This window comes from Paramisgurnus dabryanus, chromosome 3, assembly GCF_030506205.2.
Source record: "Paramisgurnus dabryanus chromosome 3, PD_genome_1.1, whole genome shotgun sequence".
Taxonomy (NCBI): Eukaryota; Metazoa; Chordata; class Actinopteri; order Cypriniformes; family Cobitidae; genus Paramisgurnus; species Paramisgurnus dabryanus.
In genome coordinates this window covers 42,115,571-42,179,916 of record NC_133339.1, presented here as the reverse complement: position 1 = coordinate 42,179,916, position 64,346 = coordinate 42,115,571, and the positions used below count along the sequence as shown (strand labels likewise).

The following is a 64,346-nucleotide window of genomic DNA, read 5'->3' as shown; positions in this document are numbered from 1 at the left end:
CCATTTTCTTAAAATAAAAAAATTCAGATAATTTACTCACCACCCTGTGATCCAAAATTTTGATGTCTTTCTTTGTTCAGTCGAGAAGAAATAATGTTTTTTGGGGAAAACATTTCTGGATTTTTCTCATTTTAATGGACTTTAATGGACCCCAACACTTAACTCAACACTTAACAGTTTTTTTTCAATGGAGTTTTAAAGGACTCTAAATGATCCCAAACGAGACATTAGGGTCTTATATAGCGAAACAATTGTCAGTTTTGACAAGAAAAATAAAACATATGCACTTTTAAACCACAACTTCTCGCCTATCTCCGGTCTTGTGAAGCGCCAGCGTGACCTCACGTAATTGCGTAATGACGTAGAAAGGTCACGTGTTACATATATGAAACGCATATTTGTGGACCATTTTAAACAATACACAAAGACATTAATTATCATAAGACATACAACAACGTCAGAACAGTCCTCTTTCTTCACACTTGTAAACACTGGGGCGTAGTTTCGCATTCGTCCTCTGTGACCTCTTGACGTTTTGCATGAGGTCGTGATGACGTATAGCGTGAGGTCGCGCTGGCGCATCACAGGACCGGAGATAGACGAGAAGTTGTGGTTTAAAAGTGCATATTTTTAATTTTTCTTGTCAAAAATGAAAATTGTTTCGCTAGATAAGACCCTTATGCCTCATTTGGGATCATTTAGAGTCCTTTAAAGTGTTGGGTTCCATTAAAGTCCATTAAAATGATAAAAATCCTGGGATGTTTTCCTCAAAAAACATAATTTCTTTTCGACTGAACAAAGAAAGAGATCAATATTTTGAATGACATGGTGGTGAGTAAATTATCAGGATTTTTTTTTAAGAAAATGGACTAATCCTTTAAGTACTCAGGTACGCGTGCCCAGCCCTTGAAGTTTTCAAAAGTCGCTGGAAGCTACTCTGCAACAGGCTTCTTTTCAGTACCATGGACAGCTCAGCAATCGGGCCAAGTCCTTTCAGCACCACGGACAGCAATCATGCTCTAATACCACCTTCCAGAACAATAACTGGTTTCTTCAGGACCACGGACAGCGTCGATCTCACCACAACTAAACCTTGAGCACTCTGAACCACAGGTGGCGCCGCTATTCGCCCTCACGGACGCCATGACCTCATAAAGCAGACAGTGCAGGAAAGTAAGGGGACTGGACATAGAGGCCAGGCGGCAAATATTGGGCAAACAGAGACCTGATGGAGACAAAGGCGTGGGTGGTCTGTGCTGGAAAAGAGGCAAGCAAGTGTGTAAAATATAATATAGGGGGGAAGAGAGGGAGAACTCACAGCCCAGCTGGCTCCACGTCTCCACTAACACCCATCCAATTATAAAGTCTAGCAGCAGCGTAACTGGCTGCCGTGAGCTGGTGAGGAGCCAGTGTTGTATGCAATCATAAGTCCGTAGGGTCACTCCGATTCGCCTGACAACACCCACACCATGCCACCGAGCTGCCTAAATGAGCAGCAGCAACAGAATCCCTCTCTAATGTCATTAAGGGCCTAATGAGTTTTAATTGGGAGGAGATCTTAACTTGGAGCCCTAATTGCATCTGATTAAAGACAATATTAGTTTAACTGCTGGTAAATTGGTTGAGGCGGAGTGGGGAGAGGGTTTTAGTGGGATCGATGTGGTCCTACAGGAAATATTCTACCATCTTTAAACTTGAAAGGCAAAAAAATGAAGACGTGAGACATGAGGAAGTGATGGTGGGATGAGAAATGAATTTGGCAAGAATGTGCTAGGAATCTTTTAAAATTTAATACGTTTTTGTGCAACAGTTGCCTTCAGCTATTCATTGGGGTCTTAAAATTACAGCGTGATTTTCTGCAGCTTTGAAATAATATTCTGAGAAATAAAAATGACTTCAAATTTCCTTTATTGGATCATTTGTGGAAATGAAAATAGGAAAATGCAATACAACTAAATTTCTTTGGTCCCACTTTGGTGTCTTTACTTACTCGTATTTACATAAAAAGCGCAGTGTTACTATTGTGTACATACATTATTGCATTGTACCTATTTATAAGGTACCTGCATGTAGTTACACTCTTGACTCTTGAATTGAATGCACACTAAGAAACAAATCTCTTCCTTAAAAGTAGAGACAAGTTTCAGATTCAACTCAGTTTCGTTCTGGTGAATCACATCAATGAATTGCTTTGATTGAAATGACTGCATAAAAACAGCAGACCTAAGTGATGGCTTCAAATGCTTCCCCTCTCCAATATCCATTCAGCCCAACAATGGCCTACTTTCCCTCATCATGTCAAACACTCGAGCTATTAACTCTGCCTGCTAGAGAAGCAACTTGTGGAATGGATGGTGCATGATGGGTATAATCACAGGCCGGATTTAGCACTGTCTCTCAAACATTTGTCTGCTGTCGAGGTCAAATGCAACAAAACAGATTTCAATCTGCTCTGTACCCGAGCAACACGTCCAAACTTAATAACTCACCTTATGACAGCTGTGGTGGAGATTAGGCAACACTTAGACGCATGAGCCCCGACAGATCCTCGTAATCTTCTCCTTTTCTTGCGTCTTACATGAGCTATTGCAACATTTGTGGCCAATTGCTGCGGATCAGTAATAATTGGAAGTAAGGCACGGGAGACCGTGGTAATTTATGCCAACATTAGAGAATATTTCTTTTGATTTTGTAAATGATGCACTTTCTTAATTGCCATCCTCACCTGGCCAATTGAACAATTTCTTTTATTTTTTCCAAGCAACCTCTTCTGGCCGCAATATGAGGGTCTAATGAGCGTAGTGTGTCCCTTAAAGCTTTCAAAAGCAACTTGCTACATGTTTCGCTAATACACCAATTAGTCAAGACTTACAATTAGCGAAGAAGCGAGACCCCCAATGCACATGTCCATAAGCAGTAAATGCTCTAATCTCTCAGCTCTACGGCCATCATCACTCCATTACTTCCTTCATCCTCGGCTACGCTCGCTCCCCGCGATGAGCCCGATCCCACCTGCGTGATGCACATTAGGAGAGCGCAGCAGGCCTGAGCTAGCATGTGCGTAAGAAAGTGTTTACGTGTGCAGGTCGGCGTCTGTATTTAAGTGGGCTGGGACTGGCTTGTTTGGCCAGATGAGTTGGGTGTATCATGAGACATGAAAAGTGAAGGAAGCAGAAATGGATTTTAAAGTTACAAGCTAAAATACACTGCGAGTGCAAATCTAGCGTGACCGCGGTATCTGATTTCCCTCCAGCTTCCTCACAGTTCTTTTGCTACTAAAGGAAAACCAGTGAACCTCATAAACATGAGTCCGGCATCAATCTAAATAAAAGCAAAGAACCAGCATAGAAAATGTGTCGGTTTGTCAATTTTTAGGCTGCGATATTTTGTGTCCGTGCAAATGTGGGCATTATCGGACCGTAGCGTGGAGAATAAGAAAGTGATGGCCACTTGTAGAAAAAGTCCCGCCTTTTAGTTAAAGGGCCAATCGCCAAAAGTGTTGAAATAGGATGTTTGTGTGAGTGTGCATGAGCAAACATTCACAGAAATACATGTGTGAGATGTTCTCACCTTCTTCATCACTCGCTGAGTACCTTGAACTTCAGGTTAACTGCAACTAATTAAGCAAAATATTAGCACCAATTAAGCACTGCGCTAGAGGAAGTGAAAGAAATGTCGGCCTGCTACATATTATACATTTAAAAAAAGGCACTGTATGTATGCCTTCGTATCTTACTCTATGCTCTCTCTCTCTCTCTCTCTCTCTCTCTCTCTCTCTCTCTCTCGTTCTGGTTTTATTCCTCCCCTGCTAATGGCCACCCCCCATGTCAGGCTAATCAAAAATCAATTAAAAACACCTCGACGCCAAGTCTTGAGAGCTGCCCGGGCTGAGGGAAAGATAGAAGCGCTTCCCGCACTCTCTCTCTCTCGCGCTTTCAAACACTCTCTCTCTCTCTCTCTCTCTCAAACACAAATGCTCTCTCTCTCTCTCTCGTGATGTTTCCTCATGTCTCCTCCACTCTCAAGCTCCGCCCTCCTGTCTACTGGAAGTTGGGAACATGATTTACGAGAAGCGAGGACGTAATTTATATATTTTTTTCCTCATGCATCCTCTCATTTATTTATTAGATTTCTCTTCCTGTCTCTGGTGGAGAGGAGGATGGGATTAGTGGAGAGTGGTTGAGGTGCCAGACCAGCTGACTGGCAGTCCTGCAGACATGGAGCAGATCTGTCCCTGGCTTAATATCATTAGCACTACTGCTGTTGTCCCCGAGAGTGGACGCAAACCGCACGCACACACACACGGGCCGAAAACATTAAAACTATTAAAACTGTCTGCTAGTGAATATCAATCTGCTGCGCGCAAATAAGACTCCGAGTATGTGGGTGCGTGCATATGGATGAAGACACGACTTTTGTGTGGGTGTGGCCATAAAGGAGGCAAAGCTCAAGAACCATTGCGAAATTACAAATGCATCCTGTACATTAATTACTCATTTAATTGGCTTAGAGGGGCATTTCATTACTAAACGGTCATTTGTATGAGTATTAAAACATAAAATATAATCAGTCTGAGAACAGCAGGTCATATGTCAGTGCAACTACACTTTCTTACAAGATTTGACAGAAAAATACATTTGTGTGTATAAATGAATAAGGTTAAGTAAGTAAAGAATTAAGGCAGAAGATAAAAGAAAGGTTAACCATATAATGGGCAGGGTTTCCTGCAGCACTTTTTTAGTTCGGGCAGCCCACCTAAGCTGGGATACCCTACCACCTTAACTAGGTCGTCCAAAAAAAAAATTTGTTGCACAAAAGGCTGTCAAGTGCATCTCGGAGAATAGCGTGGACGCGCTGCACACCGTGGGCGGGCACGCGCCACATGGCCGAAATGAGAGAAAGACATGGTCCGTCACTGTCTGGAGGATAACTAGCCTGTTGATAAAACATTTAATTAATTAATAATCTAGTATGTGTTCATTTTCTGTCATAGTTTCTTCAAAATTGAGTTTAATTTGAGTGTTTTAAATAAAAATATTTTCATCATGACACATACCCCCTTTGATTGCCACGCCCCCGGCCCGCCCACCGGCACAACCCTACCGCCTTAACTAACACATTTTCTGCGGGAAACCCTGAATGGGGATATATTTATATATGTAATTTATATTAAGATATTTAAAAAATCTTTTTTTTCTAACTGACAGATCAAGAAAAAATACTAAACAGCAACAAATGTGTTCTAATGCTCATCCATTAAATGTTTCGCAAGAACAGATCTAATGTCAATATTCAAAGATAAGGGTGACTGATGAATAACAAAATGAACATACAAGGCAAATGATGATACACAGATGATTCAAAACTCATTAAATATTTGCCAAATGCGACATATGGAGCAATGTGTAAGTCTTTTGTGTTTACGTAAGCAATAAGGTTCGAGAGGCTGTGCTGTATCATGAATAAGTCACGAAAGGTGTTGTTAGTCACAACACAAAGTGGAGTCAATGCAACCCCTTCAATCGTGATTTAAAAGCAATAAGGTACAATTATTTTTAACCACACAAACAAATACCTTAAGCACAGAGGCTATTTTGGGGATTTCCGTCTGGATTTGGCCTACCCAATTTTTAAAGCTTCCCATTCCCACATGCAGAGGCGACATACAAAAGTTTGGTATCATTTTACAGGAAACATTTTTATAAAACATTGTTGAACGAGTCAGTCCTCTAATAAACAAAAAAATAAAAAGGCGATTTTTTTTGTTTGATTCCATCTAATGTCAGCTTACAGAGGAAAAAAAATCATAATCTATGCAAAAGTTATTTTTTCCAACTGAAGGGAGGAATAATACCCTTTTTATATTTATATTTTTCGTATTTATGTTGTTTTTCATATGATGAAACCCAAATTTTCTCTTTTTTATGTCTTTGAAAGTGTATAACTCTGGTTCTGTGTGCTCTAGCAGACTTCTGGTTGTTAGCAGCAGCAGACAGTAAACACCCAAGAAAAGAATGATCTCTTTAGCATGTCGAATTCAAAAGTTATTCTCATTTTACTGAAGGGTGTGACAATACTTTTTTCATATAAAAATACTTTGTTTTGTTTTGCACATATAATAAATAGCAAGGGATTATTCATGCACACAACCAGAGAAAACACCTTGAAACACTGTTAGAGTAGGACCTAAGATAAAAGATGGTGTATCATTTGTGGCTATCTGTACTATCTGAGGCAGCTCAGGCTCAAGTTTAACATACGTTTACAAAATACCATTTTACCTAATTATTAATTCAACGGTTGTTGGATATGTGATGATAATAGCAATGTAAATAAAAATAACAATGTAGCCTTATTCCTGAGAGTGAGAGCTTTCATTTAAAGAGCACCAATTATGCTAATAAATTAGCACGTTAGCACGTTATTGTAATATCCCATAGTACATACATGTTATTAAAACTTGAACTAATGCACTGTGAGTCTTATAAATTGCTTACATACCTCACCGATTTCTGCATGTCTGGAAAACGCTCGGTTTAGTTCCTGTCTCCGCCTCCCAAAATGTCTAGTGTATTCGGATTGGTCAGATGACTACTCAACTGTTATTGGTCAACTGGGTTCGGCGTGTGTTTGAAAGGTTACGCCCCTGACTACGCGTGGATTTTCCGGTTCTGACTGAGAGTCACAGGCAACGTAAACAAGCATTATATTTCTCTATAAACGATGGTGTCTGTACTGCCTTACCACTTCAAGCTCGATCCAGAGAGTTCAGACGGCCGTTACGATGTAAACGATCTCCGTCAATGAACGCGATTGGATTTAACTTTTTTAGGTGTCCTTAGCTCTGCCAGAATGCTAAACGAAGACGAAAATGTGTTGCAAAGACATCCAAAAGGTAATTATAACTTACTACATTACTTTGCAAACTATATGGAAACACCAAATGTAGCACATAGAAGGTTTTATTTGAAATGATTATAAAACTATTTCACTTATTAACATTATTTTACTATAGTAAACTTTATTATAAAAGACCGCTTACATACTATATCACTGTGCAAACTATATGGAAACACCAAATGTAGCACATAGAAAGTATTTGTTGAAATGATTATAAAACTATTTCACTTATTAACATTATTTTACTATTGTAAACTTTATTATAAAAGACTGTTACATACTATATTACTGTGCAAACTATATGGAAACACCAAATGTAGCACAAAGAAAGTATTAATTGAAATGAATGTTCTACATTATTTTACTATGGTAAACTTTTTTTATGAAAGACTGCTTACTTATAAGTGCTATGTTTTTACTTATTAGGTTTTAAGGAGAATGCAACAGGTTCCAGGGCCTCTTACCTGCGTGATTCATCATCCAGGTTTTGCACAAATTGTCTAAATCCCTACACACAGAACATTTATTGTACCGACTAAGCCTTTGAGGTGCAGGACTAGAGTAAGTTTTATTACATTTTTAAACCAATAACACTAAAGTATCATTATAGTAACAAAGTACCCAAAAGAACAAAAGATGCAACTTTAAAGAAAATATAATAGTCAGTCAAAAGTTTTTTTTATTTATTACAAATATATATTTAAATGTTAAACAATATACAAATAAACATACTTTAGTAACCATATTGTGCTCTTGTTTCAAAAATTGTTCAATTCATTTCTTACAGCCATCTATTCAGATAAATGGCATATCAAAGCTTTGTCAGCTGGTGCTATCTAAGACGACACTATAAGGTTATCATCCTGTCGTGTGTTGTTCTCCAGATACGCTTGGAGCTTCCTGATCAGATCGGTCACAATTTTGGCTTTCGACGACCCCTGCACTGAAGATGGCATGCAATCACATCCTCCTTTGAAGGTCTCTCAAACTGTGATGCCAGGTCCATTGGAATCGGGGTTTCCTTCAGCTTATCTTCAAATACCTCATCAAACACAAGCCTGATCACATCCTCCACATAACTGTAGAAATATTGCAGTCAATAAATCTTTTGTTTTGATCATTTATTTCCCTGCTTCATACATTAAGTTTTTAATTATGAATGTATTTGAAATAAAACATTACTGCTTACGGTATGTCACTTGTGTGTTTTGGGAACATAGCCTTGTACTTTCCCTCTCCTGCTTTTGTTACGGCTTGGTGACATTGTAATGGATGGCTGCAAGGTACAAATACCTGTAAAATATAAACAAGCAATTAATTTATTGTAAAAGTAAATACTACTTTATTTAACACAGTTACTAAAATACTTAAATACCTGCATAGCATTCCAATAAATGAGAAAATCAAATTTTTTTTGCTGCAAATCTGAAATCTCAGGCTACGGACGGCAAAGGCATCCACTGATGATGGTGATGGAAACATTGTGAAACGATGCTACTGCCTGGGTTCCTATTATTATGCAGAGAAAAAAAACTTTATCATCATCAGTTATACATCTAAGACTGGTAGTGGTTTCACTAGGTAAATACATAATATGTGTTAAACACCTTTGCTCCTCATATGCCAGTCTGACTCCTTGTACTGTGTGTTATGATGTTGCATGTTTGCATACATTGTAGAAGGATGTGTCCAGCTGCGAATCTAGGATATAGACAAATAAAACAAACATGTATTCAGTCAAAAAGACATATTATAACAATAGAGTACCATGACTATAAATCGTTAGACTATTCATTAAAACGTTAATGTATTACATATTACATGGCCCAACATTAGCAACACACATTACCAGTTTACTTCGTTTCAAAATCTAAGAAAGCTTCAAGTAAATACAACAGTAAAATACATATAACTTTAAACAAATCATCTGTACTTAGAGTTTCTTGAGTTTGATCATGAGAACAAATTTTACTGGTAACAGTTTAGCTGGCATTTGTATTTGTATTTAGCTTAGCAACTTAGCAAGTTTGTAAACATGTCTAAACCAACATCGATAAAAAAACGATAGTCTGCATAATTCAACATACACGTGTGTAAATATGGTACGTTGTTTATGAAATACAGTATTACAACACAAAACAATTAGCTTGCAAGCTTAGCTCTACACGCACATTATGTTAATCTCCGGTTACGTAACGTACAGTAAAAGGCAAATAATAAACGTGAATACTTACAGCCTGTGATCCAGAAGTGCACAGTAATCCAACTTTCAAGAGGAGACGTCGTGCAAATCCAGCTTCGGTTCATGAGAAGCAGTTATTGTGAAAACTCCGTGAACAACTTCTGACTGGATTTTTCCGGAACCGTATTAAATATGATGTCCTCTGTGTAAGTCCATAAAGTGCTATTTTGCCCTCGCATCTAAAGAGACAGCGTCTACTCGAGAGATTTAATCGCTTAAACAATGAAACAAGAGTTTGCAAACAGAGTCAAAGCAGGGACTCCCAACCTCCGCCATTTTAGCTCTCTTCTGACTCGGCGCTCCCCACCCTCGTCTTTGAGGGCGTACCCAAGCAAAGCAGAGAGGGCTGAACTATGATAATGTTGGTCTTATCTACGTCACTAATCCCAGGAAGTAAACTGTTGCCTACAATCCGAGTGTTTTTTGTAGTCCTCGAACGTTAGAGACGATAACTCGCGTCATCGTTTTCTTTGAGGTATGTACTTTTTGAATATCGTTAGCATGTACTAATGCACACTTACACACAAAAGGATGTTTAAAAACGTGTATCCCATAATAGGTGCTCTTTAATATAAGACTTGCCCATGTTTGTCATACTTGAAAAATATGAAATATATGAATATAAAATAATATGCAAATTGTGTGTGTGTGTGTGTGTGTGTGTTTGGAGGGGTGATAGTGAAAATCAAATGTAAATAAATTTCTTACAGTAAAATATATCTCAAAGTGATGCATATCTGCAGAAAGTAGAGATTCTAAGCTTTCAAACAGTATCTCATTTGTGGTGCGGGGTCCATGACAGACCATTAAAAATTAAAGGAATATTTCATATTATCAGTCATAATAAGTCATTTTGGACCCGAGACAGGGCTTAGAAGTTAAAGCAAAAAGTATGTATCAACACAACTTTCATTAAGAAAAATCTGTAAAGGTCTTCTGTAAAGGAAAAAAAAATTCCTGACTGAGTGTGAACAATGGGGCAGTTTCCCAGACAGAGTTAAGATTAATCCAGGACTAGTTATATTAGGACATTTAAAAAGTTTTTACAAACATACCTGTGCATCTTGAGATAAAACAATGACACGGCTATATTTTAACCTTTAAACATGCAAGAGGGGAAAATGATGAGCAAAAAATCATGGCATTTTTTTACTTATTTAAAAAAAATAATAATATTTGATATATTCAGGATTTTATGAGCTGTATCTCCCAGGATACATTGTCCTATTAGGGCCGTGGTTCTCAACTCCAGGTCCCCCCCTCCCAGAACATTTTAGATATATTTACATATATACAACACCTGATTCAGTTCATCTGCTTGTTAGTGTGTTAATTAAACGCAGGGTCTCTGATTTGATCCTCAAAACATTTTTAGTAATACTGGTTAAAATTTTCCTCACATCCTGATGGCAATCACTATGTTAAGTTGTTTGTATTTTTATAAATATATGTCATCTGTGAAAGGCGTAGGACCAAAAAAGGTTCAACAAATCATTGAACTCGGACCGAACGCAATAATTGGACACATTCCATTTTTGCTCCTCATCTGTGAACGTGTTTTGCATATGCCACTACTCAACCTGTTCACGCAGACACCATACGTCATCAGCGAGTTCACATGTGCTCACCTCCTGTCTGTAAACAGAGGGAGAATGGCAAGCTTTCCTGCTGAATTTACAACCTGCACAGGAGCCATAAAATGAAAAGAAAACATCAAAAACCGTCTGAATTGGCAAAGAGCAAAAACCCTAATTAACATCGGTAACTTTACTGCTTTACCACGAGATGCAAACAGCTGCTGGAGGCAAAGGGTCTGAAAGGGTCGTTGCACTGTTTATTTTGGTAAGGTAGGTACGTGATATGATTGTATTAAGATGCATTCAGATATTCTACTTTGATGAAACATTGTGTTGCTAATGAAGTTTATACTACTAATGAACGATATACTACTACTACACAACTGAAAACGTGCTTTAACTAATTTCGATTTAAAACAGTTGTTTATGTTTGTTGTTTTGGTAATGTTATTCACTTTTTGTACTGCACAGTTTTCTCACTGGTGCATGAGACATGGGTTGTGGACCGTGGATGTCTGGTCTGTGTGTGTTCATGTGTTTTGGAGAAGGCGTGGCTTTGGATGCCGATTTGAATGGAGGGTGGGATCGTGATTTCGGTGCTAGTAGGCTACCGTTAGCATTTTTCAAAATCAGATCCCCTACCTAATGGAGTGGAATCAGGTGTTCCCTTTCAGTCGGTCACTACGACGTCACGTCGTGACCGACGAATTGGGGAACTCGCTTAGAGAGACCAATCTGCTTCGAATACTACTAAAACGCCAATGAACTTGGCATTGAGATATTTGCATAATGGTGGCGCCGCCCGCCAGGTGCGTATATAAGCAGCAGGTGCAAATAGGGAAATTAGCTTTTTATCGCTTCGAAAGCCGGCAGTATCTGCTACTGAGAAGCTACTTTACTCTGTTGGGATTCGATTGCTGAAGTTGGTTGGACTAGCAGTACCACAGCGGACGCTTCGCTTAATTCCACGGCTCTACATCTGTTTATTGTTTTGAGTTTAGTGTGTGCGTTGCCTTCCTGTGCGCTCATCAACTAAGCATCTGAGTGAATTTCCCTAAAAGAGTGATACGAGAGAGCTTTGTGCCTTGTTAAAGGCAGCCACTCTCTCGTATATCCGGACATCAGCGTCCTTTTCAGGATGGCTTTTCGTCTGTGCGATCTTGGGTGCGGCAAATATATGGGTCCGAAGGACGGTCACGAGCGTTGTCTTTCGTGTTTGGGCATCGAGCACGCAGAGGCAGTGTTCGCTGGGGGTAAGTGTTCTCACTGCGAGAACATGTCCCTTGTGGATTTGCGGAGACGGTTGTCTTTCCTCCGGGAAAAGCGCATCCCTCGTCATGCGAGTGCTGAACGCCGCCACGGTGCGGCCGTGAAGCTCTCTAAGGACGACCTCCGCATCACTGTGCTGAGCCGGTCGGGGGATTCGTCCTCCAGCTCTCAGCCTCCTCATCCACAGCCGGTTGATGTGCCGATGGAGACTTCAGCGTCGTGTTCTACGATGACTCTAGAATCCATTGTGCCGCCCTCCGGGTCCACCGACGCCGCAGCATCCGAGGGTGGGCCTCCTCCCCCTGAGGTGGACCCCGACGCCCTTCCTCCCTCTGGTCGGGTTGGGACGCCGGAGTTCGATCCAGAGATGGTGGCCGTGCTCGCTCGAGCGGCGGAGACCGTAGGGTTAGAGTGGGTTCCCCCCCCTCAGCCCGAGCCGTCCCGCCTGGATGATTGGTTCTTTGGAGCTGCCCGGGTTTCACAACCCTCTCCACCGGTGCCTTTCTTCCCCGAGGTGCACGAGGAGCTGACTAGAACCTGGAAGTCGCCGTTTTCTACGAGATTACGGCCGTTTCAGCCCTCCCCCCTCACCTCCCTCACCAGCGGAGCCGCTAAGGGTTATACGGGGATCCCTCCTGTGGAGCGTGCGGTCGCGATGCAGCTGTGTCCGGCTAACGCTCCCTCTTGGAAGGACCGCCCAACCCTCCCCTCTCGTGCCTGCAGACAGTCCTCCGGTTTAACGGGCGCTGCCCACCAGGCATGTGGTGAGGCGGCTTCAGCCCTGCACGCTATGGCGTTGCTGCAGGTTCACCAAGCGAAGGCCTTGAGGGATCTGCACGAGGGAGGACACGACTCGCCTGTCCTTTCGGAGCTCCGGGCTGCCACTGATCTGGCTCTTCGCGTTACGAAGGTGACAGCGCAGGCAATTGGTCGTGCCATGTCCACGATGGTGGTCCAGGAACGCCACTTATGGCTATGTCTGGCGGACATGTCGGATGCGGAGAAGAACAAGTTCTTGGACGCTCCAGTGTCCCAGGCTGGCCTCTTCGGTGAGTCGGTGGAGTCCTTCGCCCAGCAGTTCTCCGCCGCCCAGAAGCAGACGGAGGCGATCGCTCAGATCATGCCCCGGCGCAAGCGACCTGCATCTCGCCCTCAAGCGCCGGCGGGCCCGTCTGCTCCTCGCCGAGGGCGCCCTGCGGCGGCTGCCTCCACCCCCCCACTAGAACATCTTCCAGGCCACGGAGGGGGAACAGCCGTCGACGTGGTAAACGGAAATCGAAGCGGCCCTGAGACGGGCGACCTGGACTTGGATGGGATCACTCTACGGGAGACGGTGATGGCATCGCTCCCTCCACCGGTAGAGGGCCGGGTGGAGAATCTTTGGTCTTTCAGGATGATAACACCGAAGCAAATATTCAATTCAATTCGCCCCCAAGATTGGTTTGCGGCAATAGACCTGAAAGACGCGTACTTTCATGTGTCCATTATCCCTCGTCACAGACCGTTTCTCCGGTTTGCATTCGAGGGACGGGCATACCAGTACAAAGTTTTACCGTTCGGGCTATCCCTCTCTCCCCGTGTGTTCACGAAAGTAGTGGAGGCGGCGTTAAAACCCCTCAGAGAGAGCGGCGTTCGCATATTGGCTTACCTCGACGATTGGCTTATAATAGCGCATTCTCGACGGACGCTTTGCGAGCACAGAGATTTAACGCTTCGGCATCTCGCCCGTTTGGGTCTTCGGGTCAACTGGGAAAAGAGCAAACTCTGCCCCACGCAGAGGATCTCTTTTCTCGGTGTGGAACTGGACTCGATCGATTTATCGGCGCGTTTAACAGAAGAGCGCGTCCAGTCAATTCTGACTTGCCTCGGTTCATTTCGAGGGAAGAATGCGGTCCCGCTGAAACAATTTCAGAAGCTCCTGGGGCATATGGCAGCAGCAGCGGCCGTGACACCGCTCGGACTGCTCCATATGAGACCGCTTCAGCGTTGGCTTCATGATCGAGTCCCGAGGAGAGCGTGGCGCGCCGGCATCCATCGTGTAGCTATTACACCTGCGTGTCGCCTAACATTCCCCCCGTGGTCGGACCCCGCGTTTCTCAGGTCCGGTGTGTCCATGAGACAAATCGCTCAGCATGCTGTTGTACACACAGATGCGTCCGACACGGGCTGGGGTGCCACGTACGACGAGCTTACAGCTTCAGGGGTGTGGACAGCACCCCAGTTGCACTGGCACATCAATTGCCGAGAGTTGTGGGCAGTATATCTGGGACTTGTACGCTTCGCTACGGAGCTGCGAGGGAAGGATGTACTAGTACGCACCGACAACACTGCGACCGTTGCGTATATCAACCGTCAAGGCGGTTTGCGCTCCCGTCACCTGTCGCATCTCGCTCGTCATCTCCTCCTTTGGAGTCAGAACCATCTGAGGTCCCTTCGTGCCATTCACATTCCGGGCTCGCTCAATACAGCGGCGGACGCGCTTTCTCGAGCTGCGCGCCCCGGCGAATGGCGACTCCACCCCCAGACGGTCCAGCTAATTTGGAAGAAGTTCGGTCGTGCGCAGATAGACCTGTTTGCGTCGCCGGACGATACCCACTGTTGCCTATTTTATTCACTAACCGAGGGCAGCCTCGGCGTGGATGCTTTGGCGCACAGCTGGCCTCGGGGGATGCGCAAATACGCATTCCCCCCAGTGAGCTTAATCGCACAGACATTGTGCAAAGTCAGGCAGGACGAGGAGAGCCTTTTACTGATCGCCCCATATTGGACGAGCAAGAATTGGTTTCCAGAGCTAATGCTCCTCGCGACAGCCCCTCCCTGGCGGATTCCCCTGAGGAAGGACCTTCTTTCTCAAGGAGGGGGCACATTATGGCACCCGCGCCCCGACCTGTGGGATCTCCATGTGTGGTCGTTGAGCGCGCGCAAGGTTTAGGTGATTTACCACAAGCGGTATCTAACACAATCGACGCGGCTCGAGCTCCGTCCACGAGACGGGCTTACGCGTTTAAATGGAACCTTTTCGTCACCTGGTGCTCTTCGCAACGCGAGGACCCCAGAGAATGCCCTATTAACATCGTGCTTTTATATCTTCAACATAGGTTAGACGGTAGGCTGTCACCCTCCACCATTAAAGTTGATATCGCTGCTATTTCTGCTCATCACTCACTTATCAACGGCAGATCAGTTGGCCAGCATGATTTGGTTATTAGATTTTTAAGAGGCGCTCGTAGGCTAAACCCCTCGCGCTCTCCTTCTATTCCTCCCTGGGACCTGTCCATGGTGCTGAAAGCCCTTCAGGCCCCCCCGTTCGAGCATTTGCAGTCTGCGAGTCTGAAGCTTTTATCAATGAAAGCTCTGACCCTGCTAGCATTGGCTTCAGTGAAGAGAGTAGGGGATTTACATGCATTCTCTGTTGACGATTCGTGCCTTCAGTTTGGTCCTGCTGCCTCGAGCGTAACATTGAGGCCCAGACCAGTCTACGTGCCCAAAGTTCCCACCACTCCTTTCAGAGATCAAGTGGTGAGCTTGCAAGCGCTGCCTCCGGAGGACGCAGACCCAACCATGGCTTTGTTGTGCCCCGTACGCGCACTGCGACTCTACGTGGATCGCACGCAAAGCCTCAGGACCTCAGACCAGCTCTTTGTTTGTTATGGTGGCCAGCAGAAAGGGAAAGCTGTCACTAAGCAGAGGATGTCTCATTGGATAGTTGATACTATCACCCTGGCTTATAATCTTCAGGGTATTCCTTGCCCCTTTAATTTGAGAGCGCACTCCACACGGAGTGTTGCCTCATCTTGGGCTTTAGCTCGTGGTTCCTCGCTAACAGACATCTGTAGAGCTGCTGGTTGGGCGACACCTAATACGTTCATTAGATTTTACAGTGTTCGTATCGAGCCTGTATCCTCTCGTGTTCTTTCCCCACCAGGGAGGGCACGGAGAGCAGACTCGCAGGTCGGCTTGCAGCCTCCAACTGATGCTTCATAACTGTGTCAGTATGGAAGGCCTTCAGAACAAAAATGCGTAATGGTTTGAATTGTTCTTCCTCCACTGCCTTGGCAGTCTTTGTTGCGGAGCATTGGCTGTCAGCCTTCACTAGCTGTATCCTCGCGGACCTACGTGTTGGCTCGGGCTCCACATTGTGTCCCACCGGGTTCCCTTGTGAGTATTTTTCCGTGGGGTTAATCCTACCAGCCCACGTTTCCCTTAGCAGAGCACTGCTTTGCTTACACAGCCACGGCTGTCTTTATTCTTATCGTCCACCATTAGCCCTTAAGAGGGGCGGTGGCTTCCGCAGCGTTCCTATCCCGCTCAGGTAGGGCGCTTCCCAGTCGCTGGCACTTCTGTGGGTTAAAGGAACATCTAGTGCCCGGCCTTTCTACCCTATCCTATTTCTCCATTTCCCCGAGGGGATTTTGGAGGATTTTCTGCAGACACTGGAAGAGGTCAGCCCCTAGTGGCGTTTTGGTAGGGATTCCCAATTCGTCGGTCACGACGTGACGTCGTAGTGACCGACTGAAAGGGAACGTCTCGGTTACGGATGTAACCCTCGTTCCCTGAAGGAGGGAACGGAGACGTCACGTCCCGTCGCAACAGGTGCTGCCACCTGCTGTTACGGCCGGTCACCTTTCCGGCTTTCTCAGCGAAAAAGAAGCTAATTTCCCTATTTGCACCTGCTGCTTATATACGCACCTGGCGGGGCGGCGCCAGCATTATGCAAATATCTCAATGCCAAGTTCATTGGCGTTTTAGTAGTATTCGAAGCAGATTGGTCTCTCTAAGCGAGTTCCCCAATTCGTCGGTCACGACGTGACGTCTCCGTTCCCTCCTTCAGGGAACGAGGGTTACATCCGTAACCGAGACGTTTCATATAAGGAGACATATAAAACATTCTGGGAGGTGGGCCCGAGGACTGGAGTTAAGAACGACTGTATTAAGGCTGATATAAAGGCCTGTACTAAAAAACTTGTAGTACTAAAAAAGTACTTTTACTTTTTTTACTAAAAAAAGTACAAAAACTTTTTTACTAAAAACTTGTTCTAAAACATGCCATATATATTTTTTATCCATTTTAAACAACAGGTTCAGAAGTAACAATAAATGTAAATAAATAACTAAATGTAAGTAGGCTTAGAACGAGCAGTTCTGAATGACTTCATTGGCTTCATTGGTGTTTTCCTTTCTCACAAGCTAAAATACACTCTCATTTCTTATACCATAAAATTTGATAATTTGAACCAATGAAAGAAAAAAATCCATAAAAAATGCTCAAATGCAAATACTAATATCAGTTTAACCTGAAAATGTTATCATTTGTTTATTTTTTCAACTCAAAATATAAAGATCAATATTGTGGTTAATCTGTTTCAGTTAAGATAGTTTTCAGTTAAGACAATTCAGACTAGACCGAATAAGCCCTACACTTATTTTTTATAATGGGTAAATTTTGGACAGAACACACCGCTCCACCTGTGTTGTGACCCAATGTTCCAACCCAAAATTGGGCAATTTTTAACCCAGCATGTGTTCTGTCCAATATTTACCCATTATGAGTCAAAAATAACATTTTAAGAGTGTATCTGGGAAACCGCCTCACTTATGCTTTCGTGGCTGTTGTTGGGTGTTGTGCGGTGATACAAAGAATCGTTTGGCGCAGCAGTACCTGTATTTTCTCAATAAAAAACAATGACTGAAACCTGGCATGTACTGGCCATCGGGACTACCGGGAGATTCCCGATGGGCCGCGGTCTGGTTGGGCCGGTGCGTTATGTATTTTCAGTGGCGAACTGGCCATCTGGCAGACCGGGCAATTTCCCGGTGGGGCCGACGTACTTTTTGGGCCGATACATCTCACACTATTTTTGTCTGACCAGCCCATAACAGTCGTACATCACGCCCTATTGCTTTGTAATTCATTAATGGTGATAAAAGATGTGGTGGCATTGTCAAAAAAAGTTAGCATGAGATGTTTTTTTTCTGACAGACTCGCCCAGAAGACACCTAATCAGCAACCCATTGGTTCTTTTTTATTTGACATTTTATTTGACAACTTTTCTGGCTTTTTTATGAAGCATGCAGCGTCAGTGTGCGTCTGTCAAAATAAGAGACAGGTACCTACATCAAACTTTTGATCACAGTTTTTATCAAACATATTTTACTAATTCCAAACCAAATTAATCTTAATAACTACTATCAATTTTAAATAAAGCATTTATATGTAATACATTATTGTTAATGATGGCTGGCTGGAAAAAAGCACCTTATATTCAACTGTGCAGAATTATTAGGCACATTTTCTATCACAGGTAGAATGGGCCACAAAAATTTGACATTTATCAGGTCTCAGTGTTATCAAGATGGTCAGAATAGTTAGTTTACACATTGTGCACACTGGCTAAGACAATAGGCTTTATGCCCAGCTGCACTACTTCAAGAACTTCAGCCAGCTCCTTGTTTCCTGTCTGCCATTATTGGACAAACTGATTAATCCAGGTGTGTCTGATTATTGTTGTTGTGACTACTGAGGTCAGGCACATCTGGATTAATCAGTTTGTTTGTGACTACTGTGGTCAGGCACACCGGTATTAATCAGTTTGTCCAATAATGGCAGACAGGAAACCAAGAGCTGGCTGAAGTTCAGGAAGTAGTGCAGCTGGGCATAAAGCCTTTTAGCAGGTTTTTAAAACATGCAAAGCCTTTTACAGTGCTTGCATTTATTGTAATGTCACGTGTCAGCTCTTATACCTTTCTACTTAATCATTATATGGAGTTGGTAGTCAAGATTGCAAAAAGATGGGTGGTATTTGTGATCTTATGTATTGGCCCGTCTGGGCCTAAATGCCAGGGCCGTTTTTTTTGTCCCAGTCCCGCCCTGACAGAAACTAACCGTTTTATAAAATTATATTTACACATGTAGCAGACATTTTAATCCACAAAACTAACAATGAGGAAAACAATACATGAACATCTAGGATCATTATGTGTACTATAAATACAGATTTCAGTAGACTGTAACTTTTAGGGCCCTATCATACACCCGACGCAATGCAACACAAAGTGTGTTTGGTAGTTTAAGCCCGGCGCATTTTCATATTCAGCGCCACATTGTTTAAATAGCAAATACATTTAATTATAATAAAAATAGCAAATTAATAAATAGCAAGTCACTTTATGCCTAATATTTCTCAAAATATTTTCTAAAATCAAATAGATGAGCCATGTTCAAAGCCATTGCAAATATATATGCACCTTTTACATCATGTGCATATTGTGACACAGTAAAGTTACGTCACATGCAATAGAGTAAAGCAACGATTAGCTATCATACAGTGATGTGCTATCATGACTCATACACACACTTATCCGCTTCAGAAAACAAGGGCAAAAACACACTAAAACATGAACTCAGGCAGAAAACAGGCTTTAGTTCAGGTGTGAATGGAGCTTACTTCAGCGGTAGCAGCAGGGACATCATTGTCATCTGTCTTTAAGGATAAACTTGAAATACTGCGCCCCGTCCCTCTACACTCATTTGCACTTCCTTTGTACCAAACAAGGTGTTACAGATCCATGCAGCCCGGGCGACAAGGACAGCATGTAACCTCTCAATACACCGTCCCATCTCTCTATCAACATTGAGCGCAGACCACCCAGCACACTCAAATTACACACCCGTCCCAGCCTGCGCTGAGAGCGATATAGAGAGAAATTGAAGAAAAATAGAGGAGAGAGAGAACCAAAGGTTCAGCAATGAAAAAAATGGCTGCGAAAACAGAAAGAAAAAAACGCAGTCCGTTGTTTAAATCACGCACATACATTGAAGCACCAGGAAGCCGAACCAGGTGACAAAGTGAGCAACCAATGAGGAAGGACTTTGATGGACAGGAGAAAACAACGCAGACTGGCTTTTGATGGATGGAGACACTGTTAGTAAATATACATGGACCCCACCTGTCCCCTTCACGACTGCTGCCTCAGCAGCGACTAAACCATGCACCTCCACAACAGAAAGGTTAAGTTACGACAATATTGGTCCAGATCATGAAAATATTAGCAATCCCTCCTTCGCTGCCACCCAGGGCAAACTCATCCATCTTACCCGTAGAGAGTGCAAAGAAAGAGAGAGGAGCTTACTGAGCGACGTGCCAGGCCGCGTTTCTGAGAGATCTGTTTTGTGTAATTCCTGGAAATCTCTGACTTGTGGAGATTGTAAGCGACAGGAAAAGGGGATTGTGAAGAACTCCGCTGTGGAAACGGTAACCGTTGGGGTCACGTGGCACATTACACATTGAGATGCCTATTGGCCTGCTGAGTGTATTTTCCCTATCTGTATTTGTCAGGAGAAAAAGCTGCGCTCGCTTGAAGTAAATCCCGACCAATCCTCATGAAATGCTTTAAACCAACCTCCTAAAAACAACTATATTGAAAAACAGCATGCGCTATTATGACTCGTCCCAGCAGAAACAGCAAGATAAGATCTTAAAACCGAATCTTTTCCCGGATACATAGCAGGAGAGTCGGAGAGTAAATGCACTGGGAATAGCGATGCTACCAAACACTTTTTTTTTGAGTAACATGACATACTGTTTTCTAGAGAGTGTAGCTTTTCCAGTTTTCACAGAGTAGCGCACCACCACTGTTTTTAAATGTCACATGCTGCACACATGCAGCTTTAGTGTCGAGTGTCGAGCGAGCTGTGGAAGTAATCAAATGCGTTTTCCTAAATGATCCTCTCTTTCTCTCATAAGTACCACTGGAAAGTTAGATTCACGGTCAACTGCTTCATTCAGGCATTTTATGTAAATGAAGAGATTCATCGATTTGAGCCCCTGCACTTCTTTATATAGCATAATATTCAGTTTAGTGATGCTGTTCATTATTTTGTACTTTGTATCATAGTGTAACAAGCGGGACATAGAGGAGACAAAATATCGTTTTCAGAGAGCAGGCAGATTAATCCAACAAACCAAAGAGACAGTCCAACCAGGCAAACAGATCAAAAACGTAATCCAACAACAGTAATCCAATAAACAATGATGTGACATTTGAACCGAGGCTTTGGAGTTTGTGTCAAGTAAAAATTAGTGTAGAATTCACGTGACCAATGACAAACGAAGCTTCCCTTTCTGTTCATTCACGTGCACACTTCGCTTTTTTATAAAACTTTGCATTATTTTAGTCCCACATAATACTGTGTAGATATTATTGTATGTGCATTATTTTGGTTCGAAACAGTAAGGTATGTCTTTGTGCTTCACCCAAGACTTAATTTACCATCACTTATAAACCATAAACAGGCATGAAGGTCATAACATGGACATGAACATGGATGAAACGCTTTGTATCCAGTAAGACAATATTTTACAACATTAAAGAGCACCTATATGGTCCGATTCACGATTTTACATTTCCTGTGTATTAGTACATGTTAACGACATGCAAAAGGTACAAACCCCAAAGTAAACGATGAACCGAGTTATCGTTTTTTGGTCTACAACAAACACACAGATTCCAAAATCCAGTTGGGGAAAATTCAGTCCAAAATCCAGTTGGGGAGAGGGTGCCATCTGGTACTGGGATGAATGGGTACACTCACCTAAAGGATTATTAGGAACACCTGATCACATGGCAGTTGCTTCAGTGCATTTAGGGGTGTGGTCCTGGTCAAGACAATCTCCTGAACTCCAAACTGAATGTCAGAATGGGAAAGAAAGGGGATTTAAGCAAATTTGAGCGTGGCATGGTTGTTGGTGCCAGACGGGCCTGTCTAAGTATTTCTGCTCAGTTACTGGGATTTTCACGCACAACCATTTCTAGGGTTTACAAAGAATGGTGTGAAAAGGGAAAAAACATTCAGTATGCAGCAGTCCTATGGGCGAAAATGCCTTGTTGATGCTGAGGTCAGAGGAGAATTGGCCGACTGATTCAAGCTCATAGAAGAGCAACTTTGATGGAAATAACCACTCGTTACAACAGAGGTATGCAGCAAAGCATTTGTGAAGCCACAACACGCACAACCTTGAGGAGGATGGGCTACAACAGCAGAAGATCCCACCGGGTATCACTCATCTCCACTACAAATAGGAAAAAGAAGCTAGAATTTTCACAAGCTCACCAAAATTGTACAGTTGAAGACTGGAAAAATGTTGCCTGGTCTGATGAGTCTTGATTTCTGTTGAGACATTCAGATGGTAGAGTCAGAATTTGGCGTAAACAGAATGAGAACGTGGATTAATCATGCCTTGTTACCACTGTGCAGGCTGCTGCTGGTGGTGTAATGGTGTGGGGAGATGTTTTCTTGGCACACTTTAGGCCCCTTAGTGCCAATTGGGCATCGTTTAAATGCCATGGCCTACCTGAGCATTGATTCTGATCATGTCCATCCCTTTATGCCCACCATGTACTCATCCTCTGATGGCTACTTCCAGCAGGATAATACACCATGTCACAAAGCTCGAATCATTTCAAATTTGTTTCTTGAACATGACAATGAGGTCACTGTATTAAAATGGCCCCCACAGTCACCAGATCTCAACCCAATAGAGCATCTTTAGGATGTGGTGGAACGGGAGCTTCCTGGATGTGCATCCCACAAATCTCCATCAACTGCAAGATGCTATCCTATCAATATGGGCCAACATTTCTAAAGAATGCTTTCAGCACCTTGTTGAATCAATGCCACGTAGAATTAAGGCAGTTCTGAAGGCGAAAGGGGGTCAAACACAGAATTAGTATGGTGTTCCTAATAATCCTTTAGGTGAGTGTATTTTGTAATATATGTTCAATCTTTCAAAAACCCTTACACTTTTTGCACCTGAAAAATATAGCACATTAGACATATAGCTGAATATAATTATTAATCTACAAAATATAGCTCTGATTTAATTAAATTATATAAAGTGATATCATAGCAAAGTTATTAGTTGAAATAATACAGTCTCTTTGAGTCCAGCTTGCTATTTTTTGTTAGTTGCTTCAGAAATAAAGGTACAATAGCCTTCACTGGCGCAGTACCCTTGTAAAAAGCAAATTTTTGTACCTAAAGTAGCCTATACAGTAGGCTATGGCATAACTACGGCGTAAAACCTACATGGGAGTATCTAGTAAAGCCACCTTTAGGACCTTTTTGAAGGATACAGAGTGTACTTTAACTACTTTAAGTTATGAGTAGTTTATATGGAATGATACAGTTTCCAAGTTTGTTAGGCTTTACCAAGACTCCATTACCCTAAACAATTATCAATAATGTCAAAACCCTTTCTTCCCCCGATTTAATCTCATGAAGAAAATACACAGAAAAATGCTCAAGGCAGCATCTGTACATTTTAATTCAACTGCATTATTTGTGAAAATGTCTTTAAAACTCTTGAGATTCTGGTACAGAAATGCCTCATAGCAAAGTTACTATCAAATACTTAATTTAAATGAATAAATGAAACAACTCACAGAATAGATAATGATGTGTTCTGCTAGAACATTGAACTGAACATTGAAATGTTCCAGTTTTAATCAGATTTGGTTGAATATAGCGGCAGGCCGTGGCTTCAAATAAACGATCAGGGCTTTCAGAGGTACTGTAAAACATCCCTCTTTCATAATCTTTGGATGACTTTGCCTCAGGAAATGACTTCTGTCACAAATCTACTGCCCTAATCACAATCCATCACCTACTATTTTAAATCACTGTTTTCATAAAATGGTTTCCCCAAAAAGAGTATGCTGGCTACTGGCTGATGATTTCCTTCTTTTCTTGAAATGAAATAAGCAAAATCTTACTACCCATCAATTTACGGAGAAATATTTTTCCATCACGACTGTGTCCTTTTTTATTCTTACTTATATTGTGTCCTACCTGTGAAAAAAAAAAAAACGTCAGTCTCTCTTTGGCACTTGCATATTGTCTAATCCCTCAAACCACACAATAAGCCTCTCAAAATGTTAGTTTCTGGCGCAAGGAACTTGACATTTTAGTGCTTTCTGGTAACTATGCTTTTTGTATTCGAGAATACTTTTGTAAGGGTGCATTTTGGGTGTCCCTTTCTTCTTAAGACTGCCAACTCTGTGAAGCACTTTACTGTTCCTATAGGGCAGTAAGCTGAGTTTTCAAGAGCCTTCAATGTCCACCAGTGAATTTTGTCTTTGACCCCATAAGGTGAACAAGACAAAACTATTTATACTTTCACACATTCTTCCATTAGCTTCTTTATTTGCCGTATAACTCATTGGTACAGCATTGCATTAGCAACACAAGAGGTCATGGGTTTGAACCCAGGGCACACAAATGCTGATAAAAACGTATTACTAAGTTGTAATGTGCTGAAAGTCACTTTGGATATATTTGCCAAATGGATGGATATTGTGCACATTAACATTTATGAACACAGTGGGTAAATTAATTAGAATTAATAAGGGGCTCCTTACATGGAAGTTGCCATCATGCTTCTACAGTCCTTAAAGGGACCTTCCACCTTTTTAAAAAAAAATACTCATTACTCATTTTCCAGCTCCCCTAGAGTTAAACAATTGATTCTTACCATTTTGGAATCCATTCAGCTGATCTCCGGGTCTGGCGCAGCACTTTTAGCATAGCTTAGCATAATCCATTGAATCTGATTAGACCATTAGCATTGCGCCAAAAAAATAACCAAATAGTTTCAATATTTTTCCTATTTAAAACTTGACTCTTCTATAGTTACATTGTGTACTAAGACCGACAGAAAATTAAAAGTTGCGATTATCTAGGCCGATATGGCTAGGAACTATACTCTCATTCTGGCATAATAATCAAGGACTTTGCTGCCGTAACATGGCTGCAGCAGGCGCAATGATATTACGCACTGACAGAAAATAGTCCCCTTGGTTACTTTCAATCGCAGGGGACTATTTTCCGTCAGTGGGTAATATCACTACGCCTGCAGCAGCCATGTTACGGCAGCAAAGTCCTTGATTATAATGCCAGAATGAGAGTATAGTTCCTAGCCATATCTGCCTAAAAAATCACAACTTTTAATTTTCCGTATGTACACGATGTGACCACAGAAGAGTCAAGTTTTAAATAGGAAATATTGAAACTATTTGGTTATTTTTCAGTGCGATGCTAATGGTCTATCAGATTCAATGGATTGTGCTATATGCTAAAAGTGCTAGCGCCAGACCCGGAGATCAGCTGAATGGATTCCAAAATGGTCAGAAACAAATGTTTAACTCTAGGGGAGCTGGAAAATTAGCATATAAAAAAAAAAATGGAATGTCCCTTTAAGTTGTCTCAGACAACATGTTTGTTCAGTGGCAGCTACCGTAGCTTCTCATTGCGTTTCAAAATTGAGTTTGCTTGCAATTCGCAATCTCACTGCTAGAGGCCACTAAAAACCAAACCCATATGTATCTTTAATAAAAAATTGCCATTAGTATTTTGCTAATTATGTTAATGATAAATGCATTTAAAAAATCATTAAAAGCAGTAAGAAAGAAAGAGTGATAATCTAGCAAGCCTTCTGTGCATTTTACTCCTGCTTAAAGCACAGTGATGGCTGCTTGCTCTTTCATTAGCACAGCAGGTTTGTAAGCACCTACTAAAGCTGCGCTGAAAGACACTTATTAAAGACTGGGAATATTTTATTTGAGTGGTGTGACCACCACCAAACCTGCTTTCAAAGGGTGCAATAAAATTAACACATACTCGCTGGTGCACACATATCATCAGTGCAATCCTACATGCACACATACATTGACTCTCACTGAGGAATGAATCTCTCGCAGTTCCTGTTGCCCTCCAGCTAGTGGGAGCTGTAGCAGACATTGATCAAAATGACTTGCATGTAGAAGTACGAAATCTACCTTCTTTTACAGCCTGCCTCATGCACCTGACCAATGCAATGAAACAGACACTCATGCAAACCCGCACACCAGCACATGCACATTCTGTAGGAACAGAATGTATATATGTTTTCCTCAAAACGTGCACTATATAAGAACTATTAAAGGGACATTCCACTTTTTTGGAAAAAATATGCAAATTTTCCAGCTCCACCAGAGTTAAACATTTGATTCTTACCGTTTTGGAATCCATTCAGTCGATCTCCGGGTCTGGCGCTAGCACTTTTAGCATAGCTTAGCATAATCCATTGAATCTGATTAGTCCATTAGCATCGCGCTGAAAAATAACCAAAGTTTTTCGATATTTTTCCTTTTTAAAACTTTACTCTGTAATGAAGCTATTGTGTACTAAGACCGATGGAAAATGAAAAGTTGCGATTTTCTAGGCAGATATGATAAGAAACTATACTCTCAAACTGGCGTAATAATCAAGGAGTTGTAAAATGAGCATATTTTCAAATAAAGTGGAATGTCCCTTTAAAGAGCACATATTATGCCCATTTTTCCAAGATGTAATATAAGTCTCAAGTGTGCCTAGAATGTGTCTGTGAAGTTTCAGATCAAAATACCCGACAGAGTAATTGTTAGATTAAAAAAAGCACTGTTTTAACGTGTGTACCTTTAAATGCAAATGAGCTACTGCTTTTGGTAAAAATAGATCTGATTTCTGTAAATACAGTCTGAGACAACTGTATATTTAGCTGCATTGGTGCTACAACATGCTTATAAATACATTTAGAATAGCTTTTGGGAAAAATTAACCAGTCAAGCAGTGGCAGTGGCTTTATCAGTGTGATGTCACATTAAAAAGAGAATCAAAACAGCATGTCTAAAGGTTTAATTGGGATTAAAAAGAAGCAGAAGGTGGATTTTCATTGCAGGGTTGTTTTGTTCACACACTGCCAACACACAATTATGTCCAAACACCCTGTAAAAGTGGATTTTGCATAATGTGTGCCCCTTTAAGGGTTTAATAGCCATATGAGATCCCTTTTTAAGGACCATTCACTGTCAAACAATCTACCAAGCACTATTAACCATGTCTTAAGCCAGCTGTACCTCTTTATTGTTTTCTGGCATTATAAAACTTGCCAGCCTCGTATGGTAGTTCAGGTTCATGGTACGGAAAATGGCATCGTAGTTTTTTGTGGTCCACTGAACATAAAATGATATTGGTTCGGTAAGACATGAGATTGAGCAGACTCTGATTTTCTTTTTGGCTAAACGAATCCTTTAATCTTCACAAAAAACTTTTTATTCTTTAGTTCTTTCTAAAACTATACGGTGCTATAAAAACCCTGATCTGAAGAACAGTTTATAACATCAAGAACTTTATAATCTCCAGAGGACCATACAGCCAACTAAAAAATCCCATATAGCAAAAATGGCTTAAAAGACTTGCCCGTTACACAACAGATCTCACTGAGATACGTGTCCTGAAATATATCATACAGGTAACTGTCTCTGTGAAGGCTTTAGTCTACAAACGTAAAAACAAATGTGTCTGTGGGCAAGGCACTGTTTTTTTGTTTAGATGACCAGAAAACTTTGAGGCACTTCACTTTAAAAAAATATATATGCTAATATGAGTTAAACGTTTGATTTTTACCTTTTTGAAATCCATTCAGCCATCTACGGGTCTGGCGCTAGCACTTTTAGCATAGATTAGCATAATCCATTGAATCTGATTAGACCATTGGCTGCAGCAGGTGCAATGATATTACGCAGTGCCCAAAAATAGTCCCCTGCTATTGAAAATTACCATGGGGACTATTTTCGGGCACTGCGTAATATTATTGTGCCTGCTGCAGCCATGGTACAGTAGCAAAGTCCTTGATTACACCAGAATGAGAGTATAGTTCACAGCCACATCGGCCTAGAATATCGCAACTTTTAATTTTCCATCAGTCTTAGTACACGACGTAACTACAGAAGAGTCAAGTTTTAAATAGGAAAAATATTAAAACTCTTTGGTTATTTTTGAGCACGATGCTAATGGTCTAATCAGATTCAATGAATTATGCTAAGCTACGCTAAAAGTGGTACTGCCAGAATCGGAGATCGGCTGAATGAATTTCAAAACTGTAAAAAAAAATATGTAACTTTAGGGGAGCTGGAAAATTAGCATATTTTCAAAAAAGTGGAGTGTCCCTTTAAACCTGTCAATCTTTTTACAGGGCATAACAATCTTTTGAATTGGCACCCAATATGTCTGATAAAAGAAGCTGATCATTCAAGTTAAGAGCCATATTCTGCTTCTTAACCATTGCAGTAATTACACTGGCAGAAAAAAGTGTCCCTACACTGTTAAAAACATATTGTGAAATTCACAGTAATTAACTGGCAGCAATTGACAAGTAACTTACTTTAGAAAAAGCACAGTAAGTTACTTGTCAATTTCTGCCAGTTAACTACTGTGTTTTTTTTCTATAGTAAGTTACTTGTCAATTGCTGCCAGTTAAATACTGTGATATTGCCGTACTGTAAGTTACTTGTCAATTGCTGCCAGTTAACTACTGTGATTTTGCCGTACTGTTAGTTACTTGTCAATGGCTGCCAGTTAACTACTGTGATTTTGCCGTACTGTAAGTTACTTGTCAATTGCTGCCAGTTAACTACTGTGATTTTGCCGTACTGTAAGTTACTTGCCAATAGCTGCAAGTTTAATACTGTGATTTATTTTCCACAGTAAGTTACTTGTCAATTGCTGCCAGTTAACTACTGTGATTTTGCCGTACTGTTAGTTACTTGTCAATTGCTGCCAGTTAACTACTGTGATTTTTCCGTACAGTAAGTTACTTGTCAATTGCTGCCAGTTAACTACTGTGATTTTGCCGTACTGTAAGTTACTTGCCAATAGCTGCAAGTTTAATACTGTGATTTATTTTCCACAGTAAGTTACTTGTCAATGGCTGCCAGTTAACTACTGTGATTTCTTTTCTACAGTAAATTACTATTGTCAATGGCTGCCAGGTAACTACTGTGATTTTTTTCCACAGTAATTTACTGGCAGTCATTGACAAGTAACTAAGCAGAGATTATATGTTTTTAATATATAGTTCATTGTGGTTTTCCCTACAGCATTTGATTGGTTAGTTATTTTCTGTTAACATTCATCAATGTTAAAATAAAGTTGTAATGGCCAGCCTTAAAAGGTTGAGTTACAATTATTTAAAAACTCAAGACTGTTAAAAGAAGGAAATACAAAAAACAAATCTAAAACAATATAAAAGTCCAAGCATGTTAAAAGTCCAAATGTGCAAAGTTTCCACTGTGTATATAAAATCCAAGAAAGTGATATCCAAAGTCCATAAAACGTAACTGGACAGGTAAGCCCAAATACACAAACTCCACAACCCAGCAACCGCTTGTTTTAGCTATAGCGTCAGCTAACCATGTGCTCCTGCTGCTTCCTTTTATACAAAGTTCCATGTCATGTGACCCCTCACATGACAGGCAGACGAAGCAAAATAAAAGACATACACACATAAAATAGCAAAAGGATAAAATGGCTAAGAAAACGTAAAACTAATTTAAACTCAAATATACATAAGTCACAATATAATGAGTGGTAAAACATGTATCTTGTGTGATCACGTCACAATTTAAATATGCTAAATTACAAAACAATACAATAAGTTTTCTGATTTGAGGGAAAATGCTACTGTTTCACAGATATGTACTAAATTAAAAAATTTTTTTTACAGTCAAATACATTCAATAAATGCATGGTAACATTTGTAAAATAACATTTTAATTTGGATGAAAAAGTATGAATTCCCAAGAATAACCAAAATAAATAGTTCTAGTGCACAACACAACCATTGATTCTAAAAATGATTCTAAATTCAGAATCCTAATTTTACAGTGTATATTAGTAACATTAAAACATGCCCAAAAAGGCACAACAGACAATGTTAGGAGATTGAAAAGCTATTTTCATTTAAATTGCTAGTAATCTACTGGATCCTACAGTATGAATAAACATATTTACAAGATTTACTAAAAGTTAGAATTTATGTTTTAATTCTATTCAACATGCTTAAACACATTATTGTTTAATTTACATTAAACGTGCCTGTATTGACATTTAAGTACGAAATAATATCAGCTTTGAGTGGACTAGTTATCAGATGTTTAAGTGAATCACCAAAACATGACTCCAAACAATGGACCTTTTCCTATAGATTATGTACCATATATTTGAACAAAGTTATTTATTAAGTTATTTATACACACTTCACTTTGATGAAACTGTGCAATTTTATTTTCTGTGTGCAGGTTTAGCCACTGGTAAAACTCTAATGGGCATGACTGCTCTCCATTCAGAGGGCTTATGTGTTTTCATGTCTCACCAGCATATGGCCAAGATGATTTCAGTGTAATACTGTTTAAAGTATCTATTAGCCTACCATGTGTATTTTCTCTAAAATTAAATATTTTAGCAGCAAAAGAAGTGGCTGTGGCCTTCCAAGGCCGTATCTGAAGGCAAATGACATCACCGGGCTGTTACGAAGGCTGTCACAATTCGAAGGCTCCTTCATATAAAAGCCTCTAACTGTGGCCTTTTCCCCACTGAAACCGAGTTAGGGCTGTAACGCTATAGCTTGTCCCATTATAAAGACCTGCCTGATTATGCATCAAAAATCATAATCATTCAAAATAAAACAATCATTCAAAATCATTCAAAATATTCTTTATTATCATGAAAATACCTGAAACTATTTGAAGAACAGCAATATAAATATTCCTGTAGACATTTCCTGGAACAGCGTTTGCAATGCTAGCCTACTTCTTCTGTGGCACAAAGGGAGTTTCTGCACGAGAGCGCCCCCTGCCTTTTGGATGTGGCGGCATTTCACCATAATTTATGCAAATTCATTAATTGAGAAAACGCGCATTTGCACGATAAATCGTTACAGCCCTACCGAGGATCCATAGATGTATCCTTCACAGCCTTGGATATCCCAAAATTCAATATGAAGTCTGGGTATTTTGAAATAAACATTCAAAACTGTAGTTAAATAAAAGTGTATATTTTGCTAATTAAAGGTCCTTGTGTCTGTTTTACTATTATAAATGATGTTTTAGTGATGTAAATTAATATTATTGCTGCAATGTTGTGTGTTGCGTTTTGCTTTTGTATATTTCTAAGGTTGGTGAATTTTACATACTGTTGGATAGTTTAATCTGCATCAATGTGTTATATTTTCTAAAGTAAAATAAAAAAATCTGCCACCATATTTATTTTTAAAAGTCTGATAGGTCTCAGCTTTTGTGTCCCAGTGACAAGCGTAGTGGGCGGGAAAAGCAAGTGATGCCCCCGTAGGCTAGACCGTCTCATTTCATTTCACTTCGTGGCGTTTAGAGGCTGCTGCCTTCAAATATTGAGCCTTGCCTTCAAAGTCCGCGGCCTTAAAAGGATCCAGACCCTGAATTGGGATGCACCCACAGTTTGTTCAAACTAAACCAGTGCTCACACAGCAGTCATTGGCCAGTTTACTGAATGACAGTCATATTAACAAATTATACTCAAAGCAACATGACGAGTCAGCCAATACAATTTGGTAACACTTTTTTTCGATAGTCCACTTTAGACATTTTACTAATTATAAGTAACTTTGCAACTATTTATCCTACCAATCTTTACCGTATTAGTAGACTGTCTGCTTAATATCTATTCACACTTTATTGTGATGATCCCTCAACAGACATTCAACTGACTATAAGTATCTTTGCAGGTGCATGTCAACTTATTCCACTAACCATAACCTCTTCCCTAACCCTAACAGTCTACTAATACTCTAAGGACATAGACAGTTAGTTGAGATATAGTGGCAAATTAGTGAAAGTTGGTTGACATAGTTGAAAACGTATTTATAGTTGTATAAGTATTAAGTGTAACCTACAATTTATTTCAGTGTGGTAGCATATTTAATGGAATGTTGTGTGTACCATATTGTAGACAAAACAATAATCATAGTGAACTTTCTCCTTTAAAGAAATAGAAAATAAATCTAATTTGTCATTACTAGCATAATACTCAAATATAATATAATAAATATACTTTAAAATGTATTCCCAACAAAGATTATTGAAGAAATAATTTTCTTCAATTTATTTTGTGTATCCTGAATAAGATTAGACATCAGCATGTTGCTAACAAAAATTGTTGTTGACTGGACTTAAATACATTTACAGAATGTAAAATGTGCTGTAACACATCATGAAGTTTGATTTCTCAGAGTTTTTAAAAATAAAAGTCAATCGGGTTTAAATGTCAGGAGTTCCTGTCGGGATGAAAGTAACACATGTTACTCTTCTCCCACTGCCAATACTGTTGCATTATGTTGAAAATGTATATTTTTTTATTTGATTTAATTTTATTGTGTTCAAACTGTTAAAAATGTTTTTTTTTCAACAATTCAAGTTTGTACTGTCAGATTGCTTTAGAAACATTTGATGAAACCAAAATTTAACCGAAAATACATATAAACAAGATCATAGTCATGTTTATTTACCAAAATCAAGTGTAACACAAAAATCTATCTTGTTCTGTTCCACTTGTGTGTTACTTTCGTCCCTGCTGACAGAGTCTAAGGCCATTTTGTTTCCAAAATTTCACCTGGAATTCATAGTCCACACTTGAGTTACTGATCACAGCAAAAATAAAAAACTTTATCTTTTAAAATTAAGTTTTTCTGAAAAATGGTACTTTCGCCCCTGTTCACCCCTACTGTGAGTCTCTACAGTACAATGTTGGTTACTGTGAGTCTCTACAGTACATTGCTGGTTACTGTGAATCTTTGCAGGATATTTTATTTACTGTGATTTTATACAGCACATACCTTTTTACTGTGATTTTTACAGTTTTAAAACACTACTGTGATTTCACACCGAATGCACTGTAATCCACTGTGAACTTTATTACAGTTATTTGCTGTGCATGAACACAGTTAATTACTGTAGATTTCACAAGCATTTTTTACAGTGTAGCTGTCACTGGGGCAAAAAGTACCCTTTCAAAAGGTACACCTAAAAAGTTCATATTAGTACCTCAGAGGTACATATTGATACTAAATCTACACATATCTGTACCTAAATGGTACATATTAAGACTTTTTAAAGGGTACTGCCCCAGTGACAGCTTGGGTCAATTTTTTACCATTTAGACAACTTGGACATCACTTCTACCACCAGATAACTATTCTTATCTATCCAATAATACATTTGCATAGTGTAGTTTTTTATTTGGAAGGTACCATGATGGCTACCATTGCAACTAAGCATTATTATAAGTGTGTATTTGCAAGGTGGTCACCCTCCAGTACAAAGAGATACTGATTTGCAAACAATTATACACAACCTCTACCTCACAGAGGAAACCACACTATTTCCTTGGAAATTACATTGCCTTACATAACAGGATCAGCGAGATGGCTAACCCCTTTCTTGTAAATACCTAGAAAACTCTACAATAAAGCTGAAGTTGAAATTGAAAAGGAAACGTACCGAAAATGACCTCAAGCCAACAAGGTCAGTAATACAGTAATACAGTAATTACAGTTGTAATGCGGCACAAACAAGCAAAGGTGTTTCACCATGGCTGATGGGAGAGCCGGACTTGTCGCTGTAATTGGTTGTCAGATTCCGAGTTTAAGAGTTGTTGTTTATTGGCACAGTGAGATTACCTCAGCCACGTCTAATGAGAGAAATGTTGACTAATTTTTTCACTCACAGTCAGCCAGGCTAAGGGGGGTGGGTAGAAACAAAGGGGAAATAACTATTCAGGTAAACAGCAAGAGACATGTAGTGCGGTCTGTTGAGAAGCCATCCTTTGTTTGAGATGTTTTGCATATTCAGCCCCCATCTAGCCCACATAGATATTAATGTACACCCACACAGACATATTTATGCAAACAGGGTGTGCTTTTTTCCCAGGCCCTCTTGTTTTCTATGGATTTTTACTATTTCTAAAACCCACACACTTTAAATTCACACACACACTGTTCCATCCATGGCTTTATAGGCAAGCAGTGCAACATCAGCTGAAATTGAATCCAGTGGTCAGATCCAGTTGTATCTCTCTCACACATATGCCCTGATCCCAGTTTTGGTGAGCGTTCCTCTCGGGCCTGGTCCGAAGCTTAGAGACCAAATCCTTCCAGCCTGCACTTTGTCAAATGGAGGGTAAAAAGGCCACGGCCAAAGCGGCGTATCAATAAACTGCTGACTTTAGGTGGCCTTTGAAAACTCTGGGAAATCGTCACGTACAGGCCAGAGAGGTTTTTGTGTTTTGTGATTAAATACACATTTGTGTGACTGGCTTTTCTCACTTCATGAGATTTTGTTACCGATCTCTAGGCCTGGAGGAAAAATTGCTGATCTGTGGAATTTTATGGAATTAATTGAAGCATGGTAAAATGTATTTAACAAATCTGAGATCCCTACACTTTTATGGATAGCTGTAAGTGTGTTCTCTTTACTGCTATTCAGAGGCATGACAGTATTCCCTTTCACACATACAGTCTTTACTGGTAATTTACTGGTAAATTGCAGTTAACATGTCATGTGTGAACAGAACCTTTCCGGTAAATCAGTGCTCCCAATTTACCAGTAAGACAGGTTGTAAGATTACCAGTAATTTACCGGTAAGCGCTATGTGTGAACGAAAAATATAGGATTACCGGCATTTAGAACGGACGACGTCAGACCGCGCTGACAGATCGGGCCAATCAGAAGGTTTGATACCACCGCACTGTTTAAGTTTGTTTCCACACCTACCACAGCCTAATGTGCAAACACAGGTTGACGCCGCCTAACGCAATGTTGTTTGGTCACGAGCAACTTCGCGACCGTTTGCCACATATGTGAAAACAACATAATACGGACCGATGATATTAAGTCATAACCCGCCATTGTGCACAAATACGACACGGAGCTCGCGGCCACGCGCCCCAGGTAACTCGGTATTTTGATACTAATGTGTGAATGATGTCTTACTGGTAAAAAGACGGAACGTCACTGCATGTGAACAGCACATTTTTGTATTTACTGGTAAATTCATTCTGGTAAATTCATGGTAATTTACTAGAATTAATGTGTGAAAGAGGCTAATGAGTGCTAAAGAGAATATTACATATTTTTTTATTGTGAATATGTTATAAAAAAAGAATAATTGTCATAAAATAATACAGTATGTTAGCAATAAATAGGTAACACAATATTTTAAAGTGCACCTATTTCTTTGCTAAAAAATATATTTTGTGTATTTGGTATTATGCAATGTGTTTGTGTGGTTTGTGGTTAAAAACACATTATTTTCCACATACATTACATTTTTGTATATCCAAATTTCCCTCTCTTCCTGAAACACACAGATTTTGTACAAAAGTCATTGATTTGAAAAGCTCTGTGTCTCGGGTTGGCCAGCTAATCTGTACATTGAGATTGGTTTGAATACCTCTGACGTTAGCAGGAAATATGACGCCCCTTACCATGTTTGAAAGATTTGCTCATAATGCAATGCTAACAGTTAAGAGTTAATTTACAAGCTGTGAGTCCAAGCAGGAGGAATTATGATAATGTCGGTCCTGTCTACATCAACAATCCCAGGAAGTAAACTGTTACCTACAATCTGTGTGTTTGTTGTGGTCCAAGAAAAGAGATTTACGTTGGAGATGATGACTCATGGCATCGTTTACTATGGGGTTTGTACCTTTTGCATATCTTTAACATAAACAAGTACACACTTACACACCAAAGGAAATTTAAAATCGTGAATTGGATAATTGGTGCTCTTTAATGTGTTCTCTTTGCCTGCTTTCAAACCCAAACATGCGCAAGCTAATTAATCTATTGGTGCAAATCTTTTTAATAATTCACTCTTTGAAAAAACCATGCAAAGGTTGGTGTGAAGAGCTCTGTCAACAATTGTGAATTGTTACAAAGCCAGACCCGGCGCCAGACACAAATTCACGGACGGGCATTTCATTTTTTCAGGGGGGCACAAATGAGATCAACCTCACTGCAAGGCATAATATCATTAATTTTGAATTGAATGGACAAAAACGAGGAAGAACTGCCATACCTCTCCATTAACGCAATATAACGGAGGAGTCATTAAGATTGGACCTAGCCTACTGAAGCAGTCTAAACACACGTCGCAGGGCTCGACATCAACGCTTGTCCGCTTATCAGGAATTTTTAAAAGGCCAAGTGAAAGAATTTTACTTGCTCGACCAGACAAGTAGCCTAGCCTGATAAAAAACGCCAATAACAATCACCAAAATGCAATAATGATTCTGCATCCTTTAGTCTCAATGGCGACTTAAAGTGCATAATGTAAAAATGTCACAGGTCGGGGCGGACCCGAGATAGCTAAAGGGTCACGCCCCTTCCTAGTTTCCACCTCGAGGAGGTTCCCAAAGCCACCCCAATGACCAGACACACGAGATACAAGTAAATTAAAATGAGCTTTATTAAATTATTTAAAAATAAGGTAAGTTGGGAAGGGGAAAGGGGAACTTAAAAATAAGGGCCTCTTCTGGCCTCCAAATGACGCTTCCTCTAAGGGGAGGGGAGGGGACTGCTTGGAGTTTCCTTCCTAGTATCCGTGGCGCCCTCCGTATCCTGGAGGCAGAACTTCAGGTGTAACGAGCTGTAGTTATGGTCCGTTCTCTCCTTTAGCGTATGCCCGTCTACAACACAGAATGATTACTTTATAATCAATGGCGATTTTGTCTCTCTCTCTTACAGTTGGTCGCTAGCGGTGGATCTGATTAGGATTCGTCCCAGGAGCTCTCAAGACCACACTTTGCTGTTGGCCGTGCCTTTTCCTTCCTTGCAACTGGTTTTAGCTGGGAATAAGGAGAGTAGTTCTCAGGTAACTGACTCGTCGTTTTCCTCCTTTAGAGGGCTCAGGGCTGTAACACAAATCACACTTCACTTTTACTTGTGAACTTTCTCTCACTTACAGGTGGTGAACAAGCGATGGGTACGGTGAGTAGTAGGTCTGTAATCTTCCTTTCCCGGGGCCTTAGTCAGAAAAGATGAATGCCGTCACTGCCGAGCTGAACGCTGCCCTCTCCTTCCCATACGTGGGATTTGCTGGACTTGGGACAGGGGCCCACCTTTGGAGAGGCTCCGTGACAGGCAGTTAATATCCAACTAAGCTTCAGCAATGCAATAACTTCACTCAAAGGCAACCCAACGCTCTGAATTGTACTCACGTACGATGTTTGTACCCTTTTTCCACCGTCACCCCCGTAATACACATTGCTCGGGCCGGAGACTTCGTAGTGTCTCACCGGCCTCCACGAGTTGTTGGACAGCGTATGATGGGCTGACTCTTCGTTCGCCACACAGCGTCTTCTTCGTTCTAATATGGCCGACTCCAATCAATGGTAGCTTCTGACAACAAATACACAGCACTTCACTGCAATACAATCACGTGAACACACTCACTCTGTAAATCTAGACTCACCCACAACACACTTAGTGAACAAATAAGGTCAGGCCAGGGTCTTTCGTGGGGTCGGCTGAAGAATCTGCGGGACACTACAATGAAGAAGCCAGAGATTAAAAAGTAGCTGATGCCCAATTCCCAGTAGTGTTGCGTTCCCGGCTCTCCCACCGCTCTGTTCCGTGATGGGGCCGCTACATCGGTTGCTACAACTCACACATGCATCAACTAGTATGCTTTATGTACACGTAACACTTTATACTTTCAGTACTCACAAGTGATAAATATTACTTCCTCTCTTCGTCTCTTCGGCTCCCCCACTGTTTGATTTTCCTCGGTGTAACACGTAATCCAATAACTGTCATCAAAGGGTTCCACATACACTTCTATAGGACAAGTGAGTCAGAAATCTTTCATACAACAGGGGTTTGAATCATACTCAGCCAAGCCAAAGATTCTTCCGTCTTGATGTCCCAGATACTCGCTTTCTGCTCCAATGCTAGGTTCCTACTGCACCGCCACAATACACAGCCCAACCATACAGCCAAAACGTCCCCCCGGATCAACGGCGCCTTCAAAGGAGTGGAGGTTTAATCCGCCCTTGGCGGAGCGGAGCTTACCCCGAAAATCTACTGCTTCCCCGAAATCACTCTCCTCTCTTTGTGTTTCACAGGTCTATTTATATTGCCCGTCCTCATTTCTCTTCCAATCGTGGGTTGCCACGTTAAGTTGCCGCATCTGTTGCTCGTTCGCCGCAATTTGGGTTGTCAGGGAGACCAGGAAGTAGGAAGGTGTTTCGAAATCAGGTCCGGGCGGAAACCATCTTCAGCGGAACCAATCTCTGCAGCGTTTACGTTACGCCCTAATATAGTCACCTTGTGACAAAAACGCTAAACAAATGAGCGCAGCAAACACAAACTGAGTTAACAGTGTGTTAACAAAGTGAGTAAAACTCAGTTAACTGTTGGTTGGTGGGACATGGAGCTGGTGAACAGGTGAAGGGAAACCGCAGGCTCGTACAGGGCGCCCATGCCCGCCCATGGCGCCAGACTGTACAAAGCAGCTTTATATGGAATAAAGAAAACACAGAAGAAACATAAGGGAAAGACAAAAAGGTTTACTTTAGCAATTCATATTAAAAAAAGTGAAGTTATGAAAACTTTCTTATCGGAGTTTTACCATAAGATTGAAAGTGGTATTAAAGGAGTCATATGACCCAATTTCATGTTTTCCTTGGTTTTTAGAGTTGTAAAAAAGATGTCTGTGCCAAAGAGATCTTTTGGGAAGTCTCATCCATCCCTACTGTACTTAAAACGGCTCTTTCAAAAAAGCCCATGTAGTTTGACATCATACTGATTTGAATATTTGCATAGCACCGCCCTAATCTATACGCAAAGATAGAGGTGTTAACTTTCAATCACGCTGTAATATTGTTTTTCCACCATGTCGAGCAGACGCTGTGTTCGTTGCGAAAGGCAAACTACTTTGTTTGGCCTTCCAATAAAGTAAACATTAAGAAACCAGGGGCTAGGTTTTATTTACAACACTGTTTCTGAAGAGTACAGCCCAAATGTTTGATTATGTGCTGCACATTTGACAGAGGACTACTTTCTAAACACGAGGGAAGCTGAATGTACACAAAGGTTTCGTCTAAAAAGTGGAACAATTCCAAATTTGCAACTACACCAGGGCCGGCGTCAAGGGGGGGCATTCGCAGGCAGTGCCCCCCCAAACAGGTTTTTGTGCCCCCCTACAAAGTTTTTTATTAATTTAATATATATCAAAAATAATTAAAATAAATTAAACATTGAATGTTTCATGACTTGTAATGTAATCAAATGAGGAAAATATAGTTGAGATATGTTTTCTTTAATTAAAATAGACCAGTATCTCTGATTGGATGTATTGCCGCGTCTCACTCGTCTTACGTCTTTAGCATATTTGTGACTTGATACTAGCAACGTGTTTTTTCACTGCATTTTATGGATTGTGTAAAATATGGATATTAGAACATTTAGAACGAACCAGCACCGACTGCTTCATCTTCATGCAAACACAGACTGGCTCAAAGTCAGATATTAGAGGTCGAGGTGGAATTTACAAATCTTCAGGACACTGTTTTAAGGAAGTTTAATGTTCGTACACGCCGTCTTCAGCTATTTTAAAGGTAAGTTAGTGTTGTTTTAAATTACATAAGCTTAAATGTGTAATGTGGCTATAGACCGTTAACAGCATTACGATGTGATTATGGTAAAGCGGCTTTTTTAAAGCTAGGACGCGATGTGCTCTGCGCTATGAAACCCATTCATTTCAATGGCTTGCGCCGCGCGAGGGCGGTTTGTTGTTGCGTCAAGCAAAGCGCGAGCGCAGCGGAGCTCAGCTTGCGTCTCACGCGGCGGTCGAAGTTCAATAGTTTTGCACATAGTTTGTGGTCTTTTGCAATTTATACGGGAAATGAGCTGACAGTCTGTACCAGTTGTATGAGTGTGTGCTTGCACTGTATTTGTTGTTTTAATGTCTTGTTTTTGCAAGTTATTGTTGCTATTGCATGCCCCCCCGTTGGAAGCCAAGTGCCGCCCTGTTAGTTATGGTCTGGCACCGGCTCTGAACTACACTCTGGTTCTTCTGACCGACATCCTGTATGTTTTCATATTTTAAGCTGATGATTCAAAGGCGAGTTTTGTGCAGTGCAGATTAGCACTTGTTTGTCGTTTCTACAAATGCAGACATGGTTTTATGTTTTAGTATCCTTACCTTACCAATCTGTTAAGTTCTGCTCACATCACGCTGATCAATCAGCTTAGCCATCTGTGTTTTCTGGGTCAGTTTCAGGCTCGTATTGATAAGGTAGTAAAGACGGTAGTATCTCCTGGCTTTCACTATTGCTTTGGGAGCTCCATCTTTCAAACATGGAAAGTAGCGTCACATTTCCGTTTACATAATTGAGTTATTTGGGCCAATCAGAACGCACTGGATAGCTAGCCAATTGGTTACATTTTTAGAATGACAAGCTTTGGACAAATCAACCCATTACAGAAAGGCGGGACTTAGAGGTGCTACAAAAATGTATGTTATGTGGAAAATAGCGGGGTTTTTGAATCATAAACCATGCAACACAATGTATTACACCAATTACACAAAGTAATGTGTTTTTAGCCTCAAAATATGGGCCCTTTAAGATAATGTACAAATTCTAAACTAAGCTAAACTCGTTTCCCAGTAAGCAAGCCAACCACTAATCTATATAAATGACTGGATGACTGGAACGAAACACCGCGAGGTGAAGCCAGCGCAGAGTTCGAGCGGCCATCTTGGTATTCCCAACCAGCCGAGGGCGTCATTGACTTACATTCAAAATCATGATCTAATTTCACTTGGTTTACAGCGTATCAGTCACACAAAATAAATTTGTAGGATATGTATACGTAAATTAATTGTTACTTCTGGTATTATTTGCAATGTTTATGTTTTAATCGGGCAGGATAATGGATTTATAAAAAAACGTTAAGGTGAGTGTGTCTGCTGCATTCTGTTAATGACACGGGTATAAATAAAGTTTTTTGACTTAAAGTTACATCAACTGGTAGAGCAAAGAGACGTTAAGATGGCAGCCATATTGGAAGCAGACATTTACTTGGGTAAAATGCAATGAAAGAAACAATGCCATGTTTTGCACAGTTGCCATCCAGTTTCCAGGAAAAGCAGACAAGTTGCAAGCATTTTTCATTGGAACAAGCAACTTCCATAAAACCTCAAAGCTCATGAGAAAAGCCGTCAGCACATACAGTAGTGTGTATGGTGTCTAAAAGAGTTGCCGATAACCCTTCATCTGGTGGTCCACTGAATGAAGAGAATTATAAGAGCATCGAGACATATCAACACAACATATTAATAACACTGTTTTATTAATATTGGTTCATTATCTTTAATATAAGTTCTCCATTTCTATGCACAGTTAATCCTTATAAACTATTGACCCGGATGAGTATTGTGAAATTTCCGAATTAGAGTTTACATTTATTTATTTTTGTCTATTGTCTCAACAAATGATACATAAAACATATATGTTTGACTTTTGAATTATTATTTTAAATATGTGACACTGAAATAATTTTTTGGTGAAGCCAGGGAAAATGTGGCAGAACAAGTGAAAACTTGAACCACTGGCACGAAAATTACTTTCATTGAGCCCTGTTATGTACAGTACGGTCTTTATATACCACTGATTATATAGTTATGTAGATTAGATTGCATTTCTGGTTGGAGATCCTTTTAAATTGCGTGAAAAAACCTTATGAGTTCCCATTCTGTAAAAAATCTTTGGAATAGATTCATGTCGATCTGCTGATCTTCCCATTCTTTAATGACAGAGACATCTCCTCTTTTAAGGTTCCCTTCTATGTTCAATAGGTTCCTGAATAGATCTTCTACTCATTATATACAGATTCCCTTGACTAATAACCTGCTCTTTCTGTGTCAAGTGTCTTTCTCTCTCATCTTTCTCTCACTCTCGCTCTCTCTTCTCTCCTTTTGATGATGTGTAAATATGGAATTATTGGAGAATTGATCGGGCATCTCTCCCCTGTCCTTTGTGGTCTCCTTCCATTAATCAAAGATGACTGCAGAAGGACCTAAAATCCATCACTTGCCTGCCAGTAGACAATTGTCTGAAGAGCCCAGTTCATTCAAACTCGGTAATCAATGGAGTATGTATACATACACGGATCGGCTCAGTTAGACGGATATGAAAACAAGAAAGAGAAATAGAGAAACAAAGAGAAGTGTGGTTAGTGGAAAACATCTATCTATAATTCTTTCGTAGAAGAAAATCCCATCTCTATGTATTGTACTGTTTAAAAAAAAGCCTTCAGTTGTTTTGTGCATCATTTATCAGTGCACATATTACTGTACAAAGAAATTATTAATAATGTCATCAAAACATCCTGCAAATTTGAAATGATCTATCTGTTGATGTTATTCATGTGCGTGGGATGAAGTAAAAATATCACAGCAACTCCAATTTTCACAAAGTCCCACCCAACATTATCTCTCATTAAATAATTCATTTCATCATTTGTTCTGAATGCTGCTTTATATTTGCCTGAAACCTGGAAAATTGGCTGTCTTTCGTGGCATCATCTGAAAATAGATAGTAATCGAGAAGCGTCCAAATCTACAACAAAACATCCTGTCTGTCAAGATGCTTTCATCAGGTCGATTTTTTAAAAGGACCTTAGATGTATTTGCTTCCAGTAACATCTCACAAATCTGTGTTTGAAGTTGCTCGAAAGAATAAAAATGGTATCGCACCCAAGAGGCTTTGACCTTTACCCTATTCAATAATTAATAATTCATACAATCTCATACATTTTCACTACCAAATAATATTGATTTCAATATTTAGTTTATAAAACAAACAAATATATATATATATATTTACACAAAACCAATAACCACATACCTTTCCCATTTAATTACTGCATGATTTAATGTAATTTAATGTTTACACCATTAATGTAATAGGTAGCACGTTTCAATATGATTGTATTTATAAACATTAGTTAATGATTTAGCTAGCATGAACTAACAATGATCAATACTTCTGCAGTATTTATTAATTGTTCAAATTAATTTCAGCATTTACTAATACATTATATAAAATATAACATTAATTAACATTAGTCTATGCACAATGAACTAACACAAACAAGTGTAATGGCATTAACAAATATTACCAAATGTTAAAATATGCAACATAGCAGGTCATTGTTATGGCGCTTTTCTATTGCAAAGTACCCCACGGTTGGTTTGGGTCAGCTTACTTTTGGGAGTTTTTCCACTGGGTTCAGTTTACTTTTTTTTAGTACCACCTCGTTAGGGGTTCCAAGCGACCGGAGCTGATACCAAAATGTGACGCGAAAACACTGTAGATCACTGATTGGTCTGAGAGAATCGTCACTACCAGCGTCATCGCTATAATGTAAAAGATTAGCTTTACCTTAGTGCTAGCTTACGATGTCTCGAGTAAACCTGTTGTCATCTGTCCTTTGCTGTAAGTTTCTAAACTCCCTTTTAGCAATGAAAAACATCCATAGGTTGAGAATCAGGAACATCAAGATCTGCATATATGCTTAAATGAGGCTCAGCGGAGTGGGTCGACTGACGCCATGGGTGTTTCGACAGAAACTGTCATGTGAGACAGAAGTAGTGATAAACGCGATTTGTGGTGGTCAATTTAAATTTTGTGGCCGACTGAGAAATAAATGAATGTATGGAAATGTTCAACGACGCTCTCACTTGTATGATGTCACAGCAGCTGCGCAAATATAACGACACGCCTATAATCCCTCCCACCACGAATCGATACTAAACTTGATGGAAAGCTAACCACGCCAAAGTGAGGTGACCCGATCTGACCCAAACCAAACCGTGGGGTACCATGCAATCGAGTATGAGCTGTGGCCGAGCATATGATTGGCTCAACGTACTGAATGAATACACCCTTCACTGACCGAGCCGCTGTTTTGAGTCTGAACGAAGAGATCGCGCAAGAGAGAGAGATTGCGTTCTTAAACAAACTGAATGACTGGTTCAAGTTACAACCTAATAAATAAGAGGGATCGTACAGAAAGCGAGTGCAATGTAAACAATCTTGTGAAAGAATGGTTTTATTTTAGTGAAGTTATAGTAACCATGTTTAGGCGGACTATTTACCTTAATACAAATGATTATCAAGGTAATTACTGTAGAAACATTTGGTATTTCTGTTTAATATAGTTTTATATATCTATATAGTTTAATCCAACCTTTCACTGAACTTTAGTCAGTCATCTGCATCTGAACGAAGTCTTAAATGACATGAACGAAATGATATGATTCGTGAACGAGGATCTGATGACTGACTGAACCAGAGGAGGCATGCCAATCACTCACAGCACAGGAGTCTTTATTTACAACAAATCCAGATTAGATGTACTATATATGTACGTGTGTCTTAATATATTCTGTAGCTTGATAAAATTATGCTTAGTATTTTACAATTTGAGCTTTATTAAAAAACGAATGAGTTTTTGCAAAAAGTCTTTCATTGTCTTAGAACACATAATGACACACATCTTCGCCACCTATTGGCGTATTTATGAAAAATTAAGACATGGTCACTGAAAGAATCTGAACGAATCATTTTGGTGAACGAACTGAAAATGAACGAGTCACCTAAATGAACGAAAATTTCCATCACTATGTCACAGGCCGGGGCGGACCAACAAGGTCACGCCCCTTCCTAGTTTCCACCTCGAGGAGGTTCCCAAGACCACCCCAATGACCAGACAGACAAGTATACTATAGTTAAAATACAACTTTATTAAATATTTAAAAAGGTAGGGGGAATGGGCAAATTAAAACAAGCTTTCTTCTTGTCTCCAGGACAGTTCCAAGTGTGGAGCGGGGGCTAGGACTCCTTACCAGGGGTTCCTTGAATCCGTGGCGCCCTCCGCTTCTCCTGGAGGCAGAACAGGGAAATACAATTAGTGCTTCGTCCAGTAAATTTCTTCTACCTACCACCATCAGTCATCTAATGTGTTTTGCCTCTTCTCTCGCCCTTTAGGCTATTATGGCGAACTCCACTGGGCACTTCACTGCCGTCGAAGATGAATCGATGATGGCTGGGAGAGGAGAGATCGACTACGGATCCCGGGAGTAAGTTGTTTCGCCAGCCGGGACTGGAGGTGAGGTATACAACACAGAGGTAAATAAGTTACAAACTGGGGCTTTGCGTTCCTCTTCGGGTCGTGCTAGAAGCAGAGGTAGATTACACCACTCAGGTAAGGTATGCACACAGAAGTAAATAAGGTACAGACTGGGGCTTTGCGTTCCTCTTCGGGTCGTGCTAGAAGCAGAGGTAAGATACACCACACAGGTAAGGTATTTACACAGAAGCCAGTAAGGTACAGACTGGAGCTTTGCGTTCCTCTTCGGGTCGTGCTAGAAGCAGAGGTAAGATACACCGCACAGGTAAGGTATTCGCACAGAAGCAAGCAAGGTACAAACTGTGGCTTTGCGTTCCTCTTCGGGTCGTGCTAAGAGCAGAGGTAAGATACACCGCACAGGTAATGTATTCACACAGAGGTAAGTGAGTTACAGACTGGGGCTTTACGTTCCTCTTCGGGTCGTGCTAGGAGCAAAGGTAAGATACACCACACAGGTAAGGTACTCACACAGAGGTACGTAAAGTACAGACTGGGGCTTTGCGTTCCTCTTCGGGTCGTGCTGGAAGCAGAGGTAAGCTACACCACACAGGTAAGGTATTTACACATAAGTAAGTGAAGTACAGACTGGGGCTTTGCGTTCCACTTCGGGTCGTGCTAGAAGCAGAGATAAGTTACACCACACAGGTAATGTATTCACACAGAGGTAAGTGAGTTACAGACTGGGGCTTTGCGTTCCTCTTCGGGTCGTGCTAGAAGCAGAGATAAATTACACCACACAGGTAATGTATTCACACAAAGGTAAGTGAGTTACAGACTGGGGCTTTACGTTCCTCTTCGGGTTGTGGTAGGAGCAAAGGTAAGATACACCACACAGGTAAAGTATTCACACAGAGGTAAGTAAGTTTGTAATGGTTACCTCACGCTGTTCCCGGGGGCAGTGGACTTGCAGAGCAACGACTGGCAGGGCGTACGGGGCCGAACGGTTCCCTAGCTCCCCTCTCCTATCTGGTCCCCTTGGTACTGAGCTAAATACCAGTCGCTTACTCACACTGATGCACAACCTTAATTCACCACCGCCCTCTCTCAGGATCGGCGAGGGTTAATGTTGACACACTGAAGATTCGACGATTTAATTTCCTTCCCTTATACTGGACTGGCCTCAACGTGCTGGTAGCTTCACACGGCTTCACTGGACTGAAAGCGGCTTCCGTCTCCATAAGCACAGCACTGCACTGCAAGCTTAGTGTACACACACACAAAGTAAAAGCTCAAGACTCACCCACAGCATTTCTCACACACTTTACGTGACATAAGGATTTGGCCGGTTCAGCCTAGGTCCCTCGTGTGACTCGTTGGCGCACTTCCCAGCACAAAAAAAAGGTTCTAAGGGGTTCGTAGTTCGGAGTTAGCCTTCCGGGCGGAACCCATCTTCCCTACTTTTGGTTCCGCCCTGACAGATCGTCACCCGGTGACAACTACTGTCAATCATGACGTGACACCACTGTTTATATAGCATTAAATAACTAACTAAAAACAAACTTATTTTGAAAACAAACACTTGAATTTACATCAGTGTGATAAAAACTACAGTAAATGACAGAAACCAGCTTCGGAAAAAAGATTATTGTGGTGTAATTAAATGAATAACATGGGGAGGCGGGGTTTATGACCTATACTGGGACCAGTCACTGGGGGGCGATCAAGACGTTTTAGCTTAATAATTAATTTAATTCCTTACATTTATATAGCGCTTTTCTCAGTACTCAAAGCGCTTTACATATAAACGGGGGAATCTCCTCAACCACCACCAATGTGCAGCATCCACCTGGATGATGCGACGGCAACCATAAAGCCAGGCTTCACTTTTCAGGGCTTGCGGCACGGTTGATGTTAGCTAATGCATTTACTGATGTTAACAAATACAACTTTATTGTGAAATATTAACATGTAATGCAAAAAGACAAATATTATAAAATGTTATATTATAAACATCACAGACATGCCATATATTGGTACCAAAGAGTGCATATTAGTACTTATTAGTACTTATATTGGTACATATTAGGATGTGCATGTAATACAGATACATATAAAAATGGCTGGGATATTTTTAACCCATGTTGGGTAAATATTGGACAGAACACAATGCTGGGTTAAAATCGACCAAATGCTGGGTTATTATTACCCTTGATTACATAAAACAACCCAACATTGGGTCATTTTTAACCCAGTGGTGTGTTCTGTCCAATATTTACCCAATATGGGTTAAAAATAACCCAGCCATTTTAAGAGTACAGGGACCATTACTGACCATTTCTTTCCGGCAGTGTGCACATAACATTATGCGAGTCACTAACTGAAAATGTAGTTAAGCTTTCTATATAGAAAAAAAACAAATGTTTAATGTACTGTATGAACCAAATCTGGGATAATTATCGGCACTGAAACATAGTTTCCTGACCAGCTGGCACTCAGTTCAATGTTGAGAAGAGAGAGAAATGAGACGTATCATCAGTGTGACATAGACAGAGAGAGATTAAAAGAGCGTGACATAGAGTGATATTCTCTGTTCATGACTGTGTTCATCTTAAACCCATACAATGCGTTATGTGTTGAGATAATCTTGATGTACCTTATTACTGAAAATAAAATTATGTGAAAATAATTTAGCAAAAAAGACTTTTGTACAGGCACTTGTTGAACTTAAAAAGTCACAATAGGTTAATTAGTTTTTGGCTTTGGGATTTTTAATTGGACCCAGAAGAGATGTGAGAATATGATAGACAAATGGGACAAACTGTAAAGAGGGAGAAAAGTGAGGCACTGATTGTGGAGAAGAGTGTGTTTAAGTCTGAAGCGGCAGAGATTGCAAGGCAGACTCAAGGCAATAGCGAGGATCAGATGTCCACGTGAGACTGAGTTTGAGATATACCAAACAAAACAAGAATGTATTATAAGTAAAGAAGAAGAGAAAGGGGGTGCGAGCAAGGACAGCATAAAACTAACAAAAGGGAGAAAACGTATTTCTTTTGTTGTTGATGTCAAGGGACGTCACAAATTCTGTAAAAGACTGCATTTAGACATTTTGTTCTCAGTAAAAGGTAGACAAATAACTCATGTGCCAACATTGACAGATTGCGTAACACCCTGATTCTTCAAAAACAACAAACAAAAATGTACAAAGAAAGCATGACCCAGACTACCATAATTGTGGATGCACCTGCAGCAAAGATAAACACGGTCTGTGCTGACTGCAATGCATTTTGTGTGATGAAATTATTGCCTGGCAAACACATAATTATTGAAATTCAAAAGACATTATAAAACCAACAATTTAATAAGATGAGCAAATTTCCATTAATAAATATATAAATTATATAAAAAAAAATTAATTAAAGAGCACCTACAGTCCGATTCACGATTTTACATTTCCTTTCGTGTGTAAGTGTGTATTAGTAGGGGTGTGCGGGGGAAAAAAAATTTCACGCTGCCAAAAGGCGATCTCCTGCAATTTATTGGAAATGTATCATGTTTTTCCAGAGAGTTATTGATGAACGAGTGTTTTGGTGGCATGTAAGTACATTTTTTCATCATATGTTTTTTTCTAAACAGTTCTAAGTTGGGTGTGTAAGATACAAAATCCAATGTTATGTCATATTAATCAGTGTCTTGTTGACTAAAACATAGCATCGATTTGAAATATGTCTGCAGCTCTTAGCAACTTTTTTGGTGGGCTTGAAAACATTTTGACACAGCGGGGTTAATTGTAATGTTGTATTACAACTAACCCCTCAGTACTTACAATATGAAAACCGCGAAAAAGCGTAATTCTTGCCGTTGTTTTAAATAGGCTACACACGAATGATTGCTGACTGCCAACAAAATAAATGTGCCTGTCTTATCAAAAATCGTGTGTCAAATTTGTTTTTGTTTAAATCTTTAATATTCATTGAATAAGGTCACGTCAAAGCTTGAAATCATAATGAAATGAATGGCTAAAATCAGACTTTGATGCTGATTATCTCAGAATTAGATTTTTGAAACTGTAGTATAGTTAAATACAGACATTACAGACTAGGTCACATATAAAAAATGTTTTGTCATAATTGTGCTGCTGTTTTCATATTTAGACATTTGTATCCATTTATAATTGAACTTTTGTTAGAAAAGGGCTGGATGAATGAATAAAGTGAGGATACCTGTCTATTATAGACAGATATAAACAATTCCCACTTCAAGTATATAGACAAAATAGTATTGAAATATTTGCCTGCAAACTTAATTTTTAGCACGTGTTACAACTTACCCCCTGCCTGTTACAATGAACCCCACATTGTAACACATTGTAACGTAAGGTAAGTTGTAATGTTTGCACTTCGGACACGTTTGGTGTAATTGTCCAAGAATGGTAAGTACTAGAAACAACCCTGCTGAAAAAAACAGCATCAAACCAGCATGGACCAGCATGGGAATTATGCTGGTTTAGCTGGTGGTCACAGCATACCAGCACCAAAACACAACATATGCTGGTATGACCAGCATGGGATGCTGGTGCTAATGATGGTTTAGCTGGTGCTAATGCTGGTTTGGTGCTGGTTTAGCTGGTGCTAATGCTGGTGCTGATGCTGGTTTGATGCTGGTTTAGCTGGTGTTCACTAGCAAATCAGCACCAAAACACAACAAATGCTGGTCTTGCTGGTATGCCGTTTTTTTCAGCAGGGAAACTTCACCTGTTCATTTGTAGCAGAGATGTGTGTGTTGCTTGTGTAAAAATATAACTAATCAAACTCAAATATTTTTGAATGACTGAGCCAAACCAAAAAGCGTTAGGTTGTGCCCCGCTTTCCCCCTATGTTAACGATATGCAAAAGGTACAAACCCCAAAGAAAACAATGACGCGAGTTATCGTCTCCAACGTACAGTAAATCTCTTTTCTTGGACTACAACAAACACACGTATTGTAGGCAACAGTTTACTACCTGGGATTGATGACATAGAGAAGACAGACATTATCATAATTCCTCCTGCTTTGGACTCCTGTTAGCATTGTGAGCGAATATTTCAAACATGGTAAGGAGCGTCACATTTCCGGCTAACGTCAGAGATATTCAGGCCAATTACAACGTACAGATTAGCTGGCCAATCAAGGATAGTTTCAGGAAGACAGTATATCTGGAGCTACAAAATTGTACAGTATGTGGAAAATAAACCACACAAACACATTGTATTATACCAAATACACAAAATAACAATGTTTTTTAGTAATAAAAAATAGGAGTGCTTTAATACATCTTTAAGCATATCTGACTTTTTACAAAAAAAAAATGTATACTCTGTTTGCCACTCGATGTCAAATCACGAGATGAGAGAGAGAGAGAGAGAGAGAGAGAGAGAGAGAGAGACACCAATAGGAGGAGCCAAAAGAGAGGACCTACATAGACGGCTCAAACTTCTCATTAGATATAGAGGAAATGAAGATAGTGAGATGAAATAAATCCATAGACGGGCATATGGGTTAGACTACAGGAAGAATACTGTGTAGGGAGATGTGCTGTCTAGATAGAGAAAGATTTGTAAATTAAAAGCAAGGTGATGGTAGGCAGGGTGTGAGACAAAGAGTGATGCATTTGGCGAGGCAGGACATTAAACACTATGTAAGCCATACGGGGTGAAACAGGAAGTGAGGCAGGAAGTAACACACAGTGAGATGGTGGAGGGCGGCATGAGATATGAGGTTGGTGTGAGCGACAGTGTGTTGCCGAGGCAGCGTGTACAGTAAGAGTGTGTGTAGGTTTGTGCGTGTGCTTGTGTGTGAAGGCCGTGAAGTTGCACAGCAAAGAGACGCCAAATAGAGACAGAGATAGATGGAGCGAACGGGGGTGAGACTGAGTTATTGGCCGTGATCGATACAGGGGGTCGCCGCCAAATGGGGGGTGTAATGATGGGTAATGATATGAGTCTACAGAGATAGAAAGCCATTCTGTGTGTCTGTGCTTACGCTTCACATAGCGCCTCCACTTTCATTAATAGAACTCATTCATCCCATATCACGAAGATGGTTTAATACGCCTGCCTTAATCTTGCTCTTTCTCGCTTCCTGCCGTACGTAGACGGATAGATACAGTATGGACAGACAGATTAGGTTAATAAATAGATTTACAGAAAGACACACACAGTAGATATTATAGGTAGATACCCAACATTTTAAAGATGCCTAATAGCCGTCCAAAACAGCTCAGACGTCTAGGCTAAAACCATGCCAAATTTGGGCTGTCAGTGAAAATGTAATACTGTAGACATCTAAGCATAGCCCAAAAATAAATGAAATAAATAAAAACCAGACACATTTCACTGTTGGCTTTGCTTATATGATGGAATTTCATACATCTTTCAAGATGTTTTGCCAAAAAGGACACGTAACCAAATTCAAGTTTATTTGGCTAGAAGTGGGTAACCCATAGACCCAATTCCAATTTGTTTGTATACCCCTATGCCTACCCCTCAACACTTCCCCTTGAAACAGATTGAAAAGGGGAAGGGTTAAAATATTCCCCTAGGAAATGGGACACCACTACTACACCGTCATATGACATCATACGTCCTACGTCAAAGTAGATGCAATGTTTATCACATTGCCGCCTTAATCTGCAGTCATATGTTTAGTTACAGCCTAAAACATGGCCATGAATGGAAGCCCAAAAGCAGCACACCACACACCCCTCTGTTAGATGCTCAGATTCTCTTCTTCTCCTTTTATTGACATTCCGTTTTTCCCAGCAAGGGTTTCCGCTGTCTGTTCGCAATCGCTGTAGTGGACTGGCAATCTGAAGCAACTGGAGTTTTGCCCAATGTGCCACACTTGGAGCAGGAGCAGACCGGGGGAACCAGGACGCGATTAGACTGGGAGAACAGGGACACAAACATGCTCCAGAGGTTACATTTGTCTATGTTGCTGTACTATTGTGCAATAAGTAAAGCGGGATATGTTAGCAAACTTTAGCGATATTTTTGATAAACATGACAGTAAATATGAACACAAGATGGAATGTATCATAAAACAAATGATTGTTTATTATAAAAAAGTTTATTAATGTGAAAAAAAAGACTTGAATTATACTTGCATGAGCAGCAATGTTGGAAAATTTCTTACCCATTGGATTGAAGTGTGGTCCTGAAAAATCTTCGTTTGGAGGGCTATTTGACCCTTCCCCTACCCCTTCAACTAAAAGAGAATTGGCACATCCCTAGCCCTCCAAGTGAACGTGCTAAACGGAGGGGTAGAAGAAAACAAAGCTCTGATGTTTCATTGAGGAAGAGAATCAGTCGTGTTCATGTGGATAATAATGACCAGTTATCATGATCAGCTAAACATTGGATTCTCAAAAATATGCAAAGTTCGCGGCACAGACTCTCTAAAAGACACCCAAGAGTTTTGTTTGAGGCAGTTAGTGGAGTCAAAAAGTTCAGTTCTCCTGAATTGCTTGAAAAGTGGAGAGATAAGCTTCAAACAGATGTTTAACGGGAGCATCTATTTGGTGAGGCTGTTGATGAAGTGCACAACGTTGTTCTATGGTGAGTAATGTTGTTTATTTAGATGCTATTCGGTTGCGGCTGGTTATTTCAATAACTGACTTGTTGCCAGCCGGCTCGTTATTGTGGGGAGTCCAAACGTGATGCTAGATGAAACAAACTGTGATTGGTTGTTTGACATGTCGGTCAAACAGCTCGTGGGCGTGCTTTGTCCAGAAAAAGTAGCGAAAAACACCAAATCAATACTGAAGGTCTGGCTACGCAATACTAATCTCATGTTAATCCTGAGTACCTAAAGAGTAGTATTACATCCTTCATACAGTCTTTTTTATCAGATTAATAAAAGACAGATCAGCTGTACCGATTCTTTCTCAATAAATCCGAGCTCTTGGGGGTGTACCGCAGGTGGAGTGAGTCACTAGCAAGCAACACACACAAACATTATCCCAATATTTCTGGATAACTTATGATTCACTACATGCTTGTTTCGTTTACATGATATGCACTTACGCACCAATTGCCAACAAAACATTTAATGCAGTTTTACATACTGCCTGCAACTCATGACCCAGTTGGGAACGCCTATTTCAACAAAATCCAGCGTTAAACAAACAAACACGCACAACTCCGCTGCTACCCTGGATAAACAAACTATCCATTGTTTCCATAATGCTGAAGCTGAACAAGCTTAAATTTTCCACACACTTCTTAGGTGACGTTGATGTTGTGTCAGGTCTTGGTTTGTGTGTGTGCGCTATTCCTGTTAAAGTGCCCATATAAGGAGTTCCACTGTACTTCCTGCACTGAATTTGCCCATAAAAGAAATAAAGCAAGTTAATTATGAATCTTTTATGTTTATGAAACTTGTACAAACCCTGGTGAAGTGCACAGAAATACTCTGTCATACATCCAACTGCTTTTTTTGACACATTGCCTATGTTTAGCATGAGAAATTCGACTCTTAAGCAGTGTTTATATGAATGCACGAAATAGCTTTTTGCCCCCCCAACATAGACGGTGAAGTAATGGTTATTGCTTGCTGGGTAGTAGATAGACAGACAGATCTGAATGAGCTTATCAAGATTTTTTTCTTGTTCAGTCCTCACTTCCCATCCATTTGTCCCACTTTCCCTCGTTCAAGATTACTTTTTATGTCATCTGCTGTGCATCTCCGTATTTGTCTGTTCATCTGTTTTTCAAATTAACCCATCAACAGACATGGCTCTGGGGTAGATGAAGTCTTGAATTGGTAAAACAAATGCAAGAACACAAAGCGCACGCACACACACAAAGGTACTCCTGCTTTCACGCTAGCACAAATCAACACACATACACAGAATACAGCGTCAATGTGCCCACAGTGGATCTACTGACTCTTAAATAGTTACCACAGCAACATGAAGAGGACAGGAATAATGCATTCTGCAGCACTGCTGTGTGATTTGCATTTGCCTTTTCTTACCACGCTACAGAAAACACCCTCTCCATGCTCGACTGGCAAAAACACGCCATCTGATAATCAAATGCTTGCTGTACTCTGACCTCCATGGCGAAATAATGATAGCTATGGCCGTGCACTGTCAACACATGCGAGGCAACTGTACCCGAACTGGTTGGATTTAGTGTTGGGAGAACTGCAGGTGAAAATTGGATTGTTAGTCAATAATGGGCAAGGAGGTCCACGGTTAAAGCCAGTAGGCTGCCAATCAAACCGCTGGCCAACTGCGACAGGCTCGGATACAAACTAGTATGCAGCCGAGATCATTATGCAACTCATTATGCGACAGGTGCATTGTCATTTAAATCATATTCAACCACTCTATTTTACAAACAAAAATGCAAACGCTCTCCAGGTCTGATGCAAGTGTGCTCGACAATGACAGCGATCATTAATTCATTTAGGAAACACATCATGTACCCTTTACAATGTCATAATCCTCTATACCCTCGAGTCGATGATGCATAAAGAGTTACTGTATACAGGATAAATGAAAGATATTTTATTCATTGGTTCCGTTTCGAACTCTTTTGCACCACTGAAACTCATTCGCTGAGCGTGTTTGAATCTTCCAGAGCATAAATTTGTTTCAAGTCTCTGGATTTCACAGGCAGCATTTTAAAATGCGTCCACGTGGACGGACAAGCAACAGAAGCCCCGGGAAAGAAATGAGAGGGCGAGTTTGCTTAATGGGAAGAGCTATTTTTACAGCTTTGATGTTCTCTGTACACATAGGCGCACAGCTTATACAAAAACAAATTATAAAAGATGACCGTTTCACAGAAACATTAAAAACATATTAGCAAAATACGCGTTCAGGGGAAAAGGCGAGAGAATAATGAAGACTGCGGTGCTTCGTTTTTGAATTCATAAAAATATTGCTTGTACCTAAAAAACTTTTAGTGTACGTTCACAACAATCAATCAAAGTGCTGGTGATCAAAAACTACATGTGTGCTATAAAGACAAAGTCGCTTATCTTGTAACCTCACGCTGTGTCGAACGCTCCACAGGTAGCCCAGGTAAAACACGAGGGAAGTGAAAAAGGCCAAGAGAAATGAAAGGGTAACAGATTTCCTCAGAGGAAAACTGTAATCTCTTCGAATTGGAGGGCTAGATTGCCTTTGGTGTGCGTGGTGAAATAACATAATTCAAAGCAGACGCCGGGAAAACAATTCCTGACCACCTCTGAAATTCTCTTACCGTCATATTCCGAAGCACAATTCTTTGCTCTAGGACAAACTAGACTATTAAGCTTTTCCTGATTTATGGTTCATGTGGATTCATTCTCCAAACCTCCAAAGCTGGAGACTATCCAAGCCCATCACAGGGCATAGGCCCATGCAGGCATTGATAAACGTTATATAACATTCTTTAAAAAATCTTCGTTCGCAAAAATCAAACAATAAAATGGTGAATTTGATTGGATTCTTTTATACAAAGCTGAATGGGGTAAATTACTCCTTAATATCTCTGGCTTATATAAAGAAACAAAGTGGAAACACCGCTGGGAAAAAGCCCAGCTTAAGCCAATAGAAAACCAATTTGATTTCTCAAGTTGGAGGTCTGACTGCAAGTGGCATTCTCCTGCAGGAAGCAAAAAATTCGGACTTTTTGCAATGAAAGGTAAGCAGTATTATTGTCATCAAGGGCAAGAGGAAGCCGAAGCACATTTCTATTGAATTACAAAAGATTAACTAAAAATAATAGTTTTAAATTAAATTTCTTTTATCATTGTGTAAACATGCAACCAAATGGTTAACATAATAACTGTTACATAACTCTTGCCATATAACAATAGTTTATAGTAACTATGGGCCCTCAAACCATATTTTTATTAAAAATATATGTCTTTTGTGAAGATATGATCTTGTTCAGATCATAAACTCAATCTTTCTCAAGAACTTCTCCCCAAGAATTCAAGAATTGAAAATGACACATATACTGCTGTATTTCAGCCTTTTTTCCCTTTAGGATACCCCTATTGTCCTAAACAATATGTGAAGGTCCCCCTAATCACAATTTCTATTTTTGTTTAAAAATATAATTAATAGCTTATTTTAATGCTTTTTTCCGTTATCTTGAGGTCCCCTTAAAAAAGAAATCTGTGCAGAGACCTGACACACATAGGCTATCATTAACAAAATACAAAGACCATTTTAAGTCTAATATTTTTTTCCCTTGCAAATAGAGTAAGACATAAAAAGAGTGAAAATGAAAAACAATATACACTGATCAGCCATAACATTATGACCACCTGCCTAATATTGTGTAGGTCCCCCTTTTGCCACCAAAACAGCCCTGACCCATCAAGGCATGGACTCCACTAGACCTTTCTATCAGAAACAGCATTTACTTTTTCAGCAATTTCAGCTACAGTAGCTCATCTGTTGGATTGGACCACACGGGCCCTCACGTGTATCAGCGAGCCTTGGCCGTCCATGACCCTGTCGCCGGTTTCACCGCTTTTCCTTACTTGGACCACTTTTGATAGGTTCTGACCACTGCAGACCAGGAACACCCCACAAGAGCTGCAGTTTTGGAGATGCGTAGACCCAGTTGTCTAGCCATCACAATTTGGCCCTTGTCAAAGTCGCTTAGATCCTTAAGATTGGCCATTTTTCCTACCTTTAACACATTAACTTTGACAAACACTTAATGCACGTGGGGAGCGAAGCCTGGCCTGTGTAATCCGATCCAACAGACGACCTACTGTAGCTGAAATTGCTAAAAAAGTGGCGGACCTACACAATATTAGTTTAAAATAGTTTTTTTTTTAAATGCTATAAATCTATTGAATCAATATATAAATATGCATTCATCTTTGCCATGTTATATTGATTTAGTTGATTAGTGGTATACAAAATAAACATTAATGGCATTCATCAAAACACCTACTTCGTCATATTAGAACACTATATTGCTGTTGTCATTCTTTCGGATGTCGTCGCTGAATTTTCGTTGACTTCGAGTAAAATAATGGAACGTTTTTCATAAGAGCCCCTGGGGTCAATGTGTTAGCATGACAGAAGCTTGATGCTGTCGTGTGAGAACAAGCAACAGCCGCCATTTTTCCTTCACCCGAGTGCACGAGTGGCTTACGTTTCTTCCCCGCCACAGAAAACCACCACAGGTATTTCAATGCCATCAAAATTATTATTTTGTTTGTTTGTTGATCATGAAGTACAAAGTAGATGAGAGTTTACATTTTAGTACTGACCTGATACTGATTTTGGTAGTAACTAATTTTGTTTTTAAATGTCGTTTATCACGTTTTGGAACCAAACTCTTCATATAATGTTTTAATGTAGTTGATCTGCAGTGATCTGGCTCTAAACTGGATTTTCATGACTTTTATACATTTATTTTATTAAAGGTCACATTCTTTCTGATTCCATTTTTCAAACTTGTTGCTAGAGCATAAATAATAGCTGTAAAATGATAAAGCTCAAAGTTCACTGCCAGGCGATATATTTTTGTTAACAGAATTCGCCTTTCAAAGCCTACAACCAGTTGCGGCGTTTCACGAAAATCTAGGGTATGGCAAAATTTCATCATACAAGGCCATTCTCAAATAACGAATCTATGAAACCACATTATGTGTGTACATACTCCACCAATCTGTACAAAATCATACTAAGATTGCACGGATCTACACACAGACAACAATATGGGAGCAATACTGAAAAACAAAAATAGAAACTGAAAATCATGGTTGTTTAATTTTGCTTTTCAAATGTTTTAATTATTAACTAAGTACAGCTCCAGCAACAGATAAACTTAAACAAGATAATATCAAAACCTACTCTGACCTCCCTTCACAAAACTTGTCATGACAACCGCCAATAAACACTTAATAAAGACTTTTAAATGATGTGATAGAAGACGAGTTAACCAACTAAGACTAAAAAACGAAATAAAACTCTTAGAAAAACAGGGCTTAATGCAAAACAAGTCTTACCTTTTGTCGTCGTGTAGTTTTTATTGCACAAGTGTCTATATATTTAAAAATGCATACAAATAATTAATACAATTCAAATTTGACTGTGCTACCTACAATTTCCCAGTGGAACGGGAAATGTTTATTTATCCACAAAGAACAAATATTACTTCTGAAATAATGTATGCAATATGCAATGCTCGAGTGTGGGGGAGAACCGTGAGTCTGTTTGAATGTTAAAACAAAAAAGGATTTTACTTGTGAAAATAAAGATTATAACAGCAGCGGTCATCATGAGACCTCACTGTTCGAATTCAAGCCGCGCTGCAAGCACGACAGGCTGATGACATCATCACAGTACCGCCACGGTGAGTCGAGAAAGTCCGAAGCTTTCGAGCCGCTCTCGTGGCACTTTGATGTCGTCCGCCTGTAGCTTCCTGTGTTATAGCATGAAGTCGAACTCACATGTAAATTATCCCTATTAGTGATGTACCAATGTTCAGATATTTTCTACTAAAAATATTTAAAATTATCTTTAATGAGCGTGATTGTCTGGTGTTTTGTCTGAATGCTAGGGTATGGCAACTGTAATATTGCGCACTGTAAACACAATCATAGCTTCAAAAACGAAGAAAAAACGGGACTTTTAAAGAGTTACGAGCTGCGGGAGGAGGGAGTCATGCAACACTTTATACAACACTGACTGGATAACTTATAATTCACTACATGTTTGTGTCGTTTATATGATATGCACTTACGCGCCTATTTCCAACATAACACAGAAGTCTTACTTACTGCATGCAACTCATGACCCGGTTGAGACTTTTCAATGAAATCCAGCGTTAAAAAACAAACACGCATGCAAAACTCCGCTGCTACCCCGGATAAACAAACTATATCCATTGTTTCCATAATGCTGGCTTTCTTCCCCTTACATACAAAAACACACTTCTTCATTCATGCCATTGTTGAGTCTTGAAAAAAAACCAAAGCTGTCGCGTGAAGTAATGCCTGTGACTTAGCGTCCTCGCTCTCTCTGATTGTCATGTGGTCAATTTTTCCGGGGGAAGTGCCCATAAAAAGAAGTGATATGGCTTATCCCTGAAATGTCAGCTGGACCTGTATTCAGGGCCGGCGTCAAGGGGGGGCATTCGCGGGCAGTGCCCCCCGAACAGGTTGTTGTGCCCCCCTACAAAGTTTTTTATTACTTTAATATATATCAAGAATAATTAAAATAAATTAAACATTGAATGTTTCATGACTTGTAATGTAATCACATGAGGAAAATATAGTTGATATATGTTTTCTTTAATTAAAATAGACCAGTTTCTCTGATTGGATGTATTGCCGGTCTCACCCGTCTTACGTCTTTAGCATATTTGTGACTTGATACTAGCAACGTTTTTTTTCGGGGCATTTTATGGATCGTGTAAAATATGGATATTAGAACATTTAGAACGAAACAGCACTGCCTGCTTCATCTTCATGCAAACACAGACTGGCTTAAACTCAGAGATTAGAGGTTGAGGTGGAATTTACAAATCTACAGGACACTGTTTTAAGGAAGTTTAATGTTCTTACACGCCGTCTTCAGCTATTTCAAAGGTAAGTTAGCGATGTTTTAAATTACGTAAGCTTAAATGTGAAGTATGGCTATAGACCGTTAACAGCATTACGACGTGATTATGGTAAAGCGGCTTTTTTAAAGCTAGGACGCGGTGTGCGCTGCGCTATGAAACCCATTCATTTCAATGGCTTGCGCCGCGCGCAGGGCGGTTTGTTGCTGCATCGAGTGCGCGAGCGCAGCGGAGCTCAGCTTGCGCTCACGCCGCGGTCGAAGTTCAATAGTTTTGCGCATAGTTTGTGGTCTTTGGCACTTTATACGGGAAATGAGCTGACAGTCTGTACCAGTTGTATGAGTGTGTGCTTGCTGTATTTGTTGTTTTAATGTCTTGTTTTTGCAAGTTATTGTTGCTATTGCGTGCCCCCCGTTGGAAGCCGAGTGCCCCCCTGTCAGTTATGGTCTGGCGCCGGCTCTGCCTGTATTCGAAAAAAAAAACTTTCAGAAACTTGTACGAACCCTGGCAAAGTGCATTCGGCACAGAAATACTCTGTAACACGTCCAACTGCTTTTTTGACACTTTGCATTTGTCATTTGTTTAGCATGAGGAAACCAACTCTTAAACTGTGTTAATAAGTCAGAATACATGTAAAACCGTTGACCTCTGCCCTTTACACAGGGAATGATGAGTTACTGTATCCCACTGTCTGTCAGATGCTGGTTCTGTGTTGGACTTCATGCGGTGCCGCGTGAGCCTGTCGGTGTGTGGAACAGGGACTGCGGGAGTGATTTAAAAGCATACGAAGCACTTAGCTCTCAGGTTGCTCTCGCGATGCTTTGGTTTGGTGCACCAACTGGTCTGTGGGGCACTGGGTGGGCCTAAGGAACAAAAAACTTTCTTACTTTTATTTTTACTTACTAGTATTTTTGTCTTGTTTTCAGGAAAAATTCTTAAAATCAAGATGTATTTTCTTGATGAGAAAATGACCTAACTCTAGTTTTTAGACAAAACATATCAAATTTAAGTTAATTTGTGCTTAAAACAAGCTAAATAAATCTGCCAATGGAACAAGAAATATTTTCTTGAATTTACTTAATACAAGAAAAATTCAGCAAAAAAAATTTTAAGCACAAATTCGCTTAAATTAGATATGTTTTGTCTAAAAACTAGAGTTATTTTCTTAGGTAGTTTTCTCATCAAGAAAAAAACATCTTGATTTAAGAATTTTTAGATATTTCTACTGAAAACAAGACAAAAAATACTAAAGTCATATTTTGCAGTGAAGGCGATATACAGGTCGACCACTACTGTTAACATGAATTAATGCAGCATGAACTAATGTAAAATAACTGTACTGACAATAACTAAGATTAAAAATAATTAATACATGCTGAAAAAAACGTCTCGGTTACATATGTAACCCTCGTTCCCTGAAGGAAGGGAACGGAGACGTCACGTCGTGACCGACGAATTGGGAACCGCTTCGCGGGTGACCTATCTGCTTCGAGAAACCTTTAAAACGCCAATGAACTTGGCATGCAGATAATTGCATCTGCCGGCGCCGCCCCGCCGCACAGGTATTTAATGAGCGGCAGGTGCAGTTATCAAATCAGCTATTTTTTGCTGAGAAAGCTGGCCAGAAGGAAAAATGTCCGGCCGATATCAGCAGTGGAACAGCAAACTGTGGCGACGGGACGTGACGTCTCCGTTCCCTTCCTTCAGGGAACGAGGGTTACATATGTAACCGAGACGTTCCCTTTCAGTCGGTCACTACGACGTCACGTCGTGACCGACGAATTGGGAATCCCTACCAAAGCGCCACTGAAGCTGACCCTTCCAGTGCCTGCGTAAACCCTCCGACTCTCCTCTTTAAGGGAACGGAAAAGGGGTTGAAGCAGAGGCCGGTCACTACTTGTTCCTTAACCCACGATAGTGACTAGGCGAACTGGGAAGCGAACTCGTCAGGCGGGACTAAGATCGCTGCGGAAAGAAAACCCTCTAGGGGTCTACCACTAAGGTGATGGATAAAAAGACACGAGGTCTATAAAAAATACACTCTCTTAGCAACACTAGAGAGGCGCGGGATGAACTCCGCTAAGGGAAACATGGTAAATCAGAAACTTTCCACGGAAATACTTCACAAAAAAACCACTAGGGGGCGCAATGTGGGCGCTAGCCTCACCCAGATAGTCAAGGATACATCTAGTGAGAGGCTGGCAGCCGATGCTCCGCAACATCGGCCACCAAGCGGTGGAGAAGACAAAAAACATTTTTTTGTAACGTTTTTGCCTTGATGGCCTTCCATAATGGTGCGGTTTTTGCGCAGCACCAAAAAGAAAGGCACCAAGCCGACACAGGAGCCGTTCCTCGATGTTCTCACTGATCTGACGAGAGAACTCGAGAGGATACCGGCTCAACACGAACACTGTAAAATCTAGTGAACGTATTAGGTGTCGCCCAGCCAGCAGCTCTACAAATATCTGAAAGTGAGGAACCACGAGCCAAAGCCCAAGATGAAGCCACGCTTCTGGTTGAATGGGCTCTCAAACCAAAAGGGCAAGAAATGCCCTGTTTCTCATACGCCAGGGCGATTGTGTCTACAATCCAATGAGACATCCTCTGTTTAGTGACAGCTTTCCCTTTCTGCTGACCACCATAGCAGACAAAGAGCTGTTCTGAGGTCCGAAAGCTTTGAGTACGATCCACATACACACGTAGTGCACGAACAGGACATAACAAAGCCATGGCTGGGTCTGCCTGCGAAGGCAGCGCTTGTAAATTCACCACCTGATCTCTAAAGGGAGTGGTGGGAATTTTAGGCACGTAGCCCGGCCGGGGTCTCAGTGTAACGCTGGATTCAGCCGGCCCGAACTGAAGGCACGAATCGTTGACCGAAAATGCATGAAGATCCCCTACCCTTTTAATAGAAGCCAATGCGAGGAGCGTCAAAGTTTTCATAGTGAGAAACTTGACGCTCACCGTCAGCAGAGGCTCGAAAGGGCAGTGCTGAAGGGCTTTCAGCACCATGGACAAGTCCCACGGAGGAATAGAGGGAGGGCGCGAAGGATTCAGCCTCCGCGCACCTCTTAAAAACCTAATGACCAGATCGTGCTGACCTACAGATCTACCGTCTATGGGTGCGTGATGCGCGGATATTGCCGCGATATCTACTTTAATAGTAGATGGTGACAGCCTCTTCTCCAAGCGGTGCTGGAGATATGAAAGCACAATACTGATCGAGCATTCTCGGGGGTCCTCTCGTTGAGAGGTACACCACACAACAAACAGGTTCCATTTCAGCGTATACGCCTGTCTCGTAGACGGCGCTCGCGCTGCAGCTATGGTGTTAGATACCGCCTGGGGTAAATCACCTAGAACCTCCGCGCCCCGTCCAGAGACCACACATGGAGGTTCCACAGATCGGGACGGGGGTGCCATAATGTGCCCCCTTCTTGAGACAGAAGGTCCCTCTTCAGGGGAATCCTCCAGGGAGGGCCTGTCGCGAGGAGAGTGAGCTCTGGAAACCAACTCCTGGTGGCCCAATATGGAGCAACTAAAAAAATTTTCTCCTCGTCCTCCCTGACTTTGCACAATGTTTGCGCAATGAGGCTCACTGGGGGAAATGCGTATTTGCGAAGACCTCTTGGCCAGCTGTGTGCCAATGCATCCACGCCGAGTGTTCCCTCGTTCAGTGAATAGAATAGGCGACAGTGGGTTGTTTCTGGAGATGCAAACAGATCTATCTGTGCTCTGCCGAAACGTCTCCAAATCAGCTGGACCGACTGAGGGTGGAGTCGCCACTCGCCGGGGCGCGCTGCTCGAGAAAGCGCGTCTGCCGTTGCGTTGAGCGACCCCGGGATGTGAATGGCACGAAGAGACCTCAGATTCTTCTGACTCCAAAAGAGGAGATGGCGGGCGAGATGCGACATGTGACGAGAGCGCACTCCGCCTTGGCGATTGATATACGCAACAGTCCCAATGTTGTCTGTGCGAACTAACACATCTTTGCCTCTCAACTCACTGCTGAAGCGGACGAGCGCAAGATTTACAGCCCACAGTTCTCGGCAATTTATGTGCCAATGCAGCTGGGGTGATGTCCACACTCCTGAAGCTGCAAGCTCGCCTTACGTGGCTCCCCACCCCGTGTTGGAGGCATCTGTGCATACTATTGCATGTCTGGAGACCTGTCTCAGTGGCACCCCCGCCCTGAGAAAAGTTGGGTCTGACCACGGGGAGAAAGTGAGACGGCATTTCGGTGTGATCGTGACACGGTGAAAGCCGGTGAGCCACGCTCTCCTCGGGACTCGGTCGTGAAGCCAATGCTGAAGCGGTCTCATACGCAGCAAACCGAGCGGTGTTACAGCTGCGGCTGCTGCCATATGCCCCAGTAATTTCTGAAATTGTTTCAGAGGGACCGCAGTCTTGCCCGAGAACGTATTCAAGCAAGCCAGAATCGACTGGACGCGCACCTCCGTGAGACGTGCTGTAAGATTGACCGAATCCAATTCCATGCCGAGAAAAGAAATCTTCTGTGTAGGGCACAGTTTGCTCTTTTCTCGTTTGACCTGAAGACCGAGACGGACGAGGTGTTTGAGCACCCGATCTAGATGAGTGCAAAGCATTTGACGCGACTGTGCTATAATGAGCCAATCGTCGAGATATGCCAAAATGCGAACACCGCTCTCTCTGAGGGGCTTCAAAGCCCCCTCTGCGACTTTCGTGAAGACGCGGGGAGAGAGAGAGCCAGAACGGTAAGACTTTGTACTGATATGCTCGACCCTCGA

General features: G+C 40.9%; 2 long non-coding RNA genes across 2 annotated transcripts; one reads left to right on the top strand and one right to left on the bottom strand.

Annotated features, from left to right (window-relative positions):
* The first annotated feature begins 6,379 nt into the window (after nt 1–6,379).
* Nucleotides 6,380–7,916, top strand: LOC141281990 (uncharacterized). The gene is made up of 3 exons (XR_012336462.1): nt 6,380–6,895; nt 7,327–7,461; nt 7,785–7,916. It is a non-coding gene; the product is annotated as an uncharacterized lncRNA (long non-coding RNA).
* LOC135744928 (uncharacterized) lies at nt 7,855–8,730 on the bottom strand. Its single transcript, XR_010530884.2, has 4 exons — nt 8,508–8,730; nt 8,276–8,409; nt 8,090–8,193; nt 7,855–7,979 (listed from the first exon to the last, which is right to left on the bottom strand). It is a non-coding gene; the product is annotated as an uncharacterized lncRNA (long non-coding RNA).
* Between the last annotated feature and the right edge of the window lie 55,616 nt (nt 8,731–64,346).